Genomic DNA, 72089 nt, shown 5'->3' with positions numbered 1-72089 from the left:
CTGCATGGGCTTGCACTTCTCCATGTGAAAGCACCTAAGTATCTCATTAGCATACTTTCCTTGAGACACAAATACTTCTCCATCTTTCTGCCACACCTCCATGCCTAGAAAGTAGTGCATAAGACCCATATCTTTAATTTCGAACTCTCTTGCAAGGTCCTCCTTGCAAGACTTGATCAGTTGATCATCACCTATCAAAATTAGATCATCGACATAAAGAACAATGATCATGGCTTAACTTCTACCATGATGTGGTAAAGGCTCGCATCTTCTTCACTCTTGGTGAAGCCCAACCCGGTGAAATAACTGTCAATCCTGGTGTACCAAGCATGAGGTGCTTGCTTCAGCCCATACAAAGCCCTCTTGAGTCGGCACAGATGCAACTCACGATCGAAGGTCTCGAAACCTTCTGGCTGCTCAATGTACACCTCCTCCTCAATCTTCCCATTGAGGAATCTTGTCTTCACATCCATCTGATGGATCTTCCAACCCATCTGAGCTGATAGTGCCAACACCGATCTGATAGATGAGTACCTTGCTACAGGAGCAAAGGTCGCATCGCAGTCGATCCCTTCGGCCTGTGAGAAATCGCGGGCAACAAACCTTGCATTGTGTTTCTCAACACTACCATCAATTGCCTGTTTTACCTTGTAAAGCCATCTAGAACTCACCACTAACTTGTCTTGAGGTCTTGGGACAACATCCCACACATTATTCTGAATGATAGAGTCATACTCCTCTACCATGGCATCAACCCAGACTGGTTGTTGCACTGCCTCCTCGAATGAAGAAAGTTTGGACTCTACACACTCCCCAACCAAGGCCATGTACCCAGTGTACCGCTCGGGTGACCTCCCCTGTCTGCGCTAAGAAGATGGCTGTCCCACATTCTCTCGCGCACCCAGCATCAACCTATCAACTTCCCTTGAGCGTTTCTACCCATCTTTGGAAGACTCAGCATGAGTGGATGTCTCCACTCCCAGATCCTCTACATGTGACTGCCCCACATCAATCTGAGGTTCCTCCTCCTTAGGAATTGAAATTTCCTCCTCTGCATGCAACTTGAGCTCCCTCTCAAGTGATACTCGCATGGCTGTCTACTCATTGAAATTCAGATCTTTGCATACCACTGTCCTCTGACTGGTAGGCAAGAACACCCGATAGTTGTGGGGTGTATCCATGTACCCCACAAGTATTCCCAACTCAGCTGTTGGATCTAGCTTCTTCCGGGCATCTTTGGTCACATGGCAATAAACTGATGATCCAAAGATTCGAAAGTGACTCACATCTGGTCGCTTCCTAGAAAAGGCCTCCATAGGCGTCTTCATTCCCAATATACAGTGCGGGCTTCTATTCTGCAGGTATACTATTGTATTGCATGCCTCAACCCACAAATGCAGTCGTAGGCTTTGTTCATGCAACATCGCTCGAGATGCTCCCATAATCGATCTATTCTTCCTTTCGGCCACCCCATTCTGTTGTGGGTTCTGAGGTGCCACCAACTCCCGTTTAATTCCTTCTGCAGGGCAAAAGTCCTTAAAATATTGGGAGACATACTCTCCACCATTGTCGCTATGCAAGGCTTTTATTTTATTTCCATATTCTTTCTCTGCCAAGTCTTTAAACTCACAAAACCTCAAGAAGGTTTGATCCTTCTTTTGCATAAAGTAGATCCAGCATCTACGAGAAAAAAAATCAATAAAAATAACATAGTACCTTTGTTTAGCAGTGGAGGCTGTAGAGAATGGTACACAAACATCTGAGTGAACTTGCTCCAGGATTGCTCTAGCTCTACTGTCTCAATCCGGAAAGGAAGATTTCGCATACGTATCCAAGGTACAACCTTTGCATGTATGTGTCTGCTCCATTTTTCCCTTGGGAAGTCCGGTAGAAATCTACTGCATGATCTTCAGGGCTCAATGGTGAAAGTTCCCCAGTCTTCTATGCCATAGCTCGCCAACATCTTAGCTCTACACCATCTCGGCTTTGGAACTCAATGCAGCACATTTGTCTACCTCCAGCTTGTAGATATTCTTTACTCGAATCCTGATTCGCTTGGTCTGTCTAGTACCAACATACCTCATGAATACCTATCCTTTACTAAAGACTACATCATAGCCTTTATCTTCTAGCATAGTGACAGACACAAGATTCTTCTTCAGACCTTGTACATACTTTACATCAGTCAGGGTGAGGGGAGCTCCATGCTCCCTCTAAAATACAATCATACCTTCACATGAAACATAGTACTTTCCATTATCGCCCATCTCAATCCGCATATGGAGATCCTTCTCCTCCAAGGTACTAAAAAGATTCTTATCACCTGACATGTGGAATGAAGCTCCACTATCCAGGTACCAAACACATCCCACCGTGGATGAAACCATGCATGTGATAAGAGAGAAATCCAACTCAAACTGTGAGGCCAGTGCCTCACCATCAAATCCCTTCGAGGATCCCTTCTTGGATTTCTTCTATGGACAATTCATAGCATAATGACCCACTTCATGACAATGAAATCATCGCACTTTCGATTTGTCAAACTTTTTCCCACCATGGGAAGCACTGGATTTGGAATGGGACGCCTTCCCTTTACCCTTCCTCACCTTACTTGCGAAGGCTAGATTTTCTTCATTATCTAACTTTGAAGAGGATCCATCTCTGGTGCTTCTTCTTATCTCCTCTTGCATCAGATCCGACCAAAGTCATTCCCAATCTGGAAGTTTTTCTCTTCCATTATCCGAGTCCTGGTAGCTATGCCAGCTCTTAGGAAGACCAAGAAGTGCAAGACTCACCATGGCATCATCGACTGTCATGATCCCTACACTTTCAAGCTCATCCCTGCAGGAGGTGAGCTTCTTCAGATATGTAGAGATCGTGTCGCCCTTTTCACACTTGATTTTCCGAAGCTTGTCTTTCATCGCCAGCTTCCTCTAATCATTGCTATTCTAATATAGATCTTTCAATGTTTTCCACATCGAAAACGTTGTCTCCTTCCCATAGAGGCTCGAGACAATGTGGTCTCGAACTCCCTCTAGGAGGATTCACCTTGCTCTAGCCACACATTTCTTCCATTCAGCCAATTATGTAGCACTAGTTGCTGCTGGCTTGGGGACTTATTGATCAATGAAGTCCTTTAGATCGTTGTCCTTTAATACTACTTCCATGCGATCCTTCCAGGCTATATAATTCGAGCTGCCATCAAGGGCATACTCGAGTCTTAAACCATTGAACTCCATTGGTGAAATTGAGATGTGATAAGAACTCGATTTCTATGATCAGGAACTTGAAACTTCGAACTTCTCCCTTCTTTGTACCTTGTTCTTCGCTTCGATCACCTTTGCTCCGATACCATGTAGAAATTCCCACTGTAGATCAACAAATTATGCAATATACTAAATCAAAATACAAGATCTACTTCTACAACAAACTGACAGAAGCTTAATCGAATTTGAGCAAGATCAAATAGAACACATATAACTGAGAATGAGAAATCAATCACACATGAACACAGAAGAATACTTTGCCAAAAGCCTCAGCTAAAAACCCTGATCTCTGTATTATCATACAAGTGGAAATATGTTCAGATTACACAAAGAATTAGCTCACAAGCTATCCTTCTCTCTGCAATCGAACAAATACAGCTCACAGACTAAATAGACACAAGATATGCCTTCCCTCAGCCCTCCAAGCCTCCTATTTCCCTGCGCAATTTTCTGTGGGGTCCAATACTACCACCTGTGTGAACTAGCCTCATCACACACTCACCAAACCCAAAAGTAACTGCGCAATCTCCAAGGAAAGAATTCCTTCTGCATGAAAGAGATATCCTCCATGGAATATTCCTGCAACTGATAGTACACTGTCCCATCATCTGATCTCAACTGGGTCTCTGTCTGAACTGACATGCATGAGTTATTTATGAGAGAATATTCAGTTATCTAAAGTGCAGTAGTTACATGCATGCATGCATTAACTAACTTAACTCACAATTAATTCAAAAAACTATTTGAACTAATCTAACTGGACTTAACTCAATTCACTAAGCTAACTAATTACAACTCATCCGTATCTCTTTAACTAAGGGATACATTCCTCAATCAATGGGATAATTGTTCCATGTCCTCACATAGACTTCATGTTTGATTTTATCCAACTAATTAACTCAAGATGAATTAATTAATTATTAATCAAACAGCTGCTAAGCACAAATTCGGAATTTTACTTCTCTATTTTAGTTTAGGGACTAACTAAAATAGGAAGGTATCCCGAAATGCTATTTATGGCAGTGCTATTTTTAGCACTTCTATATTTAACATTTCTTGTTGCTATTTTCAACAATGTGACCAAGATTTTTGGAACTAGGGGCTTAATGGATGAACTATCGTTCCTACAATTTCACCCATCGGGTGGGATTGTAGGCCAAATTCGCACACCGGTTACGGGTTTGGGATGCTCAAGCCAGGTTTAGGCCAAATTGGAGGATCATTAGCTGTAGAATTTGGGAAAAACTTAAAACAATCATAACTTACTCAATTTTTGGCAAAATGAGGTGCAAAAAGTACCAAAATGGGGGTTTTTGACAGTGTTGGATCCATGGAAAATTTTAGGGGCTAATATTCACACATGGGCTAATTTTCCATGAGTTTTCCAAAAAAAAGATTCCCTAATTTCCATTTTTTCTAAAAATGATTCGCCCAATTTTTACAATAAAAATCTATTTTACCTTAAAAATCACCAACATTATATAGAGACTATATGTAAAATCATTATAAATTTGAATAATTTTACAAATATATCAATAGACATTTTGTATTTTTCATATTAGAGACTAGTAAGATTCGCCAATGTTTTTAAACTTCAAGATAATTTTCCATCCTTAAAATTTTCCTTGGTTGGATCCATTGGAGGAATCATTTTTGTTGTTTGAGCTTTGTAAAATTATGAAAAATGTCTTTTGGCCACTTAATGAAAGAGGCCTTGCACTGAAAGTTGGACCAAGAGATGTAACCCAAAAGGGGTGAACTCTTTTATCATGTTTTGTGTTATATGTTTCAGATATGGTTATTTGTCTCTGTTTGGCTATAAAATTTGGTTAAAATTCACTTGTTTTATGTGTTTAGTAAATTGATCCTCTACTCAAAACACATGTAATTTTCACTTACAAACTGTTAAAAATATTCAAGTTTACATATTTAGATCAATTTGGTATCAGAGGAATAGGCTATTGTGAATATTTGATTTGTTTGCAAGTGTTTTTCTTATGCTTACAAGTTTGAAGCTTAAAAGAGGAGAAGGAGAACCTGTGGAGCCAAGATCTCAAATTGTTTCTAGGAGAAAAAACACACCTCAAGCTTAATAGTCATGGAACATGAAGAAGGTATTGAAGGGTTTGAAGATGAAAGAACTTTCAGAAAAGAATTATTTGAGATGTCTAAGATGGTTAAGATTCTTTATGAAGAGAGAAATGCAAGGTTGTATGGAGAGAGCTCAAAAACTCCAAAAGGAGATGGAGGAAAAGGAGACAAGCCTCCAAAAGGGAATGCAGGGAATGGTGACAAACCACCAACTTCACCTCCATCATCATCCTCATCCTCATATTCATCCTCATCTTCATCCTCATCTTCTACTTCTTCTACCCTTTCACAAAAACAAACACCTCCAAATTCTCCAAAAGGACATGGTAAAACTCCTTTGTTAAAGCTTGATATTAAGTTTGAATTGCCTAAGTACAATGGAGAGATAGATGTTGAGAAATTAGATAATTGGATTCGTCATATTGAGGTGTATTATAGGGTACAAAGAATTAAAGATGATGAGACCAAAATTCAGCTTGCTTCTGTTAGATTGGAAGGTGCACCACTTATTTGGTGGGAAACCAAAACTCAAAAGGACATGAAGAAACATGGTAAGGTTTTATCCTCTAGGAATGATATTTTTGTTGCAATAATAAGGCAATTTTATCCATTATCATACATATAGAAAGCTATTATGGATTGGTAAAACTTTAGGCAAGCTATGGGAGCAAACGTGCAATCTTATACTCAAGAATTTAGGAAAAGAGCTTTGATTTTGGGTATAGATTTGTCCTCATAATATAATTTTCTCAAATGCATTGGAGGATTGCATAATTACTTGAGACATACCATTCTCATGTTTAACCCTACAAAACTAGATGAAGTTTGTGTATAGGAAACTCATTTAGAGGCAAGAGGGAAAAATGTTTTTGGAGGAACTGTTACACAAAAATATCGTCACCATGATTATTTGCAGTCAGTATGGGTCTATCATCACTTGTACTGTCCTCCTAAGAAAGTCTCAGAACTCAGCTCTTCAAGTCAAAAATTTGAAAATGAGAGAAAGAAATTGAAAATCAATGAAACTCTGGTTCCGCACTTTCTCTCACTGTTACCTGCGGTCCCGCACCTTCTGTTTACAAAAACTACGGACCGGCTCGCTCTGTCCCTAAAGGTGTGGGTGCGGACCCCTGTGAAAGTCAAAAAGGCACAAGTTTATTCTAAAAAACTCACTTTGGATTAATTTTAGATGATTCTAGAAGGAATTTTGACGTGGATTGGTCGCTCTTAGGTGGTTCATGCATCCCAAAAGAGAAGGAGCTAATCCCTTGATGAGAGGAGTTATCCCTTTGAAGGAGGGCTTTATCCCTTTGAAGGAGGACCTAGTAACTTCCCTCCATTGCACTATAAATTCAGGCATTGAGCTGGTTGCTGGAGAGGTTAGAAGCTGAACATTTTTTAGGGTAAATGTTGGTGAAATTAAGACTTCCTAGTTGAGCTTAAGAGGAGAGATCACATACCTTTTTAGCTTCATTGGGAAGAGAGTGAAACTTGTCAAAGTAGAGGAGACTTCTTGCTGGACCCTGGGAGGAGCTTGTACAGCGTCAAGGCACAGGTTGTAAAGTTCTTCTTCTTTTGAATTAATATAATCAAACTCATTTTTCTCAACAAATTGTCTCATGTTATTTGTTTCATGAATTCCTTGACTTTCATGTTAAATATGTTTTATGATATTGGATTTTCAGGTGCTATTTAATTTGTTTTCTTGTTTGTGTTTGCAGATTCGCGACAAGGGAGCTCATTTAGATCGAAGGAGTGAAGGCTTCCACAAACTTGCGTTGGACCTAAGGTAGGCCTAAAACACTTGTTTGCCTTTGTTTATAAAAGCATATTTAGAGAAAGATAGTGTGTGATTGGTTTGCTTGTCATTAGGTCTTCTTTAGATTCTAGGAAGGTCTATCTTGTCCGCAAGATTGACTTATTCCGTGTGACAAAATGGCAACTCCACTGGGGACTTGATTTTTTCCTTGTTTTTACTTTGCCCTGAGAAACTGTGTTTTTGTTTCTGTTTCTGGCTTGTTGTGTGTGAAATTGGGTAGAGATTGTAGATCCAGGGTTATTTTTCGTTTTTCATAGCTTTGGGAGAGGATCGCACCCTAGCCTTTTGACACAGTGCGTACTTATCCGCACTTTTGCTTTTAGCACAGAGTGGTACCGCACCTGTGTTAACTGTGGGCCTGCGGACCCTGTCAAAATTTTGAAAAACCTAAGATTTCCTCTGTTAGTCAGCTTAGTTTTTGTTTAGAAGTTATTATCTACTGCCCAGACCTGCATATAACCTGTCAGAAGCTTTCCTTAGGTTGATTTCGCTAGTGTTAGGGTTTTAGGTGAAATTCCTAGGAGTTTTGCTTGTTGGGTTTGTTTTTCGTTTTGGTCTTGTAGTAGCTCTGAGCTTAGACGCTATAGGGACCTCAGATTACATTGGTTTCTGCCAACCTTCTTATGAGTCTGACCATTAATGAAATCTACCCTTATTGAGGAATCCGCTTTGTGTTTTCTCTTTACAAAACTTCGAAAAGCTTGTGTTTAAAAGTTTGGATTTTCATTTATAAAAAGAAAACAAAATTGGTTGTTTTTGACTGATTTGTGATTCTGCATAAATTGGTCCTTAGCTTACATCTAGCTAAGTAAAACATCCTTAAAAAAAACATCTTGTACGCTTTGACTTCAAATAGGTTTTTATAGTTTATAGATCTCAAAGTTAGTTGTTTGCATAGTTTTGAGTGTTTTATAAAAAATAAAAAAAATCTCTTTTGGAAAAAAGTTTGTTTTTTGTAGTGGTTGAGTGCTTTGAAAAGAAAAGCGAAATTTTTGTGAAATAACTAGTTGTCTCGTTTTGAGTGCATTGGAAAGCACAAAAGCTCTTCTTTTAATTTGTGTGTTAAGAAAGGTTTGTGTTTACAAAGTATTTGCATTCTCAAACTCTTTCCTAGCTAGAAGTTCATCGAAGAGAAAAGATTGTTTAAATCATCTTAGGTGCATTTTTAGTGATTTTGAGTCGAGTCTTCATACCACGAGTTTCATCTCCGCACCTTTTGACTTAAACAAAAACCAATAAAAATAATGCTTAAAGTAAAATTCATCTAGCAACATTTTTGTTTCTAGGGCTCTAATACACCAACTTAGCTTAGGCTAGTGTCTTGAAGTAGGAGAGTAATTAACTCTCCAAGACAGTAAAAACAAACAAGTAGCTATATCTTGTGGTAGGGAAGAAATCCAATTGTTGCATTTATGCTCTGGGAAAGCTCCTCTTAAAGGAGAAGCACGAGATCGTGTCCGAACCAGTGTGGGAATCAATCCTTCCTCATTAGGAACGAAGCCAGATATTCACGTATTAAAAACGGTAAACCTTGGATTAACCATTATGGAGGAGCCTGGGGTCACTTGTTGGTAAACCTTGGATTATGTCAAGGAGGCTTCAAGGGGATTGAGCTTGCTACTCTGCCCTTGCGTGTGTATCAGATCGTAGACTATTCCCCAGGTATATTTGTTTCAGTTGGTAACCTTAGTGGCCATATTCTTTAAGATTCTTCCTAAGGTGACAGTGGTGGGAAGATCCCACTGTACCTGGAGCAGACGTCGGCTAGACTCACTTGGATTTTCTGGGGGGTTCTCTTCACTCGAGATGGTTAAGTGGAGGAACTTGTACCAGTCTATTCATTAAGCAGGTTGCCAGGGTAACTGTTCCAACCGCCATTTCTGTATTGAACTTTGCGACGTTGGATTTCATCACCAACTAGTGTTTTCAGTACGGAAAGTTACTGTTTGTGTGTGTTTGATCTCCTAGATTCTTTAGGCATGTGATTCAAATTTTTTTGGTTCTTTAGAGGCTTTAGGTGGTTTTCATTGAGATTTTACTTTGTTTGCGTGTGAAGTAGTTAAAAAATTTTAACCGTGGTTGAATTACTGAGGAAGTCCCATAGACTTCGGGGCCAACCTCCTAAGTTTTCACCGGGCCAGCTTGAAGGCTTGAAAGTCCTCGTAACTCCTAGAGACAGTAGAGTTGGTTCACCTGAATAAGGAGAGTCTTCTTTGGTGGTACATCCTGATTTTCAAGCTTTAGTAGTAGATTATAATCCGTAGTCAGTGTCTGTTTCCGGAGTTACTGGTAGCTTTTCATCTACTAGTGATATAGGTGAGGAACCTGAAATATCCGAACCTGAAAGTGAATTTGCTGCTACTCCGACATCGGGGTTTGCTTCTCCAGCTTCTAGTGGTCCTGGTTCACCTAGGGTAGAAAGAGTAATCACCCAAGATCTTCCTTCTGGACTTATAGCTATTGAATAACTTGCTACTCCGGAAGAAGAAGTAGGCATCCCTATCCCTGAAAATCAACCTGTTATTGAGCTAAGGGAGCGTGAATCAATTTTTTACAGTCCACCTAGGAGCAGTACTTGGTATCTTTCTTTGACTAATTTCTTATAAAACCCAGGGTTAATTTTTTCCCCACCTCGTGTTCCTTATCACCCAACACCTAGAGGTTATTATCCTCTGTTAAATATGTCAAGATAGTCGTCCATGTTTACTCAATCGCCTGAATCCTTTTTATACGGCGGTCCTTCTGTTCCCTCTGGGTATCAGTCACTCTTTGGTACTTTTTCGAGAGCATCTCCTCAACCCATTGAACAAGGGTTATTAACTGGAAGCAATGGTACTAAGCCATTGAGCGTAGAAGATATTCTCATGATGTCAGGTTCTATTCCCAATCCTCAACCTCAAGGTGGCCAGTTACCACCTGGGGGGCAGCCTCAATTATCGCCTGGGGGGCAACCTCAAGGTACCCAATTTGCATCTGGGGGGCAACCTCAAGGACAGTACATATCTACGGGACAGTACGTTCCTCAAGGTCAACCCCAGACTCAATATGTACCCCAAGGTCAACCCCAGAATCAATTTATACCTCAAGGTCAACCCCAGTATCAGTACGTGCCTCAAGGGTATCAACCCCAAGGTCAGTACTGGAACCAAGGTTTCCAACCACCCTCCGTCAATCATATGTTCAAGGAACGAGAAATGTACTTTTGAATTATCAATCTTACCCTCAACCCAGTTATGGTCCTCAATATTCTCAACCTGTTATGGGTCCGTACCCCAGAATGAATATAGTGTGGGATCCATCGCAAACTCAACAGGTGTTGCAGCCAAATGTACAGTTGTCATCTCAAACTGGACAGCCCTTAGTTTCTGGTACACCCCAGCAACCAATCCAGTCTAATATTCAAACTTCTGTACCTTCGGTAGTTTCTCAGCCTGGGCCTAGTATGCCTCGTACTCCGCCTCAAACGACTGCTGCAACTGCCGCAACATCTGTTCAATCTACCCCACCTACTTCCGAAGTATTGACAGCTCCGGTTTCTACTGTTCCTGTAGCTACTCCTCAGACATCTTTACCACCGTCTGGATCCACGATTCAAACTTCGGTTCAGATGCTTGTAGGACAACCTGGTTCAAGTACGGTTGTCACAAGTCAATCCCAATACGGTCTGGTAAATCCTGGTTTTCCGGGAGGATACAATATCCCAAATGCAATTCCTATTCCTAGTTATCCTGGATATCCTCCTCCTGGGACTGGTCTCATGACCCAGAGTTTTAGGGACCGTAATCGTTAGTTACCATTTCTCGCAACTTTGGACTTGCCTGACTTGTCGCACCTAACGAATGATCCCATTAATTATCTTCCATTTTGGCCGCTAATGTCAAATAAGTTGCCTAGTGATATTCCTAAGTTCGAAGGCAAATCAGGAGAGGACCCGTTGAACCATGTGATGACTTATCACCTCTGGTGTGCGTCTAACTCCATTTCAGATGATTCAATCCGTCTAAGACTTTTCCAGCGCACTCTAATTGGTCTTGCGGCCAAGTGGTACATTGAGTTACCGCGAGGCACTTTTTATAATTTTAGTTAGTTAGCTACCTCATTTTTAACTCATTTTCAGTTGCCAGTCCGATATGACAATGGAACAGAATTGTTAACTTCGTTAAAGCAATCGACGTCCACTTACATTTCAGATCATATTCATGAGTGGAGACGTCGACGACGTTTAGTGAAGGTTTTTATTCCGGATCAAATCTTGGCTGAATGGTTCGTAAAATATTTGTTGCCAACAATCACCAAAGATGTAGCTAAAGCCGGAGTTGTTACTGAGGAACAAGTAATTGCTCAAGCACAGTACCTTGACTTGGTCTATACTCAGTCAGGTACGTTACACGAGAAAATCCCCAATCTTCCCAAGCAAAATCAAATCGCTGTAGCTCCTTCGAGATCTCATGCCGCCGATGGTATGATTGGTACGGTTAACACTAAAAGTAAGAAGAAGTCTTCCAAGAATTCTTCTCCTATCATAACCTTGCCTGATTCCCTGACAGGAGATTCTTCTGCGGAGATTTCCGCTGATATTCACGTTGTAGAGTCATCTACAGCTAAATCAAAATCCAGTGGGAAGAAGAAAGGAAAGAATAATAATAAAACAGACAAAAATTCAAAGGAGAAACCTGAAAAATCAGAATCCAATGATGAAAAACACAAACCTCGTTATCCTTGTCTCATTTGTGACGATGAAAATTTTACAAGAGACTGCCCTCATTGTGCAGAGGTTGCGAAGATTGTCAAAGGTTCCCAAACGACTGCTGTTTTGAAGGATCCTTTTCCAGCTCAAGACAATAAGATGATAGGTTCTTCTCGAGTGCCAACGAAGAACCCATACTGATGATGTCCCATGTTAGAATTTCGACTCGATCGAATGATTATGGTAGTAAAATTCCTGTTGATGGTAAAGAAGCAGAATCTTCTCATTCTAATCCATCAACCTTAGCTCCCGGTTCCAATCCACTACAGATCGAGAAACCTAATCCAGACATGGTAATCAAACCGCCCGCCAAGGGTATACTTTGAAAGTCAGCTTTCAATCCACATGCGAGAGCGGCTCAAAACTATAACATTGTTGAGGATTTAGTTGTTTCACCCTCAGCAATGTCGGCTTTGGAAGTGTTGCAATCATGTCCAGCACAGCATAAATTACTTTTGTTGGCTATAGGAGCTTTTGACGTTATGGACTCGAACCTAATAATTTTCGATCTAGAAAATAGTACATCGCGCTTACCTCATCAAATGGCTTTCCAGATTCCAGTGATAGTAAAAAACAGGCCTATTCATCGGACTATGATTGATGAGGGAGCCTCAACGTGTATTATGTCGATACAGTGTTGGTGATCGCTTGGTTCTCCTTCGCTAAATCAATCCCCAACGATTCTAAAGGCCTTTGATGGCCGTGGGTTTCATCCTTTTGGCATTCTACAGGATTTGCCTATAGGGTTTGAAGGAAAAACCGTTAATCTAGATGTGGAGGTGGTTTTTACCCCTCTAGATTACAACCTTCTCTTGGGTCGAAGTTGGTCTTACGCTATGACAGCGATCGTTTCATCGGTCTTTCGGGTTATAAAGTTTCCTCATAATGGAAAGATCGTAACAATAGACCAACTGGCTTACTTTTCATCCGACCCAGCCTCTTCTGAAAGTATTCAGCATGTCAGTAAAACGACTATCCCCTATAAGGATGTTGGAGTAGGTCTAGTTAAAGATGCTGGCTTACTGGGAACTTTTCATTTTCCTCCGATCAACGCATCATCTTCATTTGCAACCATTCATATGATTACATCAGACACCATTGTTTATGATGATCCTTGGATCATTCCTTCTGAATCTGAGATAGACTCATTTGGTGATGTCATGCCTTTGAGTCCATATGAAATTGCGTATGAGGCCGTGCAATCGTTTACCGACCCATCTTCAACCGAAATTGACTTCATGAATGTGGTTCATGAGGAATCACTTTTCACATCAAGCTCAGATTTAATCATGTTTTCTGAACTTGTTCACTCTGATGAGCAAATTCGTGAAATCCTATGTGTAGATGATTTACCATGGGAAGATCTCCATCACAGATCTTCGTTTTTACCCGAGAATGATCGTTTTGAAAATGATTTTTCATCAATTTTTACGACTGAATATGTCAAGGAACCTCAGAATCCAATGAAACATCCCGATCCAAAGTTAAATTTGGGAAACATCTCTCGAACTATTCCTATTGACATTTCGGTTAAGCCTGGAATTGTTGAGAACATTCATATAGGTGCCTCATGTACAGATGACGAAATTCAAATATATAAGGCCCTATTTCAAGAATTCCGTGACGTGTTTGCCTGGTCCTATGAGGAAATGCCAGGAATTGATCCCGCGATTGTTGTTCATGAAATAAAGACTTACCCGGACGCTAAACCCGTCCGGCAACGTTTGCATCAGATTCACCCAAGAAAAGCTGCTGCAATTAAAGCAGAAGTTGAAAAATTACTCAAAGCAGGTTTCATTTATCTGATCCCGTTAACGGATTGGGTATCGAATATTGTTCCAGTTAACAAAAAGCAAGGAACAATAAGAATATGCATTGATTATAGGGACATTAATCGAGCCAGTCCAAAGGACAGCTACCCAACTCCCTATATCGATCAAATCATTGATGATTGTGCCGGCAGCGAAATATTCTCCTTCATGGATGGTTTTTCCGGATACAATCAAATCAATATTCTACCTGCCGATCAACCAAAAACAGCTTTCATTTGTCCATGGGGGACATTTGCTTATTGCAAGTTACCTTTTGGGCTCAAGAATGTCGGAGCAATCAGTTTTGGGACGATAGAAAAATAATAAAAAAAATTAAAATAGGAAAAATGTTGAAAATGATTTTACCTGAGTCATCCCACTGCTCTCCTGGTGGAAGAGCCATGTCTGGGCCACCACGAAAATCTACCCCAACATAAGGGAAGTCCTGAATAGAAAAAACCTGGTTTTCCAACCATTGGAAATACTCAGGTTTGAATCGAACAACCTCTGTCCCCTCGTCCGGATGACGGGCCATAACTGCGACCCATCGCATCAGTTTGGGCTCTCGAGGAAGCCCAGCTCCAACAGTAAGGTGGTGCGGGATCAACATGGGAACCCTCTCCAGACCAAAGCTCACAACCAAAGCCCCATAACCAAAGGTCTTTAGTTGTTCGTTCTTGGCTCTGGTCAGTTGGCCTTTCACATTGGCCAACACAGCATCGCACCAGTTGAAGATGGTACCTCGAAAGAAGTCAACTGCCATACGCATCTGGGATCCGATGGCAATATGTAATGCGGCACTCCCACAAAGTCTTATGCGTTTCATGACATCAAGCACATTGTGCAACCCTATCTCGATGATTTGCCCGCTCATTCATTACATCAAGCTGATCACCTCATACATTTACGAGCAATCTTTATGAGGTGTAGGCATTATCGGATTCGGTTGAACCCACACAAATGTGTCTTCTGTATAGAAATGGGTCGATTGCTGGGGTTTGTAGTTTCGAAAGCCGGCATTTGTTAGAAAATTATATATTATGGAGCAATGGAACACATAAAATATTGTAGAAATATAAACACAGAAAGTGCATAAAACAAGAGAGACACAGATATACGTGGTTCACCCAGTTTGGGCTACGTCCACCCCGAACAACCAGTCCTTCCTTTCTATTATCCAGCAAAATGAAGAGACACAACCTACAGGAGATCCACTGTAATATCCTATGTTTTCTCTCATAGTCTCACCTCTCTATTTCCCGCTCACAGAATACACATCTATCACACAGCCTCAAATACAATGCCCTCATACAAAGAGAGGGGTTGCCTTCTAGGGCAAAAAACCCTAAACTAAACATAAGTTCTACCGTCAGATCATCCGCATAATGAACGGCCCAGATTGACTAGAAATTACTATACTTTTACAAGGCAATTTTACAGTTGTTTTTAGCTTCGGGGGCGCTGCCCCTAAACCCCCCACCAGGGGGGTGCTCCCAAAGGTCGCAGCCGCCCCCCCTGGACCCCCCCTGCAGCAAATATTTTATGGGCAGCGTTGCCGCCCCTATTTCGAACTAGGGTCCAATGTGGCGATACCTTTGAATATAGAAGATAATCAGGCTCCACACCCAACATCATTTGCGTCAATCCCTCGAACGTTGAAGCTATTGTCAAATTGCCTCCTCCTTCGAGTCTTCGCCAACTCCAAAGTTTGCAAGGGAAAGCAAACTTTTTACGACGATTCATTCCTAACTACGCCGAGGTTACAAAGGGTTTTACCCGGTTGTTGAAACAGAATACTCCATCCTATTGGGATGAGATAGCTCAGAAATCTTTTGATGCACTAAAACACACGTTGACCCATGCACCGTTATTGCATCCTCCCAACTACAACCAGGATTACTTCTTGTATCTCGCCGCCTCTCATTCCACCATTGGAATGGTCTTAGTTCAGGAAGACGAATTTGGAACTAAACATGTGATATATTACCTTAGTCGAACCTTAAATCCAACTGAGCTAAAATACTCACATGTGGAGAAATTGGCATTGGCAGTTGTTCAAGTTGTCCAACGTTTTCGTCACTACATTTTACTTCGTAAAACTGCAGTAATTTCGAATTGCAACCCTATGATCTACATTTTGACCAAGCAATTGCTAGGGGGCAAGTACTCTAAATGGATTGTTATCCTGCAGGAGTTCGACTTGGAATTTGAAAAATCTAAGTCTAAGAAATCTTTAGTTTTTGCGGAATTAATGTGTGATTTCCCGCGTGCTGACACGGAAACTGTGGCGGAGGAGCCCATTGCGGACGAATCCTTGTTTCTAATCAACACTTTAGATCCATGGTATGGGGATATCATCTTTTATCTCCAGACCCAATCCTTTCGGCCAGAAATTTCAAGGTCAGAACGTCGGAAAATTCGATTCCAGTCCCAACAATTCAGGATTATTGGAGATACTCTTTATCGCCATGAGGCGGACTCTGTTTTTCGACATTGCTTAAATTATGAGGAAGCTGAAAGGGTTCTAAATGACTGTCACTCTGGAGCGTGTGGCGGTCATATGTCTGGGTATGCCACAACCCAAAAGATATTCCGTGCTGGCTACTTCTGGCCATCTTTGTTTAAAGATTGTATTACTGCGGTCTGAAAATGCCACAACTGCCAAATTTTTGATCAAAAGATGCGCGCTCCACCTGCTCCTCTCCACCCTATAATTGTCGTTGGTCCTTTTACTAAATGGGGTATCGATTTTATTACATGTAACCCTCACTCGGCCGAGGGGCATGCGTATATTATCCTTGCGGTAGATTATTTTACCAAGTGGGCCGAGGCGATGCCTACATTTGAGGCAGACGGCAAGACAGCTGTAATTTTCATGTTCAATCATATAATTGCTAGGTTTGGTGTCCCGCAAGCAATAATCACTGATCATGGGCGTCATTTTCGAAACATTATGATGACCGAACTTACAGGTCAGCTTGGTTTGCGTCACAATAGTTCAACTCCTTATTATCCACAAGCTAATGGTCTGGTTGAATCCATCAACAAAGTTTTAATCATCATGATCCGACGAATCATTGGGATTCATCGGTCGAATTGGCATAACATGCTATTTTCAACGCTTTGGGCGTACCGAACTTCAGTAAAAACATCAACAGGGTTCACTCCTTTCCAACTAGTTTATGGTCTGGAAGTTGTGTTACCCATTGAATGCGAAATCCCGTCATTGCAAATGGCCATCGAGTTACTTCCAACAACTTCCAAAGAGGAAGAGCATTTGTTATACTTGGCTCAATTAGATGAGAATCGACGTGATGCTGCATTGGAGATCGAGGCTCACACAAAACGTATGAAAGCTCAGTATGATCGAAATGTGACCCCTCGAAATTTTTCGGAAGGAGATCTAGTCTTAGTTTACGATCAAGCTAATGATAAATTAGGCACTGGAAAATTCGTTCCTATGTGGCATGGTCCCTATGTTGTAAAGCGAAAGCTAGCAAAAGGGGCCTATGAATTGGTAGACTTTGATGGGGACTCTTTGGGTAAACCCAAAAATGGTCTTTACCAAAAGAGGTATTATGCTTAAAGAATGGGTATGGAGATTTTTAGTTAGGATAGCTTTTCTTTCTAGCTGGTATGTTTTAGTTTAAACAGTGTGCTTAGCTTAGAGAGTGTTTTTTTTCGTCATTATTCCTACTTATCTTAGTTTTACTCTTGATATTGCAGATGTCGATGCCTCTCCAAACATACATTGGTTTCGCTGATGGTGCTTGTCGTAATACACGGAACATTTCTTCCGCAGCTTGGGTTATCTATTCGCCCTCTGACGAGTTAGTATCTATGCATGGGGTAAGCCTCAGTCAAACAACGAACAACATTGCCGAGTATAGTGCAGTGATTGAATTATTATCTGAATCTATTTCATTTGGGATTCGGAGTTCGATAGTGAGGTTAGATTCTGAACTCGTTGTATTACAGCTTAATAGAGTGTATGCCATTAGAAATCCAGTGTTATTGAGGTTATTTTTTAGAGTGTGTCTCTTGGAACGTGAATTTGATTATATTGAATATCAGCGTATTCCAAGATCTTTAAATACATTAGCAGATGCAATTGCTTCTCGAATGTTAAGTAGACATTTGCAATAATCATACATGTAAATTTAAAACCATTCCATAACATGATTTACAAGATAAGTTGGTAATAGTGATATATATATAGGAGTGTGTCAAAAAATACATCGTCCTCGATCATAGGTTGAAAAACACCTTATGATCGACAAAAATGATAAGTACAAAAAACAAAAATGTCATATGTGCCCACAATAGGCGATCATCCTATCACTGGTGATGATCTCGATAAGAAACCACTGCACGGGCCACCTTGCAAAGGAACCTCCTAAAAGGTCCTGGGACCCCAATCACATAGCGCTGAAGTCGACAAGGAATGTCATCTATAGTGGTCTCCGGAATATCTCCTGTCAAGCGCTCGAGATGACCCTCCAACTCGGCCAAAACCTCTACTGATTCGTCCTATGGGGCTGGCGCCGCTGCAACTAGTTGTTTCCTCTCGTAAGGCCAAAGAGCGGCTGGTCGCTGTGGACCCACATCTGCATTTGAAACTTTTACTATCAGTTTTGGGACGATAGAAAAATAATAAAAAAATTAAAATAGGAAAAATGTTGAAAATGATTTTACCTGAGTCATCCCACTGCTCTCTTGGTGGAAGAGCCATGTCTGGGCCACCACGAAAATCTACCTCAGCGTAAGGGAAGTCCTGAATAGAAAAAACCTGGTTTTCCAACCATTGGAAATACTCAGGTTTGAATCGAACAACCTCTGTCCCCTTGTCCGGATGACGGGCCATAACTGCGATCCATCGCATCAGTTTGGGCTCTCGAGGAAGCCCAGCTCCAACAGTAAGGTGCTGCAGGATCAACATGGGAACCCTCTTCAGACGAAATCTCACAACCAAAGCCCCATAACCAAAGGTCTTCAGTTGTCCGTTCTTGGCTCTGATCAGTTGGTCTTTCACATTGGCCAACACAGCATCGCACCAGTTGAATATGGTACCTCGAAAGCAGTCAACTGCCATACGCATCTGGGATCTGGTGGCAATATGTAATGCGGCACTCCCACAAATTCTGGTGACAGTAAACACGATCACCATGAGTTCAGGAAGGGATATGGTTTTTATCTCTATTCCTTTGTCTCTAGCCTGGCTGTTGCAGAACTCTAGCCGGAGGCTATCAACAGACTGGCCACCTGGCCTAGCACCGAATAGAGTCAAGTCTTCGCCTCTCTTAGGCAAACCAGTCAAGAAATATATATCTGCCGGCTCGATTTCGAGCTGCTGGCCACCAATGAAGAAGCACTGGTCCTGTATGCTCCATCTGTCAACCAGCCACTGTAAGAAATCCACTTGGGCCCTCATGCCAGGTATGGCCCAGAATTTGTACAAGCTGCAAGCCTTCAATGCATCGATTGAAGGTTGGTGATTCAATGCGGCAGCATCCACGTCCTCATGCTCTCGTTCACGCCAATCTAGCATGATGTACTCTCTGCATCAAGTTAAAAGACAAATCAGAATGCTAGAAATTAATTTGTTTGCGCCAAATTTGAGAATTTTTAGGTTAAAAACCCTTGCGGCGGGGACCACACCCTCTGGGTTAAACACAGTGCGTGGGTCCGCACCTTGCCTACATGGAAGGTGCAGACCCCTGACTTTTTCCCCATGGAGAAAAAGTCGAGGTCCGCAGGCTGGTAGTGGTACACCTGCGGGCCCCCGCGCGCAGGTTTTAAGCCTAAAAACCCTCCAAAAAATAAAATGAAAGCCTAAAACAAGAAATGAAATGGTTAAAAATGAAGAGTGGGACGATGTGGATTAACTGGAGAAGGCGGCGTTCGATTCGGATGGTTGGATTTTCCGCAATATTCACGGGAAGTTTTCTGAACAAAAGCACTATTTTCTCACCCAAAACTCAAACGGTAAAAATGAATTGACGAAAGCCCTTTTTATAAGTTTTTTGAGTAAATAAATTGCAAATTTGTTTATGTTTCACTTTGGAAAGGTATTTTTGCAATGTTTTTATCCATTTCAAACAGGTATGAGTAATGTTTGCGTTTTTGTTCAGGATAACGGATTATTCAGGCGAAATCTATCATTTTCGACAAAAAAACATTTAGAGTCACCTTTAAGCTCTTTTCTGACTCCTGAAACATGAAAAGATTGTCGAGTTCTTCTTTTAGACTTGTTAAAACGGAATTAAAAGACGGTCCACTTACAGCTCTTTTCTGACCGTAAAAACATGAAAAGATTGCCGGATTTTTGTCGTTTCAAATTCCATATTGGTTATAAAACGACGTGTCGTTGATCACTTTTTTACTTTTTCGGATCAAGGACACTAATTACGAAAAGTACTCCTTGGTCGTAAAGATCAAGCGGTTCTCTCAAGCATTATTTTATACGTTTTCGGGCTTGGGAGACACAAATTTAGGAAAAAGGTCAACCCTGGAGTCTTCTTAAGTTTTTTCAGACTCTCTAAAATTGAAAAACGTCGAGTTTCTCCTATACTAGACTCGTTAAAATTTCACAGTAAAGGACCTATTCAATTACAAACAGGAACGAACCACTCCTTCTTAGGGTTCGAATTTAAACTAAGTTGGACTCATCCGAAGGATGAGCTTATAATCAAGCAAATGTTATCCTCCTCAAGCTTGTTAAAAATAAAGAGGTACTTGCCAGAAATGGTGGGGGAAAAAGAGAGAAAAATGAGCCTGTTTGTCATACTTTGTAACCACTCTTGAACACGACACTTTTATTCACCTGGGTTGGGAAATCCTTTGCCTAACAGTTGATCAAACCACATTGAAAGTCTTCAGCCGGTTTCTGGGTATTAACTTTGGGTCAATTTTCACCAAGCCATTTGTCGTGTCATTATGTGTTCAAGAGGTCACTGCCAATAAGCCATTCATCTGCAAAATATCTATCATCCATCTTGACCATCCCTGAGTCAGTCCTTGCAACTAAATTTCTTCAACTTGATCTATGATTTCATGTTGTGGGCTTGCCTACGATGGATCACTTTCTATCGACTTCAGCGCATTATCTAGAAAGATGATCTAGAAATCGTCAGTACCTTGGGATCTGCATGCCTCAATGGCAGGTTTCTCGCCTTTGATGACAGGTTGCATCATTGACCTTCGATCAAAGGATTCCATGACATGTTCAACATCAACACATTTATTCACATCTCACAGATTGTACTGGGTACTTTGAGAGCCATTGACATCACTGGTGGTTTCTCTCACACTTGTTAATAGTTTACATCATTGACTGGTAATCAAGTGGTTTCTACCATGTTCGACATCAACACATTCATTCGCATGGATAGAATCGTACTGTTTCGGGAAGTAGAAATGAAGACCCTGGATCTAGTTCCCACAATCCAGGCTGCGAGGAATTTTGTATTCATTATATAATGGACTATTCATAAACAGATGGTTGCGCCCATACTATGTCCACATGAGTCTATACTTGTGATGTATTACAAGATCATTCTTGTATCAGAGCAGTAGTTAGTTTTCTAAGTCAGTTTTGATCTGAGTATGGGAATGCCTACCTCAGCGATGATATGATCTCATATATATATCTTGCGTTGAATGTTTTTACAGGTTCCAACCAGGCTCTCCACAAGATGATCCTCGAAATGATAAAGTACTTCACTCTTCCTAAATGATAAATGAAATCCTCATCTAATACAGACTTCACACTTTAGGGGGCAATCTGTTACACAAAAATATCGTCACCGTGATTATTTGCAGTTAGTATGGGTCTATCATCACTTGTATTGTCCTCCTAAGCAAGTCTCAGACCTCAGCTCTTCAAGTCAAAACTTTGAAAATGAAAGAAAGACATTGAAAATCAATGAAACTCTAGTTCCGCACTTTCTCTCACTGTTACCTGCGGTCCCGCACCTTCTGTTTACAAAAACTGCGGACCAGCCCGCTCTGTCCCTAAAGGTGTGGGTGCGGACCCCTGTGAAAGTCAAAAAGGCGCAAGTTTATTCTAAAAAACTCACTTTGGGTTAATTCTAGATGATTCTAGAAGGAATTTTGACGTGGATTGGTCGCTCTTAGGTGGTTCATGCATCCCAAAAGAGAAGGAGCTAATCCCTTGATGAGAGGAGCTATCCCTTTGAAGGAGGGCTTTATCCCTTTTAAGGAGGACCTAGTAACTTCCCTCCATTGCACTATAAATTCAGGCATTGGGCTAGTTGCTGGAGAGGTTACAAGATGAACATTTTTTAGGGTAAATGCTGGTGAAATTAAGACTTCCTAGTTGAGCTTAAGAGGAGAGATCACATACCTTTTTAGCTTCATTGGGAAGAGAGTGAAACTTGTCAAAGTAGAGGAGACTTCTTGCTGGACCCTAGGAGGAGCTTGTACAGCGTCAAGGCACAGGTTGTAAAGTTCTTCTTCTTTTGAATTAATACAATCAAACTCATTTTTCTCAACAAATTGTCTCATGTTATTTGTTTCATGAATTCCTTGACTTTCATGTTAAATATGTTTTATGATATTGGCTTTTCAGGTGCCATTTAATTTGTTTGCTTGTTTGTGTTTGCAGATTCGCGACAAGGGAGCTCATTTGGATCGAAGGAGCGAAGGCTTCCACAAACTTGCGTTGGACCTAAGGTAGGCCTAAAATGCTTGTTTGCCTTTGTTTATAAAAGCATATTTAGAGAAAGATAGTGTGTTATTGGTTTGCTTGTCATTAGGTCTTCTTTAGATTCTAGGAAGGTCTATCTTGTCCGCAAGATCGACTTATTCTGTGTGACAGGAACTAGAGAGAGTTCCTTTGAGTTTGGAGAAAAAGGAAAGGGTAAGTTCAAAGGAAAAGGAAAGAAGAATTTTGCCATCAAGATAGAGAAAGAAAAGATTACATGCAAACATTGTTACAAAGAGGGCCATGATGAAGATCATTGTTGGAAATTTCATCTAGAGATGAGACCCAAAAAGTTTAATAAGAAGGAGAAAGAGAAGAACTGCAACTACACAACATGATTTAGATTTTGATTCTGGGGATGAAAAAAGATCATAGCCATGGGATTGAAAGGTAAGGACATTGCAAATACTATTTGTTCAAATTGTCTCAAAGAAACTCAATATGAAAAAATAAGAATATAGCTTTTCCACATTAGAGTTATTTCAAAACATACCAAGATAGACACATTGTTTGATAGTGGTTCACAAGAAAATCTTATCTCAGAAGACATTGTCAAGAAGTTGAATTTAGAAACCATTCCTCATCCAAAACCTTATCCTCTAGGTTGGATATGTGACAATGCAAAATTGCATGTGACAAAAAAATGTAAACTGAAATTTGCAATCACTCCAAACTTTTTAGATGAGGTAGAGCTTAATGTAGTTCCAATTGATATACGTGGTATTGTTTTGGGAAGCCCATATCTATATGATAGGAGACATATTTTTCATCGCCATGAGAAAAAATATCGTTTGTTTAAAAATGCGATTGAGTACATTTTTAGAGCACACAACAAGAATTTGAATGCATCTCTTATAAATGTGAGACAAATGAAGAGGATTGTTAATGCTAGTCAGAACTTTTCATTGTTAATAATCAAACATGAAGATGTTGAGGAATCTAAAACCTTTCAAGAATATGAATCAAGTTTGAAATATGATTCATTAAGGTTTCCAATTCATGTGATAAGATGTTTCAGGAGTTTAACATGTTGCCTCCTAAAGTAGGTAAACGAAAATGAAGTGAATTTGCAGCAGGATGCATCATTCTTGAACATTGGTGTGAACAAGGTGCCAGTGTTAAAGTATGCAGACGTCAAAAACAAAATGAAAAGGCTATTTGATAAAGAGGACATTAGTCCCAAAACGTCTTCTTGTGGGTTTCATAATGTTTTGGCTTTGAAGAAGGATGGTGCATGGTGATGGTGATCACATTTGGTAAAGAGTTGAGCCAAGTGTAAGGCTAGACATGCTAAGCATCGTCATGACGACAATGTTCAAGGTGAAAGGAACTTGAAATTGTTTAAGTTTCCATTGATTGAAGACCAAGGAGGGAATGTTCAGATACCTTCATTAAGGGCAGTTTTATGCTCTACATATCTTGGAAACTTGCAGCAAGAATTCATCTTTGACAAAAAGTTTAGGACTCCAAAATTAGGGAAAGTGATGTACCTTCATGAAAAGCTCAACGTGACAAATTCAAGCAAGTTCAGTGGATTGAGACTAAAAGAGTGAGGGAGTTGTACCCTCATCTATTTGTTGATTGATAAAGATATTTTGGAGGTCCAAAAGCTTCCAATTGAGAGGAGTGATCCAAGGGATTAGTTTGATGCTTAAAATTCAAAGTGCTCGGATTGGCTTGAAACCATCGCCAAAGCAAAGATCTCATCGCCTTGAATCCAATGCAACTCGTTTCACTCAAAACCGACATCAGATGCTCCTGATATCACATTCTGGTCGAATGGAAAACAACTAGAAATTTTAAAAACGTGGTTGCAGGGATGCCTAATCAGTAGTTTGTACGCTGACTAGGAAATGATTGGGCAAAGTGATTATGCCTCCCATCAACCAATGGGATGAGGACAAATGGCATGTGACTATTGGTGTGATTTGGTGGTTTCCTATTGGTTCGAATTGCATTGGTGTGGGCCAATCAAGAGTTGCTACGTGGGCCAATCCCTGGCTACTATGTGGCCTCCAATTAATCGTGTAAAATTATGATTTGAGGTCGAATTTCCTCTGTGAGGTTCAAACGTGATACCAACCAACTGTCATCCAAGCCTTCCCTCGGCCTGCATATGATTATACTTAATTAGTATGGGTCACGAAATCCTATTTAAAGTTTTTCATAATGCACCTTTGGGGAAGGGGGTTAGGCTAAGCCCTAGCCCCTAGCCACCATAGCGCACATAGGGCTGCAGATGGAGGGGCTAAGGGGATGGGCCCTAGCCAGACCCATGGCCACAGCCCCATACATATAACGTAGTCGGAGAGCCAAGTGGAGACCGGAGGCGGAAGGTAAGGCAGCCAGCCCCAGGTCCCAACGAGGTCATGCAACCAAGAGCACAAAGGAATGGAGAGGGGCCAGCCCCAAGGCCATATGGCCACCATAAAACCAAGAGCGCGGGCACAAAGGGGGGCAACCCCTAGGGGACCAATCATGGACATATGTGCACCCATGCGACCTTACCACAGTGGAAAACGGGATCGGAGTTAGGCCCTAAAATCTCACCCCCCTATGCGGTCATATGCGTGCCATGTGACCAAGATTTTCGGAACTAGGGGCTTAATGGTCAGACTGATCGTCTTATAATTTCTCCCGTCGGGTGAGATTGTAGGCCATATTTGTGCACGGGTTCTGAGTTTGGGGCACTCAAACTAGGTTTAGGTCGAATTGGAGGATGATTAGCTGTAGAATTTGGGAAAAACTTAAAACAATCATAACTTACTCAATTTTTGGCAAAATGAGGTGCAGAAAGAACCAAAATGGGGGTTTTTTACAGTGTTGGATCCATTAGAGACATTAGTTCTGTTGTTTGAGCTTTTTAAAGCCATGTAAAAAAGATTTTTAGCACTTAATGAAAGAGGCCCTGCATTGGAAGTTGGAATAGGAGATGCAGCCCAAGAGGGGTGAACTCCTATATCATGTTTTGTGTTATGTGTTTCAGATATTGTTATTTGTCTCTGTTTGAATGTAAAATTTGGTTAAAATTGACTTGTTTTATGTGTTTAGTAAAATGATCCTCTACCCAAAACACATATAATTTTCACTTACAAATTGTTAAAAATCTTCAAGTTTATTCAGATCACTAAGTTACACTGAAGTCCCACTGCATGACTGACCTTCCACTAGTTGCTCCAAAGGTTAGAACTAGCTTAACTAAAAACAACTTGAAATAACTAACCTTGATTGCTACAATATAGCTATCACACATGCTTAATTGAACTCCAAGTCCTCTAACTCGAATTTACTGAGCTAACTGAGTGACATAAGTCATGTCACACAAGTTGACTGCACATCCAAGTTATCTGTTGATGTGAAATTTCGAATTTTCTCAATTTGAAGAAGGAAAAATCAAATTGAGACTTTCTTGTTGCATTTTTCAACAAAATGGTCATCTATGGCTTAAAATGGTTCCTAAATTTTTCACCTCCAAACTTTCAAACTAGGGTCACTAATAAAAATGACCCTACAAGTTGATTCCTCCAATTTTTTCGCATTGAAAACATTGAGATAGATGAAAAATAATATAATGATCCAATCAAAATTAAAAGGACACACAAAATGTAAGGTCTCCTTTAACTACTCATATTTTACAAACGTGTACAGATTTTTGCCCTCGAAAAATTATATACCTCTATCCACTTGATTCAAAGTCAGATCCCTACTAATTCTCTTAATACCATGGATATTTTTCCTATTAAAATACACCAACATTCATCGTGTTCTTCCATCATAGGAGGTAGAACTTCATGCTTATCCTCCTCCTTGTCATAAGATTTTTCAACTGCAATAGGGTTGTCATGCTCATCCTATCCATTGGTAAAGTAGATACGTGCAATAGAAGAAGAGGTGGCATAGGAAAATAGTAACGAAGATTGGGAATTTCAACTCTCCGAGACAAAATTAGAAATGTAATTTTTTTTTTTGTTGGATGGAAGCAATCCACCTATGAAAATTGATTTATGATGTGCACAATCACATACCATGTGAACATGTATTATAGTCTGTTGGGCATATGGTATTAGCAAGTCATGGTACTGACCTATAACATTTTAACAAAACCTATTTACAAGTTAAGAATCTTCGTGGTTAAAAATCTTGTTACATATTTTTTTGAATGTGTATATGTTTAACCCATGTATTAATTTAGTCTAGCTAATAGACAAAATGGCCTTTTCCAATACAACTTGGGGAGAGATTATGGAGACATTGTATTTTTTTGTTAATTAAAAATGTGTTTTTCAATGCATAAATATACATGTTTATTTTGAAATAGGGCTTTGAGGATTTTAATTCAATTATCAATAATTATTAGGTGAATGGTAAAGATTTAACCTCCATGGAATATGCTAGAGTATTCATAGTAATATACACAAATCAAAAGTAAGCTTTATTTCAAAATAGTTATATGCTTTTTGCTTTCTTAATTAAATTTGATTAATTAAAACAAAACTCATATAAACAAATACTATATAAAGTGAGTCATAATTTTTAAGACAATGTAATATTGATAAACCATAATATTATAACAAAACCTATTGATAAACCATAATATTATAACATAACCTATTTATAAATTAAAAACTCCATGATAAAATAAAAATAAATATTTTAATACCTATAAATTAATCCTTATCAAAATTACTAATCATTTAATTTATAAAATATATTATAACAAACTAATATTTAATTTATATAACCATACTAATCATTTTGTGATTTTCTACCTTTCATTATTACATATTAAATTGTCACGCAATTATCGTGCGAATTTAAAAAAGCCGAAAGCCTTCGTCGTATTCAGCGTGTCAAAATCAGCTGCCCAAAAATAAAAAAGTTGTACAACTTCACTTTTACACTTTGATGATATATTTTTAATTATACACCCTGTTCCAAGGGCAGTTTGATTGGATTGCCGCGATGTAAAGTTTGAAGTTTGATATTTAATTTGACGGTGTGGGAATACTTTTAATTTTATGTTTTATTAACAGAGTTATTTTTAGTGTGATTTTTTTAGATTTTTTTGGGTTTAATTTTTATAAAATCCAGTGTGAATTCATTAAAATCATAAGATTGATGAGTAAATCTTGCACAATAGAAATGTCTTAGAGGTTTTTTATGGTGTTGAATCTATATATACAGTGAAAAAACTAGTTTAAATAAGACAAATCAATATTTCACCTCAAAATTTTCCACCGCACCGGAAACTCCAAAAAGTCACGCTATAAACAACTCCCTTAATAACCGTGTGAACTTTTTACATAGGTGTTGTTAATTTCTTGTCAGGGGGCGATGGTAGTATAAAAGTCTCTACGGTAAAATAGAGATAAGTATTTTGATATTTATGAATTGATTTGATTAATATTTACCAATTATTGAATCAGAGACTCATTTTACAGCTCACTGTGAAGGAGATATGTAAGTATGCATATATCTCTTAAAAATAAAATATTCTCTTACTAGAAAAACAATGTAGACTATATATATATATATATCTATGTATATATATATATATATATATATATATATATATATGTTATGCATATTTAATTAGTTGTTTAAGACGACCTAATATAATTTCCTGTAAAGTAATTAGAAGGGAAAACAAGAAAAATGTGAGTAAAATGTTTAAACTTTATACTTTTCAAAAATATTTTAACACAAGTATCTCAACTTCATATATATCTATATAGAAAAATGTTGAAAGAAAATATTTTAATGTTATGTGAAATAAAATATCCAATGTGAGTTATGAGTAAAATATTTTAATATGAATTAATATTTAAAAATATATTATTGTGCAAAGAGACGCTCTACAGCCCAGAACATGAGGGAGATGTTGTCACATAACGTTACATTAAAAAAAAAATATGTGTTTCTGTATGTGTTTAAATACTTGAATTTTCACTTTTATTTAACATCAAACTTTATATAATGAGATAAACTAATTAAAAAAAAAAAAATTAGTATGAGGGATAAATGTAATTTCTTCCTTGAGCCGAGATCTAATGTCTATAGTATGCTAGAAATGTGTAAACTAAAGTAATATAATGTTAACATTTTGAATAGGTCAAAATAAAATTAAAGGATGGCATTAAATCCATGTAGCCTATAAAGGTAAAACTTTTATGTAAAGGCAAAAAAAAAACTATGGATATGTTGGAACTGAGCATTTGTCTGCAGAGATGGGAAAATATTAGGAAAAATGTAATTATTACATTTTATCTAATATGTTTGTCTACCTCCATCCACTTTTTACTAAGTTATATTGAATAAAATATAATACTATAATATAACATTTTACCCAATCTTTCCCCTCAACGGGTCCACTTCTTATTGTAATTTCTCTTTATATTTGTAATTTAATTCAACTATAAAATTAGTAGGAATGAGGGGAAATGTTGAGTAGAATGTAATATTTAGGTGGGGTGTGACGTGAAATATTAGGTAAAATTTAATAATATTACATTTTAATTAGTCCATTATTTATTAGGTGGGGTGGTTATAAATATTGGGTAACATAAATTTGTAATATTATATTTTATGTAATATTTCCCTTCGTCGGATTCACTTTTTGCACCGAGTGGCTCTACATCCTAGTATAGGGCACATGTGTTGATGTAATATAAGAAATGTAATGTAAGTAAATATTTACATCCCAGTATAGGGCACATGTGTAGATGTAATCTAAGAAATGTAATGTAAGTAAACATTTGTAATGTTGGCTCAATTGTAATCAATATATTTGTGACAATTAATATAATTAATAAGTCCATAAAAACTTAATATTTACAATATGACAAGATTTTTAATCATGAATATTTACCATGCATATTATTAACTTCTAAGTAGGTTTGTTTATACTACCATGGGCCAATACCCACAAGAGAAATATAGAGAGAGAGAAGAGGGAGGAAAATTATAATACCATGGGCTACTACCATGGTTTATCAATATCATGGGCCATCTAAACTTTTGATTATTATGTTATGGATCTAAGCTTTTAATTATTCTATTACGATACCATGGGCCAATACCATGGCTTATCAATACCACATGCCCAAAAACCATAACATATTTCAAAATCAAAATATTTTACAAATAGTTTCTTTTAATTTAATTTTATAACATTTTTTAATTAAATCTAAGAGCAAAAGGGTTATAATTACATTTGAGGTATATCTAAATCCTCCATCCTAACTACTACTAGCAATATTCCCATAGATTCAATGGAGGTTTTAATAAATTAAAAAATGAAAATACATATATATATATATATATATATATATATATATATATATATATATATATATACATTTGTTAAATTTATATAATATAAATAATATTATAAAGAACCATGATAGATGCATCTTAACCAAGAAAAGTGATTAACAATGATAGAGGAAAGATAGTGCATGTTTCTATTGTATTTTCTTTAACGTGATTGACCCAAAATATAGGTTTAATATTTTACAACCAATTGCGTTTTTTTTTAATTTAGATACTTTCTTAAATACAATGCAATGGGATCATATTTAAGAAAGAGAGAGAGATGGAAGGGGGAATAGAGTTGGGGAGAGAGACATAGAGGTGGGAGAGACACTGAGAGAGAGAAATGAAGAGAGAGAGAGAAGGGAGAGAAAGAGAGGAGGGGGAGAGATGGATTTGGAGGGGGAAAGAGAGGGAGTGAAGAACAAAGACACTGAAGGAAGAGAGAGAAGAGGGGGAGAGACGGAGGGAGAGAGATGGATTTAGAGGGGAAAAGAGAGGGAGTGAAGAACAAATACATTGAGAGATAGAGGTGGAGTGAGTGAGGGAGTGACAAGGGAGAGATAAAGATGGAATGAGAGAGAGAGGATATAAGGGAAGAAAGAGAAAATGAGAGGATAAAGATAGGGAAAGAAGGGGAAAAGAGAGATAGGGAGACATAAATATGGGGGGGAGAGAGTTTTTGGCATTATGATGCATGTGTTGTACTTGATGGCAACCCACTTTCAGCATAAAAACTCACTTGTATATAGTAACTAGATGAATCTACAGGAGAGATATCAGATGTGATAGAATGCATGGCAGTTGTGTTTACAGATGTGACAAAATGCAGGGCAGTTCAAAGGAATCATTTCAGAAGTAATATGGAAAATTATAGTGTAACAGGTCTATTTAGAGGTAACAGGGCACTGGTACAGAAGAACAGGAAGATGGAACTAAGGTCTATTGATCAGAATAAAGAAGGTAAAGGAAAAGGTTGATGTAAAGCAGTTTAAGAAGTATACACAGGTCCACTTAGTCAAAACAACGTATACATGCTGGTCCACAGAACAAAAAGAGCGTATACATATACACACACTCCCACAGGAGGAAAAGTGCGTACATGATGGAAAACCAAGGTTTGGGTCCAAGGTATTGACCCTAGGTATTTGGTCCAAGGTATTAGTCCTAAGTGGTTTTGGTCCAAGGTATTGACAAAGGATCTAAGTATATGAGGAAGAGAGGATCATAAGGCCAGAGTGCAAGTGAATAAGATTCTAAGGAATACTTCTATCTAAAGTATATTTTTATGTTGCAGGGCTATGTTTGGGACTAGATCTGAAATACTTATGTGCACTTTGAGTTCAATATTGGATCAGGATCATGAGACTTGAAATGACTTATTCTTGAATGATCTAATATTGGTTAAGGCTAGATCTGATGTTTTGTGTCTATTTTATTCATTATCTATCATGATCTGGGTTTGTCTGAAGTCTGGAATTGCAGCAAAGTTCTGAGTCAATATTTGCAGATTTGTACGTAGGTTCGTCTCGGAAAAAGAGCATATACACACAGGTTCTATTCTTTCAAGTAATGTATATAAAAGAAAGGCTTGATGTTTAGAGATGACTGATCTATCAGATCAGTATTGCTGATTTATTGTTGCTGCTATTTTACTGTTGTTTGTCAATGAAGTCTTCTTAGATCTGAATGTAAATTTAAATGCATAAGGAGGTTGATATTTGATTGATTGTATAAGTGAGAAGAAGTGTTTTTTGTTGCCTGCCTATGTAAAGTTCTATAAGTTGATAGTAGATGTTCAATACACTGTGGGTTGTTACAGTTTGTGATTCAAAGATTTTATGATTCAAAATCTTTAGAGCTATACGCAGGTTGGGCTGAAGGAAGTAGTGTATACAAGCAAGTTTTCATCATTGAAGTAGTGTATAAAGTCTAACACATGAATTTTTGAGGTTTCAATTGGCTCTGAATGTTGATACAGATTTCTAGGTTCAACACAGTGTTCTGATGACAGTGATCTAATTGTTTCAGATTAACTACATGTTGGTTGATGAAGTTTGAGTTTCTAAATTTCTGATGGGTTATTGATGATTCAAGGTCTTCATATGTCTTGATATGTTCCAGGAGCATAGAGTCTGAACATTCATGAAACATGGTCCTTGGTGGAAGAGTGGAGTTTTCTGTAGGCTAGCACCTACGTACTAGTAAACATATTGGCTAGTACAAGAGCTAGGGGTTGTAGCTCCCTTCCAGTAGAAGTTGAAGAACGAGAAAAAGTTGTAACCTTCTGCAGGTAGAGGCTTGCGTACTGGTATGAGTCTGCACCAGTACAAGATTGTAAATATATTTTCTTATTATTAAAAGAAGACAGAGACAACAGCAGCAGGTGGTTTTCACCCACATTGGGTTTCCACCTTAAATCTTGGTGTTCATGTGTGTTGCTTATGTGTGATGCTCTATTTTTCTTTTACTGCACTGTCTAATAAGTTACTGACGTACTGGTTTAAGATCAACACATGATAAATTGTATAAATCACAAGTTCTCTAGATATGCGTTGGTTTCTCTAATTACAGTTGCGTGTATAGGCTAGTTTACTTCACTAAAGTAGCATATATAAATTTGTATCGGAAATAATATTATTGATCTGATAATAATGATTCACCCCCCTCTCAATATTATTTCCAACAATTGGTATCAGAGAAAGTCCTTCAGAAGAAGCTTGATCGCTTGAAAGAAAATCCATCAAATATGAATAATCACGAAAGCATGGGATCCATGAGACCACCAATCTTCGATGGGAGCAACTTTGTTTATTGGAAAATAAGAACCACAGCCTATATACATTCTCTTGGAATAAATGTCTGGGAAATTGTGGAAGGAGGATATAATTTTCCAACAGCACTTCCTATAGACACGGTAGGTAAAAAGCAATATGAAACCAATGCCAAAGTTGTCAATACTTTATTGGGAATTTTGTCACAATCAGAGTTTTTCAAAGTCATGCAGCTCAAATCAACCAAAGAGATATGGGACAAAATTGTCTAGAGCTATGAAGGAGACTCTCAGGTAAAACGTGCGAAGCTTCAAACTCTCAGAATTTAGTATGAAACTCTTAAGATGCATAGTGATGAGAACATAGCTAGTTACTTCTTATGTATAGATGAGGTTGTTAATTGTATGAAGAATCTGGGTAAAGAAATAAAGGAATTTACCTTAGTTGAGAAAATTTTGAGATCCTTGTCTACTAAATTTGAAATAAAAGTGTCTGCCATAGAAGAAAAATAGGATCTGTAGAATAACTCTATGACACAGCTTCACGGAATCCTAACTACTTTTGAGATGATAAAAGGAGGTCCATAAGATATGAGAGAAGCCACATTTAAAGCTTCGGCAAAAGGAAAAGAAAAGGAAGAATACAATGAATCAGGACACATTTTAGAAGAAGAAGATGAGGTAAATTTTGTCAAAAAGCTTCAACATGGTTCTGGAAGGTTCAGAGGTAAGCTACCTTTCAAATTCTTTGCTTGTGGTAGAGTCGGTCATTATGCTGCCAGATGTCCTCATAAAGATAAATATGAAAAAGGAAAGGAATATGCAAAAGGGAATAGGAAACAAGTTGTGAATAGGAATTACTATACTCATGAAGGTAGCAATGATTTATCTAATAATGATGAAGATGAAACTGGACAAGATTACAGACTTCTCATGGCTTATGATAGTGATGATTTTTGGGATATTTTAGAAGAGGATAGTGATGGTTTATCTAATAGTGATGATTATAGAATTTTCATGGCTTATGACAATGATGATTTTTGGGATGCTTTAGAAGGGGAAAATTTTCATGAAGAAATCTCTGAACTCAAAATCTGTTTAGAAGAAAAGAATATGATCATAGATACCTTGACATACCAACTTACTGAAAAAGAAAAACACAATGAAAAACTAGAATGTGAAATTGTGTGTCTAAGAAAAGATCTTGAGAAAACAAAATCTCTCAATATAAGATCTGCTAAAGAATCAGAAACTTTAAATGAAATTATTAAAGTTCAACATTCTCCTCTGATAAAGACAAGTCTTGGATATATTGAAGAAGCATCTCAATCATAGAAGTCGTCAACCTCCACCAAAAGCTATCTTGATGCAACAAAGACCAGTGAACAATATGACAATCGTCAGCGAGGGCATAAAGCTGATCACCAAGTAAATCATACTCAATTTTCTCAAAATATGAATATCAATAGAAGCCACAACCAACCTGAGGCAAATCATATTCAATTTGCTCCAAAGATGAATATCAATAGAAACTACAATCAACAGGTAAATAGATTCGATAGAAACAGAAACTTCTTTAATGGGCAATTTTTTTCATGTCATAATTTTGGGCACAAAGCTCCTCAATGAGTTGCTTACAAAACCATCATGACTAGAGAAGCACGAAATCAAAGGAATGTAACAGGGATCAAGAGAAGTTCCCTCCTATAATAAATTTTCTCCTCTTGAAAATGAAATAGAATGCTCAATCTGTAACAACTTTGGTCATGAAGAATCTGAATGTATGAGCAAATTTCGGAAAACACCTCAAAAGGAGAAAACGCCATTAAATCCCAAGATATGGAGAAGGAAAGAATCTCAAACAGAAAGATGTGGTATAGCCTTGTATGCATAAGGAAAATAAAATCAGTGGTACATTGACAATGGATGCTCCAAACACATGACATGTGACAAAGAGAAACTTCACTCATATAATGCCTTAGAAAAGGAAAAGAATGTCTCATTTGGAAATGACACTCCAGCTGTCATAAAAGGTAAAGGTTCTATTTTCTTGAAAGAAAAGGTTAAAGTTGGAAATGTTATGTATGTATATGGTTTAAAGCATAACCTATTGAGTGTCAGTCAAATGTGTGATCAAGGAAATGAAGTGGTGTTTCGATCAAAAATATGTGTTGTTCGTGAGTTTAATACAGGAGAGATCGTGATCAAATCTACAAGAACTCCAAACAACTTATACATACTCACACGAGGACAACAACAGTGCTATCTAAGAAAAAATAATGAAAACTAGTTGTGGCATAGAAAATTGGGACATCTAAGCTTTTCTAAAATAAGAAAAGCATGCAAACTTAATGTTGTTCGTGATCTTCTAGATATCATCACCCCGGAAAATACAATATGCAAACCATGTCAAATCGGAAAGCAAACCATAGTTCACTTCATGGAAAAAGAAGGGTCAACTAATAAACCTCTTGAACTTATCCATACTGATTTATGTGGACCAACAAGGAAAAAGTCACCTCGTGGAGAAGAATACTTTATTTTGTTCATTGATGATTTTTCCAGAATGTATTGGATAGGTCTTCTAAAGCATAAAGATGAAGCATTTGAAAAGTTTCAAGCCTTCACAGCTTTGGTTGAAAATGAATCAGGCCGAAAAATCAAATGCCTCAGATCTGACCGAGGGGAGTTTATATCGGATGAATTCTTTGACTTTTGTGAACAACATGGAATAAAAAGGGAATTCTCCACTGTAAGAACACCTCAACAAAATGGTGTAGTAGAAAGGATGAACAAAACATTTCAAAAAATGGCTTGAGCCATGCTAGATGAATCTAGAACTCATGCAACCTTTTGGGGTGAAGTTGCATTCGTTGTCGTGACTATTCTCAACAAAGCAAATGTTCGGGTAAATAGCACTCAAACTCCACATGAACTTTGGTATCGTAAAACTCCTACTGTAAAATACTTTAAAGTTTTTGGAAGCAAATGTTTTATCAAAAGGACTGATGAAAAACTTGGTAAGTTTGAACCTAGAACAGATGAAGGTATTCTTCTTCGTTATTCTTCCAGAAGTAAAAGATAAAAATGTTATAATAAAAGACTTGGGAAAATTGTTGAAAGCATTGATGTTGTAGTTGATGAAGCATGCAGAAATTCAAAACAGATAAAATCAACAGAATATTATGACAATGAGGAAGATAGGTATTACTTTCCCACGTCAAATCAAAATTATATTGAAGAAGAAACCAATGAAGCACCAAAAGCATAAATAATGGTAGAAGAAAAGACTCCGTCCAGGTATGTTCAGAAAAATCAACCAGAAACTCAAATTTTAGGGGAAAAGGAGGTTGGTATATAGACAAGAAGAACTATTACAGGGACCTCAAGCTATCTAGCATTACTATCCTCCACCGAACCTCAAAATGTAAAGGAAGCATGCAAATATGAATGTTGGGTCAAGGCCATGGATGAAGAACTTGAGCAAACTGAAAAGAATGATACTTGGGAATTAGTTCCTAGACCTCATGATAAAAATATTATAGGAACTAAATGGATATTCAAGAACAAGTTGAATGAAAATGAAGAAGTCATTAGAAACAAGGCTAGACTTGTTTGTAAAGGGTATGCTCAACAAGAAGGTATAGATTTTGAAAAAACTTTTGCACCTGTTTCCAAACTTGAAGCCATAAAGATATTTCTTGCTCTTTCCAAATTTCAGAAATTCAAAGTATACCAAATGGATGTAAAATCAGTCTTCCTTAATGGAGATTTAGAAGAAGAAGTTTATATTGAACAACTAGAAGGATTCATTCTTGGAAATGATGAAAAACTTGTATGCAGACTCAAAAAGGCTCTCTATGGTCTGAAACAGGCTCCAAGGGCCTGGTATTACCGCCTTGACAAATATCTACACCAACAAAGTTTTACAAAAGGTTCTGCAAATAGCAATTTATATACAAAGATTGAAAATGATAAATTGCTAATTATTATTGTTTATGTTGATGATATCATTTTTGGTAGCAATGAAGAATCCATGAGTCAGAATTTTTCTTCAGTAATGCAGCAAGAATTTGAAATGTCCTTGCTTGGTGAACTTACTTATTTTCTTGATATACAAGTTCAGCAAACTAAAGATGGTATTTTTCTTTCACAAACCAAATATCTCAAGCAGATCTTGAAAATGTATGGAATGGAAGATTCTGAACCTGTATGTACTCCAATTGTAACAGGATGCAGTCTCAGTTCAAATGATGAATCAGTAGCAGTACATCAACCAACTTACAGATCCATGATTGGCAGTCTGCTTTGTCTAACAGGTACCTGACCTGACATCATGCATGCAGTAGGAATAGTTGGAAGATTCCAATCAAATACAAAGGAATCACACCTTTAGGCAGTCAAAAGAATTTTCAAATATCTTCAAGGAACTCAAGACTTTCGACTATGGTATCCTAGAGATGCAGATCTTACTCTTCATGCATATATAGATGTAGATTGGGTAGGAAGTGTTGATGATAGAAAAAAGCACTAGTGGTGGTGCATTCTATATGGGTTCCAAGTTAGTTTCTTGGTTTAGCAAGAAACAAAGTTTAATTGCTTTATCTACAGCTGGAGCAGAATATGTGGCTGTTGCATCTTGCTACACACAACTACTTTGGATGATGCAAACTTTGCAAGACATTCAAATCACATGTATTCCACCCATCCCCATTCTTTGTGATAATACAAGTGCGATCAGTATTTCAAAGAATCCAGTTATGCACTCCAAGACCAAGCACATACCCATCAAGTACCATTTCTACAAGAACAAGTGCTTGAACAAAAGGTCAAATTGGAGTATGTCCCCTCCAAAGAATAGGTTGTTGATATATTCACTAAACCACTACCCAGAGAAACATTTGAATATCTCAAACAAAAGCTGGGAGTAGTTGTTGCATCATCCTGTTGTTAAATCTAGTTTTTCAGAGGAAGGTTATTATACGCGGGTTTCATGAAGTATAATCGCATATACACGCGGGTTTCTGTGGCTAAAGAAGCGTATATGTTTTTATGACAGGAAAAATAGTGGGTCAGACTCTGATATGGGTGCTCTGTCTGATGTTGATGATTATAGTCTAACGATATGCTTTGTTCATTAATTTTTATCTGACTGACAAAGATGCCTTGATTAATGACTTGTTAACAACGCATAGGTAGCACAGGTTCCGGGGGAGCATTAGCCTTCACAGGCATTCTGTATTGTCGGCATTATGGTTGCTGAGTCCAGCTATGGCTTCAGATATTTATACCATTTGGTTCTTAAGTCATGTAAAAGTCTAGGGTGTCATATGACTTCTCATACATTTGAATGAGTCCTATCAGACAGTAATTTGTATCCCCACTTTGCATGGGATGGATGATTTAATATTTATTATATTTTTGTCATGTATAAACAATTGGTATATCCCCACTTGGTTGGGTTGATGAGTCAAATTTGGTATATTCCCACTTGATTGGGAGATTGATGTTTGTATGAGTCATTGGTGATAGGAAGGTCAAACTCACATAGTTGAGTTATAGAGTCATGTTATTCTTTTGGAAAATATTTTTCCAGACTCTGCATATGCTCAAGGGGAGCATGGACGGTTAGTGCATCACAACATGTACAATGATATCAGAACATGCACAAAGAGGGAGTTTAATCAGAGAATTCAGCATGTGCCTAGGGGGAGCATGATCATATTCAGATGTTCAGATATGAAGAGTATCCCGGTTTTCCCTTTGCGCTTGATGTCAAAGGTGGAGAAAATTATGGTGTTGGTTGTTATCTCTAGCAGTTTCTATAGCTTGCCATAATCAACACCAACATGGTTGCCATCAAGTCCAAAGGGGGAGATTGTTGGCGTTATGATGCATGTGTTGTACTTGATGGCAACCCACTTTCAGCAGAACAACTCACTTGTATATGGTAACTAGATAAATCTATAGCAGAGATATCAGATGTGACAGAATGCATAGCAGTTGTGTTTACAGATGTGACGAAATGTAGGGCAATTCAAAGGAATCATTCAGAAGTAATATGGAAAATTACAATGTAATAGCTCTATTCAAAGGTAACATGGCACTGGTACAAAATAACAGGAAGATGGAACTGAGGTCTATTGATCAGAATAAAGAAGGTAAAGGAAAAGGTTGATGTAAAGCAGTTTAATAGGTATACGCAGGTCCACTTAGTCAAAACAACGTATACACGTTGGTCCACAGAACAAAAAGAGCGTATACATATACATGCACTCCCAAGGTATTTGGTCCGAGGTATTGACCCTAGGCATTTGGTCCGAGGTATTGACCCTAGGCATTTGGTCCAAGGTATTGGTCCTAAGTGGTTTTGGTCCAAGGTATTGACAAAGGATCTAAGTATATAAGGAAGAGAGGATCATAAGGCCAGAGTGCAAGTGAGTAAGATTCTAAGGAATACTTCTATCTGAAATATATTTTTATGTTGCAGGGTTATGTTTGGGACTAGATCTGAGATATTTATGTGCACCTTGAGTTCAATATTAGATCAGGATCATGAGACCTGAAATGACTTATTCTTAAATGATCTGATAGTGGTTGAGGCTAGATACGATGTTTTGCATCTGTTTTATTCATTATATATTATGATTTGGGTTTGTCCGAAGTCTGGAAATGCAGCAAAGTTCTGAGTCAATATTTGCAGATCTGTATGCAGGTTCGTCTCGGAAAAAGAGAGTATACACGCAGGTTTTGTTCTTTCAAGTAGCGTATAAAAAAGAAAGGCTTGATGTTCAAAGATGACTGATCTATCATATCTGTATTACTGATTTATTGTTGCTGCTATTTCACTATTGTCTGTCAATGAAGTCTTCTTAGATCTAAATGTAAATCTGAATGCATAAGGAGGTTGATATTTGATTGATTGTATAAGTGAGAAGAAGTGTTTTTTGTTGCCTGCCTATGTAAATTTCTGTAAGTTGACAGTAGATGTTCAGTACACTGCTGGTTGGTATAGTTTGTGATTCAGAGATTTTATGATTCAGAATATTTAGAGGTATACACAGGTTGGGCTGAAGGAAGTAGCGTATACACGCAACTTTTCATCATTGAAGTAGTGTATACAGTCTGACACATGAATTTTTGAGGCTTCAGTTGGTTCTGAATGTTGATATAAATTTCTAGGTTTAGCACAGTGTTCTGATGATAGTGATCTGATTATTTTAGATTAACTGCATGTTGGTTGATGAAGTTTAAGTTTCTAAATTTCTGATGGGTTATTGATGAGTCAATGTCTTCATATGTCTTGATATGTGCTAGGAGCATCCAATCTGAAAATTCATGAAACGTGGTCCCTGGTGGAAGAGTGGATTTTTCTGTAGGCTGGCACCTACGTACTAGTAAACATATCGGCTAGCATAAGAGCTAGGGGATTGTAGCTCCCTTCCAGTAGAAGCTGGAGAACGAGAGAAGCTTGTAACCTTCTATAGGTAGAAGCCTACATACTGTTATGAGTCTGCACCAGTTCAAGATTGTAAACAGATTTTCTTATTATTAAAAAAAGACAGAGACAACAGCATCAGGTGGTTTTCACCCTGTTATCACTCAGATTTTCCCTGAAGTTGTTAGAAGAAGGAAAGGGGTCTGAGGTAACCACAAAGCAACTTTTAAGTACAGAATCTAGCCAATTTGTACTCAGAGAGGGCTGTCTCTTTAAGATTTAGCTTTGTTTTATAGGATATTAGGTTGGTTATGAAATCTTGATGGTTTTAATTGTACTTGGTGATGGAATTCAGAATCATATGGATGGAACTGAGTATTTCAAGCCATTGGGCTATAGAGTCAACTAAAGATGGCTTAACTGGACTTGTCTTTTCAACAAAGGATGGCTTCAAAGGGCAAGATAGTTAAATAGGGAACGAATGGAAACTTGAAAGGATGGGATGGGCTTAAAAGGGAAGAAAGGAAATTAAGAATCCTTCCACATGTTTTAAGAAGAGGGAAATTGAGTGATCATCAATAAAAAGAAATTAAGAATTTCTTACTAAATGATCAAAGTGATAAACTAAGAAGCAGGAGCAATTAAGAATTCCTTGCCTATGATAGTTTAGAAGAAAACATTTAAAACAAAAACGATTGAAGACAAATTGCACTTAAGCACTTTCTGAATTATACTTTTTCATTTTAATATTCAGATATGAAACACAATTAAAATATTAAACAAGAAAACAATGTCACATGAGATATAGAATACTTATTTGTCTCGTGTTTGACACATGAATCCTATGAAAAGTCCTTTGTATTAATTCTTCATCCAGCCAGCCATACAAGAGTTTATCAATGGCACTTTATTCCAAAGTAATCAGTTTTACAGAAATGTCTAAGAATCCACCCACAATACTCTGAAGGAGGGAGTATTTATACAAAAGTTTTACAATAAAATATCTCATAACAAAGAGAGATACATTCTAGGATGACTAACTATATGTTACATAAAAATAGAGACAGATGGTCTCAAAGATAGAAGATAAAGTAAACCGATGGCTTGTTGTCCCTGTTTTTGTGGATGAGCTGGAGGTAGGCCCTATGATGAAGCATCTTGCTATCTTCCTCGTAAATTAGTGTTGGTTGTTCTACTTTTCATCTTCTTGTTGATACACTTTGACCTATTCTGACACTCTTTACCTGTTTGATCCTTATTTATCCTCTATTACCATTATTGACTATGGTAAATAATGAAAATTTACTTTTTTACCAAGGATAAATTACAAAATTTATGTCATATCTGTCCACCATTTTTCCTGTGGTATTCTGGTCCTTTGAAGTTTCCTCAAGATTTCATCAGCCTCTATGTATTTGAAAAAATTAGGCTGAACTGGAAACAAATGCTTTAACTCATGTTCAACATAAAAAAGGTTCTCTAAACTGTCATAGAGAACTCTGCCTATAGGTAGTGCCTTTGGTGCAGATGTACTAGTTGATGAACTGGCCTAGTTATCTGCATATTGAGCCAATTTGTCAACATAGTCTATATGCCTCATCAATTTATCATTGATAACTAAAGGACTAGGAAGTCCTTTGCTCTGCAAAATACCAAACTTCTCCATGAAATTATTAATTTCTTCTTGCATATTTTGGCATCTCCTTTCCAAATTCTGCATCAGAGACCTTTTGGTCAATACCTTCTTAACTTCTAGAATAGTCCCTGTTCTGTCTTCAATGCCCAATTCTTCTAGTTGGTACTTATTTTTTCTATTCAAAAGATTTATTAGCCTGGTGGCTTCCTCAGGCTTTCCTCCTAGCTCTTCTTTAGTTCTCTGGATTTCTTCAAAAGCTACTTTTACCAAATCAATTTGCATAAAAATTATCTGTATTGATGGCCAAACATCATTTATTGACTGAGTGATGTTGGTCCAAAGAATCTTTCTAATGTATGCTAAGGGCTTGTCAAGTGTGAGGTCCTTCTCCAGTGATTTCACCTGCTGAGCTAACCCTTTGTTTTCCCTCACCTTTTCAGCAAAATTTATTTTTGAAAAAACATATTTTTGTTCTAAGGTAACAAATTGTTCTTTTACCTTCTGTAATTCAAAAACTTGGAGCTTCATCTCCTCCATTGATTTTATCAATTCTTCTGTGCTCAAACCTAAAGTACTTGCCTGTGTTGTTTCTATTGTTGCTACTCTTGTGATTACTTTTGTTGTGACCAAGGGGACATTTGGTGCTAGAGTTGTTGCCAGTGTTGAAGGGACTACAATGGAGACCACTGGTATCATATTTGGAGGCTAAGAGGTCAACTCTTCCTGTTTGCTCTTCAATGATTTTTCTAACTCTTGTTCAATCTACTTCAACTGCTCATTTAGCTTCAGGACTAAGTCCATAAGCTCTTATTCAAACTTATTCGGTATGACTTCAGCAATTTGTGGATGTCTTGATGGTGGTAGCTTTAGCTGCTTTCTCAAAGCAGCTATGTCGTCATCTTTTTTCTTTATTAAGGCTTCCACAGCCTTCACATCCTTTGGATTATGACCCAATCCAATCACTAACTCCTCCAAAGATTTAATTTTGTTGTCTTTAGCCTGTGAAAAGGCTCTTTCCAGCTGTAATTGGGCAGTTGTGTTATTTAAAGAATTTTCTGATCTTTTGGCCATCATGGATTTACCAGTTAATGTCGAATATACCATTTCTCCTGTCTGCTTGTGTAACTCGATTTGATCCAGGGGATGAATGTCCTTTTCCATGACCTCAAAATCTGTTTGAACATAATCTGCAATTGTTTGAGGTTGTTGTACTTTGGGCTTGAAGAAGCTCATTTGCATTTTTCCCTCCTTGATGTCATAGGCTGACATCAGCCTATTCTGATTGGTGGGAGCCATTTTAAAATATTGATTATATACCTGGATCCTTAATGGCTCATTCTTAGCTTTTATTTCCTTGAATTTTTTTTTAATGTCTAGGTTTTCATTTCTTGGAGGCTGTTGTCTCTCCAGTTCCTATCTCTATGAACTAGAAGGTGTCCCACCTACTGGGAAAGTTTGATGACTGTCCACATCTTCTTTCCTCTGCCTCTCTATAGTTTCCTTAAAAAATTCTTCTTCTGAATGAGGATTTAGCCTGTGCCTTTTAGCACCAAGCTGGTCTGATGGGCCACTGGCAGGGGTAGCTACTTCCCTGTGTCTCTTTCTGTTCTTTTCCTCATTCAGAGGAGTCTGCAAAACTGGGGGCTCTCCCATGTTGACTTGAATTGGGTGGGCCTGTGTTTGAGCCTGCTCTTGAGAAGTTTCAGGCTATTTAGACATCACTGATTGTTCTGTTGCTTGGGTGTTGGCCTCTGGTTCTTTTCGTTGGCATGTCCCTATAAGTGGCGTACTGATCTCCTATTGGTGACTTTCATAGGTATCAGCTATTGAGGCACTTATCCCTAATGTTGTCCTTTGAGAAGGCTCAAATTATACCTATCCAAAAGAATCCAGGTCAAGTGTCTTTTCAAGATCCTTCATTACATTTTCTATGTTGACCTGCTCACTATCTGTTTCTACTAAGGTCCCTTCCCTCCATTCATCCATATTAGCAAATTTCTCAATCTCAGGAATTCTGTGATGCAAATATGGTGATAGTCTATTTTTCATCCTTCTATCACAGGTGAAGCTGTGGGGGTCATATGGAATCCAACTAAAACTCTTGTTTAATTTCAGTTGATCTTCTAAAATTTGCTCTGCTTCTTTCCATGTTTCTCTAGTATTGCAAATGAATGGGCCTAAGTGATTCTTGATTCTAAGTTGTTCTTTATTTTTGGCTTTAGTAAAATGGACCAAATTTGAGTTTATCATATGTCTGTAATATTCTAATGCAAATACTCTCATTGGAACATATCTGGGCAGCGTGAATGGGGAAATCTCACACCCATATACTCTGATTTCTGTATGGTTCTTGTATAAATACCAGTCACCCACTATGTATTGTTTTGAGTGCTGAAGGATCCTCTTAATTTCATCACTGATTCTAGGAGGTGAAATCCCTATCAGCAAGGTGGTAGCTGGATGAACAAACTGATCAATAAACTCATTATATCAGTAGGGAGGAGCAAAGGATCTATGGAAGATGGACGTCCAAAAGATAACAAACCTTGGATTACCCTTGGTATCGAGTTTCATGATAGGGAACGGGAACTTGTCTTATTGATAATAGAGTATAAGCTGATATATGAAGGTGGTATACTTGAAAACCCTTTCATTCTCCAGTCTCATAAACTGGTCACGAATTTTATCGACAATGAATGAGGCATAATCATACTTGACAGCAAGAGGTTGGCTAAGGGTAAAGATAGACATCATTACTAGGTTCAACTCATCTACAAACTCACTGGTGTTGAATCCCATAACCGCAGATATCATATCAACTATGATTTTACCCATATCTGTGAAGAAAATTGACCCATAAGGAGGGGGACTTGTAGTATGATATTCCTTTAGTATGAAAGTCTGACGGAGATGATTGAGTTCAGATTGGGACATTTTGATCGATTTCTCAAGTAAATCCCCAATGGAAATGGGAGTGAGGGCTTGACTGGGGTGAAATTGCAACATCTCATTAATTGTTTCAACAGCTATTGTGAAAAGGACTGTTTGGTTGGGAGACGTGACTGCTCTGCGGATGGGGTCATAGTTTGCATGGCACTAATGGATTATGTCTGGAAAACATGCACAGTGGGGAGGAAGTACATTGGAAGGTTGGATTCCCACAGTCCCATGACATCATAGCTATTTAAGTAGTTATCTCTTCATTGGCAAAATACTTTGAGGTGATTTTTATCAGTGGTTAGGTCTTTTATTTGGAAGTCCTTATCTGTCAAAGGTAGAGGGTCTAAATCTCGATGAGGGGCGTCAATGGGTCCAAAATTCAGAGATACTGGGGTTTCTATTTCTGGTTCTTGTGGATTCAGAAAGTAAACTGTGATTTTCTTTGTGAAATGGGCAAAACAGAGGGTCTTGGGGATTTTGAATGATGAAAATAATAACAGAATTCTGATGAATTTGGGCCTTTTGTTAATTTGTAGTGGAAAACTAGTATTTTCAAGGTTTGCTATTGGGAATTTGATAAATACCTATTTTTTAGGGGACGGGTAACAGAATGCAGGTACTGGGTGTGGCTGAATGGCTTTTGGCGGCTTCAACTGCAAATTTTGGAGCAAGTTGATGACTGAAAGCTTTAGCTGGTTGAATTTGACATTCGTTTGCATGGGCGTACAGGCTCACAGAATAAAACAATGAAAAAGATTTGTTTTGTTTTATGCATAAAGTCAAGAGTTGGCGGGTTTTGGGATTTGGACAGGTGATGGCAGCGGGAAACGACATGATGTTTTGTCGTTTTGTTTGGAGGTGGTAAATGGTTTTATATCGCACCGCTTATGGGGAAGGCCGGTATTTAGCCTTGAGCTAGCGATTCCATAGAATGATTGACGCGTGGCAGGGGTACTGTATATGAAACTGCTTTGTGATTGCATGCTAACGTGCGGTCACAAAGGGTCGCGCGATATGTATAATAGTCGTTGGATCTCGGGGACTTGATCAAACAATTATCGGGGGTATGAAGTGATGGGATTTTAATGAGGGCGGGCCCGATATATTTAAGGATTATATAATCATATCGAGAGCGGTGGGATTGGCTGGGGAGGTTATTAATCAACCATGAGGGTTAATTAATCCCTTTACTAATGTGCAAGGAGTTAGGGCTATTAATTAGCTACTGATTAACTAATTAATCCCTATTTAAAACAGATTATGGTTATATCTTAACCGGGGACGGGATATATAATATTTTTGGGTTATTATAGAGTTATAATAATACGGGAAAGGGTATATAATTTAAGGGATTTATATATTAATAAGTTAGTAATTAATATGATTTTGAAATGAAAGAACTAAGTATAAAACATTCGAGGTGTGTATTTAAACTTAGGCTAAAGTGAAAAGAGGGTTTATATGGAAATATTTTAATTTTCTTAAGTAAAATAAAATTTTACTTAGGAAAAACTTTATCAATGGAATGAATGTTTTTTTTGAAGGGGTATGATGATTAATTAATGGTATTAAGTACTTAGGTTTTATAAATTATTAGGCCGAGGGTCCGGTCCCTCCTGAAATCAAAGAAATGCTCTGAGCCCCTCTAATTTGATAGATACCTTGGTACTTAGGGGAAATTAGTGAAAATTTAGGGAAAATGAATAAGGGAGTTAATTATTCTGACTTTTCTTGCCTGATATGCCTTTCATGTACTGCATGTCTTTGCATCATGATGAAAATAAAATATTTACACATTTGAGCATCATTATTCACCACATGTTATTCTGCAACCATCATCTACTTACCCTACCTACTTAACCTAGCATTTTTACTTCTTTATTAGGGTGCACTTAGACTGGCAAACCCTTATCAAACTTTCTTTTCTTTTACATGGTAATGCCTATCTAAGTCTACACTTATTACATCCAAGGGCTCAGATTAAATTGTTGAGCTCCTTTTTCACTCTACCTATCTACTTATCTGCCAAGATTACACTGTTTGGTCAGATCTTTATTCTCTATTTCTACAACATGAAATTGAAAAATGAATTAGCCAAGCTTAAACTGTTTGACTATTCATGAATTGTGGCATAGGTGAAAAACTGCACACAATTGTTTATTATACAAAAGTAAAAAAGTAGTGGCATTTACAATTGCACATTTTCCTGGTCTTTTCTTTTTGGTGGGGTTCATTTTCTTTCATATTTGACCATCTTTTATACATTTTACCCTTTGATTTTTCTTTTAGGGTATACCCTCTTTACATTTTTTTAAATTTTTTGATTTACAAATATGGAAAACCTTTGCAACAAGTAAAGGTATGAACATATTACATAGCTCATCAAATCAATCATATATGACACCTATTGGTATATGGGCATAACAGTGGCTCCACTTGGGGATGGCTTTCCCTGGTGGAAAGTCAAGAACAGTGGATCAGATGGCCTCTGAATGACTTTGACTGTGCTCTACAATCTTCTTCTTATTGCTGCTTTATTCTATGTATGACAGTGATACTTTTGAAGCTTAGGGCCTTCTCTTCAGGCTTCAACTCCAAAAGTTGTTGTCCAATCAAAACTATGACATTACAAAGGATATAATATGTACATGTTAAGAACATGATAACATTAGTAAGTAGGATCAAAGTAATGCTTTAACATCTGACCATTGATTGGTCCTTCTTCTGCTTCTGTACCATCCAAGTTTTTGAGAAAATATGTATTGTTTCCTTGTTGGGCATAGATAATGTATGGTCCTTTCCATAGCAAGTCAAACTTCCCATGTTTCCCCTTATCTTCTCTTTTGGAATCCCATCTTATCACTTTATCTCCAAGGTAGAAATCTTCTTCCTTGGTTCTTTTGTCAAAAATCTTCTTAAGCTTCTCCTGCAATACTTGAGATCTTTTGTACACCTCCTCTCTAGTCTGTTGTAAGTTGATAGTCTGATTTATCCTTCCTTGAATATCATTAGGTCCCACTTAAGCTTCTTGGAGTAGTTTCATAACAAGAACACCTAGAGACGAAGGAAAAACATCTTTCATACCATATACTAACTCATAAGGACTGGTCCTAACGGATTTTTTGGTTGTAAGGTTGTCTGCCCATAATGCATTTATTAGTTTCTTATGCCAAGTCTTTTTGTTCTCTTCCAACAGTTTGTTAATAATATTAATGAGACTTTTGTTGGAAGATTCTGCCAGTCCATTCCCTTGAGGGTAGTAGGCTGTGGAATGGCCCCGTGTGATATGGTACTTGTTACAGAAACTAATCATCTTCTTTGATTTAAAAGCTGCAGCGTTATCAGTTATGATTTTAGTAGGGAAACCAAACCTGGAGAATATATTGGTTTCTATGAAACCTATGATCACTGTATCATTGGCCTATCTAGAGGGGATGGCCTCTATCCATTTAGTAAAATAGTCAGTGGTAGTGAGAATCCATTTATGTTGGCCTGAAGAGGGAGGATCAATTTCACCAATGAAGTCAAGACCCCATTGTTGGAAAGGCTTCGTGGTAGAAATGGGTTTCAGGGGTAAAGGCAATAGTTTTCTCTTGCCCTCAAAAATTTGACATTTATGGCAAGAAGTGACAAATTTCTTCACATCAGCAAACAAGGTTGGCCAATAGAATCCAACCCTTAGGATTTTATCTGCAGTTGATTTCCAATAGAGGTGTCCACCACAGTCTCCTACATGAAATTCTTGGAGAGCCTTGTTAGCTTCATTTTTTAACAAACAATTCAATAAAATTCCTTCATGATTTTTCCAAAAAAGAGCATTATCTAAGATACAAAACTTTGAAGCTTTCATTTTTAAAAACCTATTCTTTGTTCTGGACAACCCTAGAGGAGCTTGCAGGTTTTGTAAAACATAAATTACATCAACATACCAAGGTGAGTCTGAAAAGGCCTGGCTGATTTGTGGTGTCACCATCTCCTGTTCGTCATCCAGTTCGTTTATGTCTAGGGCTTGACAATTGGTTTTTTCCATGAGTTTGGCCAATCCCTATCATTTTATCAGTTTTGTAGGTTTTATTTCAATATCATATTCTAAGATGGTAGCAATCCACTTACCCCCTTTGCCCTCAATTCCATCCTGAGTCAGGATGTCCTTGACAACTACATTTGGTACATAGGCTATCACATGAGAATATAATATGTATACTCTGAAGTCTTTAAACGCTTTTACAAGTGCAAAATCTTGTTTCTCCATGATTTTGTATTTCAATGATGTATCTCTAAGTGCTTTACTAAAAAAGGCTATAGGTTTTTCAAATCATTGGTCATCCTTTTGTAATAAAATAGCTGATATAGTGTGTTCTGAGGCAAAAGAAAAAATTATGAAGTGTCTATCAAATTGAGGACTAGTGAGGACCGGTGTTCTGGTTAAAGCCATTTTGATGTCTTCAAATGCTTGTTTGGCTTCTACTATCCATTTAATACTTGAATCCTTTTTAAACATGTCATTTAGTAGTCTAACGAGTTCTGCTAAGTTAGATATGAATCTTCTCAAAAAAAATTATCTTCCCTAAGAAAGCTTGAAGTTCTTTAATACTTCTAGGATGAGGTATCTGTAGTATAGCTTCAATCCTGGCAGGATCAATTCGAATGCCATCCTTGGATATTATGTAACTTAAAAGCTTACCTTCTTCCACACCAAACAAGGACTTCTTTGGATTCAAACAAATACCATATTTTCTGCATTTTAGAAATACTTGTCTGAGATGGTCTAAGTGCTTCTGATCAGATTTAGAGAACACAGTTAAATCATACATATATATGACAAGAAAATCATGAATTTCTTTGGCAAATGCAATGTCCATTGCCTTTGGAAACTTGCTCCTGCGTTATTTAGTCCAAAAGGAATTTTGAGGTACATGAAAGTGCCCCATGGTGTTGTAAAAGATGTTTTCTCTTGGTCATCAGGATGAAACAGGATCTGATTATATCCTGAAAACCCATCTAAAAGAGAAATTCTAGAAGAACCTACTACCTTTTGCAAAATATGGTCCATCTTGGGTAACGGATAGTTATCTTTAAGGGAGACCTTATTGACATTTCTCAGATCAACACATAATATTATTTCCCCAGTTTTCTTCCTAGTGGGCACTAAGTTAGATACCCACTCTGAAAATCTAATAGATGTAATCCCTGCTTCATACATACATTAATTTCTTTTTCAATCAATGGTAATAATACAGGGTTGATTCTCCTGAGTTTTTATTTAAAGGGCTTTTGATTTTCTTTCAGAGGTATAGTATGTTGAATTATTGAGGTGTCATATGATTTCAAATCCTCATAACTACAAGCAAAGACATCCTAGAATTCTCTCATGAGTTCAACATATTTTAACTTCTGATCAAAAGGTAAAGATTTTAACAGTTTTATCATTTTTGGATTATCCTCTGTACCTAAATTGTATTCTTCAATATCTGCTTTTAATGGTTCCATCTTTGGTTTCTTAGGAATGTCATTGGTGTCAAAGAGGTCTTCTAGAGGAGTTAATCCCTTAGGCAGATGATTGTCTTTTAGGTCAATAATCTCTATTTCTTCTTCAATTATCTCATCAAGGTCCATTTGTTTTAGGTCTTGAACTTCCTTTTGTGTAAATTTTGTGGGATTAAGCATTTGAGTTGAATATTCTTATAAAATGTTTGTTTCTACCCCATCTATTTGATTAGAGTTACTTTCTGTATCAACATCTATGTAACTATTAGAAAATTATTCATCTAAAGTTAAAAAGTTATTAATCTTCTCATCACTATCAAAGACCTGCCAGTTCTACAGATTGTCAGGGATGGCTAGTCTATGCCTAATTTCAGCAGTAAATTGATGATTAGGTTCGAAAGGCAATTTGCAGGTGCTGCAAACATAGCCAAACTGGAGCATGTAAATTATGTTTTCTAGGTACTACGGCAAGCTTAGTTTCTAGAAAAGTATTAAGAATTTCTATGACTGTTCCTCTATAATATCCTAATCTAAGATCCCTGGTTAAGTATTTCCCTTTGATCTGTTTAATGATTAATTATGAATCTCCTATGACAGATACTCTAATTGCTCCTAATCTTTTGAAAATTTTAAGTCATAACAAAAGAGTTTCATACTCTGCCATATTATTGGTGCACTTAAAATTTAATTTGTAGGTGTGGCCTTCAGCATGATCATTTTCTAAATTATACACCCAAACTCCTACTCCTTGTTATAGACATATTTGGGCACTGCAACCCCAATCTCATATGTCCATAAACCAAGGGCTTCCAAGCCCCTAAAAGTGTTGTTTCACACCCTAAAGGAACAAGGTCAACTGATTACATCATCTCCTAGAAGTTCTCCCTGAAAAACTACTCAAAACTGGTCAAAACTGGACCATATAGACTGCTCAGTGCTAAGGGTGTGATGCATCTCACCTGCTATATGCAAAAAGTGCAATGCATATTGAAAGGCCCTTCTGTAGGGTGTGATGAGCGAGAGAAAACAAATGGTAGAGGCAGTTGGCTAGGTGGAAACCCAGAGAATCTTCTAGAAACTGCCCATTTGATACTTGCCTCTCTGAATTCGCCCATGGATGAGTAAGAGATCATGAAATATCCAAGTGTAACTAAGAACTATCAGAGAAATTACAGTAATCAAAATCCCAAAAGCTGACTCACCCACCTACAAATATCTATATATGGATCCCTCATCCTATAGATCCAGAGGCTAGAATTTTGTATTTTGTAAGGAAGTGTTGTTGGTTTCTCTGTGAAACATTGTATTGTTAGGTGATCTAGATTTTCATGAGGTGAAGAGGGCTTTCATGCTGGGAGGATGGCATTGGATCAGATAGCTTGGTTATAATCCTTTCTTCTACTACTTCTATCAATAAAGATATTTCAATTTTCCTCCATATACTTGTATATCTCTGAATCTTGTATTTGTGTATGCATTTGTATGGTTAATATATATCTGATCCTATATTGTTTATGCTTATATATCTCTATGCTTTGATGGTATTTTGCTGCTTTGACTCTACAGGTGTTCTTTGAAACGAGACAAGTGAGGAAGGAGTGGCGAAATCTCTATCAAGGGAGAGAGGAAATAAGCAAGGAGCCAAGCGAAAGACTGAAGTTGGTACTCTTTGCTTCTCTTCATCTATCTCTCATAAAGGAAAACACAAGTGACTTTAAATTGTTTGTTTCTAAGATAGCTACCCGTCTTAATGGGACTAGTAGCTTTGAATGGACACTAGCTTTCCCGATAACAAAATGGCGACTCCACTAGGGAGCAAATAGTTTGTTTGTTTGTTTCTATTTGTTTTCTTTATAAACTACAGATGGAACCTGAAGTTAAACCAGCTAGCCTTCGAACTACATTTGCTATGCAAGTGCAAAGTAGATCAACACTGCTTCAGTCAATCTCCCGGTTTGTTTATGAACTGAACAACTGACCTACAGACATCCTAAGTGCCTTGGTGGTAGCTCGAGTAACCTCATTAGATCAGCCCCTGTACTTTGTGTTTACTGTCTATCATTAGCTCAGCCTAAATCCCTGAACTTAGCTGCAAACTGTGAGTGAAAACCAAGCTCAGTCTCGTCCCTGGACCATCACATTGTCTCTCATTGGCAAGCTGGCTGCATCACACCTTCCATGTGTTGCAGGTGAGATCCATCCCTGTTTCCCTGTGTTACAGGTGCGATGATTGAGTGAGACTATTTCTGCGTCCAGAGTTTGGTTTTTTCTTCATTGTTTTCAGCTCTATTAAGTAGTTTTGCTGTCTATGATCAGTATATCACTATTGAAACTCCCTTCCTTTACATTATTCAGCCTCCATTGATAAGGAATTGTAAATTCTTTTATGTATTTTTCATCATTTAAAGTCCTCCTTTGCAAACAGTAGCTTAATCGAACTGTCGTCTTTTGATTTGAAAGTGTCACAAGTGTCATTTTCAGTCAAAGAAAAGAGTGTTGTAAAGTCTTCCTCTTTTAGATAGTCAATTACACTTTTGCTATTGTATTTGATTTGAATTAATAGTATTTCAAATTTCAAAAGCAATTTTAAGTTCGAAATCGCAAAGTGTCGCTCTTAGTCTTCCTTTCGTTTTTTGGATTCGAAATCGCAAAGTGTCGCTCTTAGTCTTCCTTTCGTCTTTTGAATTCGAAATCACAAAGTGTCAAATTAGTCTTCCTTTCATTTTTTGAATTCGAAACCACAAAGTGTCTTCTTAATCTTCCTTTTGTTTTTTGAATTTGAAATCGCAAAGTGTTGTCTTAGTCTTCCTTTCGTTTTTTGAAAAGAAAATTGTTAGTACTATCGCTTTGAAAGAAAAATAGTTCAGATCTGTACTTAGCATTCTTTTTGTCATTCACACATTAAGAAAGCAGAAAACAAATACATGCATGTGCATTTTCATTTAGATTGCATGCGGAAATTGATTTAGGACAGTGCATCTTAGTGTGTGCTCTCTGCTCTATGTTGAAAGAATTTTACTTCTCTTTCCTTAGTAGCTAGGATTTTCATTACAAAAAGAAAGTAAACGACTGTTTATCATCTTAGATTGCATATATAGGAATTGTATATCTACATCACGCGGTGAACCTTAAAGGTAAACTTCTTAAGAAAGATCAACTGTAAAATAAACCTCAATGAACATAAAAACGCTTTGGAACCTGACGCACAACATCTAGATGTCTAGGCTAGAGACGTATTCCGAGGTCGTAAAGCCTAGTAACTATCGCTTTCATCGTAGGTTGGGTAATTCCTCCTCTTTGAGACGAAAAGTGCCAGTACGGACTTGTGCTCCCACGTATCGTCAAGTATATATTTGGAGACCACAATAGGATATATCCTTTATCCTTAGGAAGCCGTGTCTGCCACCCTATCGATCGCAATGCAATGAACACAACATTCGAGAAGGTTGACTATCGTACCATAAAAATTATTCTGCAGTTTTACGATTGGTTTGGTAATCCATCTATCTATATTTCCAAAGAAGTCACTTTCATTCCTTTTCAGACTCCTTAAAAGAAAAGGTCCATCTGAGCACTTGTCACTTCAGGCTCATTAAAAATCGAAGGAAACTAGAGCCATCTTTAGTTTTTTCTCGACTCTTAAAAATTGAAAAAGCAAGTTTTGTCAGAGAGTCATAAAATTCATTTATTTCGAAATAATATTTTCCCCTTTTTTATTTTTTTTGAGTTGATCAAGTAATCCGCAATCGTGGAAGAAAGTCAATCAAAACCCCATCGTCCACAGAGACTAACAAGTCAATCGTCTTTGATTCCAGAAACGAAACCATTCCGGGCCAAGCGATCTCATTTAACTGGGTCAAAGTCTCCTGGTTTAGTTGAAACTTGTGTTTCAACTTCCTCAGAGACTCTGGTTACTCCAACTATTTCTGGTATCCCTACCTCTATAGAAGAAGTTCCGCAGTTACAAGAGGACATTAGAACTGATCCTAGTGTAACGGTAAACACTCCTATTCCTGAACCAACTCCATCTAGGGTTGAGTCAGAAGGTGTTACCCCTCCAAAATCTGTCGTTGCAGAGTCTATACCTTCTCATGCACTGAAAATATTTTATGGACATGACGGTCTACCTCTTCCACCTGGACTGGTTGCTATAGAAGATATTTTGGAAGATCTTCCATCCAGTACCCTATTGCATTTTGGAACTGGGATACACCTATATCCTTCTACTACAGAAGTTAGTCATCCTTCATTGCAAGGCCCTGTATAATCGCTAGGAAATATTTTGGATAGACTCAATATGTCTTAACAACCATCGACATCTAGGACTATCTCATCTGATACAGCAGCAGCAGAACCTCCTGCTGCTACTCCGACAATGTTCGCTAGTGTACCATCTGTCCCAACTAGCTCTCAAAAACTAGATGGAGTCCACCCAGGGACTGTTTCGACAATATGGTCTATTCCTTTTTGTTCGTCTGAAACCTTATATGGAATTTCTTATGTTGAGTCTCAGCAAATTGATCCTTTACAACAGTATCAATTTGGGCAATCCAATCTCCAAAGGCCAATTTTCCCTTTGAACACTGGATTGCCACCATATGGGGGGCAGTATGCCTTTTCATTGTTCCCTCTGAGGGAACAACCATATGAAAGTTCACAAAAGAATTCAGGTCAAGCTGGAATTACATTTAGTAGTTTGGTACCAATATTTCCTCAACAACCAAGAGTTGTATATTCAATGCAACAAAATCAACCTGTGTTGAACATTCCCACTACACCGGCTATTGTGACGATGTCGCAAGTACAAGCGCTGCCTGTTGTATGTAAACCTCAAGTCTCTCAGGTCGTAATACAACCGCCTCTTGTCTCCACAACTCAATGACAACCGCCAATTAATGGCTCCTTAACTGAAGCGACTCAGGCTCAAACGGGTACTATAACCCCTCATCTTGGTCAAACACCTAGTATTGGGCAACAGCAGATGGTCTCACAACCATTGCTGGTGCAATATCAACAACCGCAATTCTACCAAGCTTACCGAGGACGTGAGCAACAAAGCTTTGTAGGTAATGGGTAGCCATACATTCAAAACGGTTATCAACAATCATATTATAATGGTTATGCCCATCAACCTTATCAAAGTTATCAGCATCAAATACATTATGCTGGTATGCAAAGACCCACTGCTCAGGCAATCCCATCTTATCTTGGGTATGCTTTTCCAAACCTAAATCAACAGTTGCCTTTCATTGCAAATTTAGAATTACTAGATCTGAATCGGCTAAAAAATGATCCAATTGCTTACGCCCCTTGGTGGCCGGCGATTCCTCATAAACTTCCTTCAGATATTCCTAAATTCAATGGAAATCTGGGTAAAGATCCGTCAAATCATGTGATGACCTTTCATCTATGGTGTTCGTCCAACACTCTCAATGATGATTCGATTAGGCTTTGCCTTTTTCAGCAAACGTTAACTAGTCCGGCAGCAAAATGGTACATCAAATTGCCTAGAGCTTCATTCGATAACTTCAGCGCCCTTGCCACCACCTTTTTAACCCATTTTCAGTTACCAATAAGGTACGAAATAGGAACAGAGCTTCTTACCAATTTTAAGCAGACGACAACCACTCACATATCTGATCATATTCATGAGTGGCGATGTCGTCGTCGAATGGTAAAAACATATGTTCCTGATCAGCTTCGAGCTGAATGGTTTATTAAGTCATTGTTACCTCCTATTACAGAAGATGTGGCTAAGGGGGGGTTGTCACTGAAGAGCAAGTCATTGCTCATGTGCAATATCTAGACTTGATCTATACTCAGTCTGGCACACTCTATGACAAAATCCCTGATGCTCCTAGACCAGAGTTTTCCGTTCCTCCTCCTCCTAAATCAAACAAAGACTCTCATGCCGGCGATGGTGTGATAGGTACGACTAGCACGAAAACTGCAAAGGCTACATCTAAGAAATCCCATACGGTTTCTGGTCAAAATGAAAATGAAGAACTTCTTGCCTCAGAGGTTAATGTCGTGTCGACCGACAAAGGCAAAGAACCGAAGTAACCAGGGGGCAAGAACAAAGGGAAAAGAAAAAAGAAGAAACAGGATGATTCGTCTCCTAAAAACTCTTCTGTAAACCCTTCTGGACGAAAGAATCCTCCTTCGACATGTCACATATGTGATGAAGACCATTGGACGAAGGACTGTCCATATAAAGCTGAGATTAGCAAATTCTTTAAGAGTTCAAAAACCTCTGCAGTATTGACCAATCCATTTCCAAACCCAGAAACCAATATGGTTGCTAGCGACAATGCTTCCCCATCCCAAGCACTTATGTTGTCCATTTCAAAACAACAAAATGATGCTTTGATATCGACAAGGAATAAATATTACGGGATTCCACAGCTGCTGAACAATAAGGTTGCAGATCAACTTAGTAGTTCGACAACAACTTCAACCGAAGTTGTGCCACCCATTATTCCTGGGCTAACAATAAAGCCACAAAAGGGAGTAGTACACAAATCGACATTTAATCCTCGTGCCCGAGCAGCACAGAATTATAATATAGTAGAGGATCTAGCCCAATCGCCATCCACTATGTCGACACTTGAAGTACTGCAAAATTGCCCCTCCCAAAAGCAGGCTCTATTATCAGCAATAAGTGGGATTGAACCAACGGATTCCAATCTCATGGCCTTTAATCATAAAGGATATGAACCTCAGTTACCAGCTCAACTCGTTTTCCTCATACAAGTGAAAGCACTTAGCAAAACTGTTCATTGAAAAATTATTGATGAGGGGGCATCTACCTGCATTATGTCAATGAGTTGCTGGAAAACTTTAGGATCACCACCCTTATCAAGATCATCAACAATATTAAAAGCATTCGATGGACGAACATACACCCCATACGGGATTTTAAGTAAATTACAAGTTGAACTGGGGGGCAAAATAGTAGAAATTGATGTCGAAGTTATCGATGGAAACCTCGATTACAACATCCTACTAGGAAGGCCCTGGATTTATGCTATGGCTGTTGTTGTGTCAACATACTTTAGAAAGATTGCATTTCCTTTTCAAGGAGGAATTACAATTGTTGACCAACAAACCTTTCTCCCCAACAGTTCACAAGTTACGGGAAGCATTCCGATGATCCATGGAAGCTCTCAATCGCTTCAAAATATCGGAGTAGGCCTCCTAAAAGACCCTACATTGATGGGTACTTTTGCCGTACCACCTCCAAACAATCTGGCGGAAGTGACCACGGTGGAAACCTGCAATATGGTATCTTCTATATCTGTAAAGATTCAGAGGATTTCTGAACATGATGTTAGCATAGATCATCGCCAGGTATTGCCTCCAAGCCCAATATAAATATTGTAGCAATCGATGTTCTCGGCCTGGGCAGCAAACCCAAATCAACGCTCATTGTGTGTTTGGATAGATAGGTCTAAGGAATATGGTACCTCTTTAGATCCTTGGTCGCATGTACATTCTACAGATGAAGGAATTGTTCAGTCAATGATGATAGGAGAGGCACCATGGGAAGATTACCACCATCGTTCCCATCTTTCGAATTACCACGAAGATTGTTCCAGCGACCTTAATCATCCTTCGGTTTTTGATTTTCTATCGAATACTGTAAAATATGATGGATTCCGAGCGAAATCTATCTAATATTGAAGTAACTATTGCCATAAATATCTCGACCAAACCAGATATTGTAGAGAATATTCATGTCAGCAAATCTTGTTCTTCTTTATAACTGGAAATATATTGCGCTCTCTTTCACGAGTTCAGAGATGTCTTTGCATGGTCATATGAAGAAATGTCAGGCATTGACTCAAGCATAGTTGAACACAAATTTAAGATGTATCCAGATGTCAAACTGGTACGACAACGGCTTCGGTAGGTGCACCCGAATAAAGTCACTGCCATCAAGGCAAAAGTTGAAAAAATTTTACATGTTGGTTTCATTTACCCGATTCCTCTAACTGATTGGGTATTGAACATTATTCCTGTGATGAAAAAGTAGGGAACGATTAGAGTGTGCGTCGATTACAGGGATGTAAATCAAGCTTGTCCAAAGGACAACTACCCTACACCCTTCATCGACCAGATAATTGATGAATGCGCCGGATGTGAAATCTTTTCGTTTATGGATGGGTTTTCCAAGTATAATCAAATAAATATCCGCCCACAAGACCAGTCAAAGACTGCATTTATTTGATCGTGGGGCACATTTGCGTACTGCAAGCTACCTTTTGGTTTAAAGAACGCAGGGGAAACTTTTCAGAGGGCTATGAATTATGCCTTCCATGACATCAAGAACATCGTTCAACCATATCTTAACAATCTTCCAGCTCATTCACGAAAGCAGACTGATCATCCGCAGCATTTGAGAGCTATATTTCTACGTTGCTGACACTACAAGATACGACTCAATCCACACAAGTGTGTGTTTTGTGTCGGTTTTGGTCGTTTACTTGGCCTTGTAGTTTCAAAAGACAGGATTCCTCTCGACCCATGTAAGGTTCAGGTGATCATCGATATGCCTTCACCTTCAAATTTGTTTCAGATTCATAAACTCCAAGGGAAAGCAAACTTTCTAAGGAGGTTCATTTCAAATTACGCCAAACTTGCTAAAGGTTATACGCGTCTTTTGAAAATAGAAGTGCCCTTCAACTGCAATCAGGTTGCGCAAGCTTCCTCTGATGCTCTAAAGTAATCCCTAATAAAAGAATCATTAATGTACGCTCCTAACTATCAAAAAGACTTTAACCTGTATCTAGCTGCAGCAGATATGACCATCGCAATGGTTTTAGTTCAAGAAGACAATGGAATCAAAAATCCTGTGTATTATTTAAGTCGAAACTTAAATGATACAGAAAGCAAGTACTCCTATGTTGAAAAGCTGGCTCTTGTAGCTGTTCAAGCAGTATAGATATTTCGACACTATATACTCTTTCGCAAAACTACCATTTTGTCAGATTGCAACCCTATGACTTACATCTTGTCGTGTCATTTACTTGGGGGCAAATATTCAAAATGGATAGTTATTTTGCAAGAGTTTGATCTGGAATTCGTAAAATCCAAATCAAAGAAATCTCTAGTTTTCGCAGAGTTACTATGCGACTTCCCATCATCGTCCAATGATTCAACATCCAAAGCATCAATCATGGATGAATCTTTGTTTCTGATATCATCGAGCGATCCATGGTATGGAGATATAATCATCTATCTCCAAACCCAAACATATAGGCCTAATACCTCTTGCCCAGAACAACGACGTACTCGATACCAAGCAAAAGACTACATGATCATCGGTGATACACTTTACCATCATGTTATTGATACAACTCTATGAAGGTGCCTCACCCATGAGGAGGCCGAAAAAGACCTAAATGATTGCCATTCAGGCACGTGTGGGGGGCATCAATCTAGTTATGCTATGGCACAAAATATTTTATGAGCAGGTTACTTCTAGCTAATAATGTTCAAAGATTACATAACCACAGTCAAAAGTTGCCATGCTTGTCAAATTTTCGACCGCAAAACTAGAATACCACCCGCACCTCTGCATCCAGTAGTTGTAGTTGGGCCATTCGCAAAATGGGGCATAGATTTCATGACATGTAACCCCACCTCGACCAAGGGGCATGGATATATCATAACCGCAGTTGACTATTTTACAAAATGTGCCGAGGCGATGCCTACATTAAACAACAGCAGTGAAACGACCGCTCTTTTCTTTTTCAATCATGTAGTCTCCAGATTCGTTGTTCCACAAGCTATAGTCACAAATCATGGATCAAATTTTCGCAATCACATGATGGTTGAATTGGCTGCCAAATTAAGACTATCCCATGACAGTTCCACTCCGTATTATCCGCAAGCTAACGGACAAGTTGAGGCGATCAACAAAGTCCTGAAGTGCATGCTGCAAAGGATGATTGGAGTCCATAAACAGAGTTGGCACCTAATCTTGTACTCGGCCTTGTGGGCATACCGGACATCGGTAAGAAATGCAACCGGATTTACACCCTTTCAGCTAGTGTATGGCCTGGAAGTAGTCTTACCGATTCAGTGTGAGATTTCATCTCTCAAGCTCGCAGTCGACCTTCTCCCGAAACTTCAGAGGAAGAGGCTTGTTTCTTGGAACTAATCCAATTGGATGAAACCCATCGTGACACCACCTTGGCTAATGAAGCTCATAAGAAACGAGTCAAGGTGCAGTTTGACAAGAATGTCAAACCCCGTGTCTTCTCAGAAGGCGACCTGGTCTTACTTTATGATCAAGAATCCGATAAATTGGGAGCAGGTAAGTTCCAATCTTTGTGGATGGGTCCCTACATTGTTAATTGAGTCTTAGCAAAAGGAGCCTACGAGCTAGTAGATTATGATGGGATCCCACTGTCACAACCCCGAAACGGGTTGTACCTTAAGCGTTACTATGCTTAACTAAGTGTAGTAATATCTTTATATGCTTTTGTTACATTTTTTTCGTCAAGAGTGATCGTTTTGGTTAGGTAATCCACTTTTGCATTTGTTGCAGATGTCAAACCTATTGGAGTCATTTGTTGGATACGCCGATGGAGCTAGTCGTAGTACGTGGAACCTATCTTCTACAACCTGGGCCATCTTTGATCCAAGCGGCGAGTTAGTGAGTTTCAGAGGGGTATGTATTGGTCAGTCAACGAATAACATCGCTGAATATAGCACGTTGATAGAGCTCCTCTCTGTTTCCATCACACATGGAATATGCTGACTTGTCGTCAGGCTAGACTTGCAACTTTTCATCCTACAACTCACTGGCATCTATTCTGTTCGGAATCCAGCTATCTATCGTATGTTCCTATGGGTCAGGGTTTTGGAAGGGCAATTTGATTCCATTCAATATCAACACATTTCCAAAAGCTTAAACACATTAATTGATTCATTAGCAAATTTTGTGTTAGATAGACATTTGCAACATTTATAAAAGAAAATCATTTCATCAACATTTGCATTAGGATCATATAACTTAACGAAAATAAAGCTCCGAAAATCAAAAATATATATAATTGTTTATAGTTTTTACAAAATGTTCTGTGTCCAGCACAAAATCGGTCACACGACCCAAAAAATCAAAAATGCAGGAAAGCACCCGAGACTAATAGTGCTATTGATAACAAGTCACTGCCTGTGCGATCATACATAGGAGCCTAGTCCATCGACTCGGTACGCCAGTAGTATGGCGCTGTAATCTCAGAGGTAACTCATCGGTCCTCACATCTGGAATACCAAGGGTGAGGCCCTCGATCTGATCCTGCAATACTGCAAGGGTCTCGGCTACATCCAGATCGTGAAGGACAACCCTCCCTATAGCCTCTCTTGCTGGAACGGTAGCTGCTACCCTCAGGTGCACTGCTGGTCGCACTGGTCCAATATCTGCACGAATACATGAGTTTGATTAGTCTTGATAGCATTTAAAAAACACAAGAACATTATAAAATAAATAAACAGAGACATGATCAGGGATTTTTACCTATAACACCCCACTGCTCGCCAGCCGACAGCACCAAATCTAGGTCACCCTAGAAATCCATCCCGGCATATGGATACTCGGCATAAACCATCTGCTGATGGTTGAACCACTCGAATAAGGCATCAGAGAATGAAATCTATGACTGACCAACATATCTGGCCATAAGATCAACCCATCTCTACATCTGTGGTTCTGTCGGCGCTGGCACTCCGAGTGAAATGTACTGTAGCTGCATCAGTGGGATCTTCTCCAAGGCAAAAGCGGTCAGAATAGAACCATAACCAAAGTTCTTGAATCTTCCGTTCTTCACCTTGGTAAGCTATTCTTTTATCACCGGAAGTACTGCATCACACCAGTTGAATACCTTTGGTTCAAGGCATTCCAAGGCATACTGCATATAGGACCTATTGGCCAAGTGAAGAGCTGCGCTGCCAGCCAATATAGCAAAGGTGAATAAGATAATCATCAAGGACTGGTCAGTAACGTCTCTAACACTGATCTTGCCATCCTTGCTCAGCTGAGATCCATCTCTACAGTATCGGCGAATGTAATCCCTCACAGATTCGCCCCCACGGGCGGAACCTGATAGTGAGAGAGGGGCACCACGCCTCGACAAACAGGTCAAAAAGTAGACATCCTCAACATTCAAAGGGATGGATTTACCTCTAATCTGGAACACGTGGTTCGTAGGATCCCATGCATCGAGAAAATATTGCAACAAATTGATTTGTTGCCTCATGCTAGATATGCGGAAGAACTTGAGCAAGCCATAGTTCCGCAATGCAGTTACCGTACCTGGATCATGTAAGGCAATCATATCCTCTTTTTCATGGTCATGTTCATGCCATGTAACGACCATCTTGCTCTAATGAATCTCTGAAAAACAAACAAGGGAAGAATTAGGATCCTGATTTGGGCAAAAACAGGCAAAAATTCCATTAAAAATCAATGCATAAACTTTCCTCCTTGCGGCCATCGCACCCTAGCTATGTACTGGGTGGGATGCATACTGACTGGCGAATGGCCAGCTCAGTATGCATCGCACCTTTCGATGTGTACTAGGTGCGATGGGGAGAGAACAAAATGTTCAAACCCCAAAGGCTCAAAAAAGCGGGAAACATGCTCAAAATCAGAAAAGGAAAGAATGCAATTGAAGAGCTCAGGTTTAACTCCTACCTAGTCCAGACGGCGCCGAGAATTGTCCACAGAATCTCTCAGAATCAGATGATGAAAATCGAGGGGGAAAAACACCTCTAGAGATCCAACAATCCCAAATTTGAATGAAATGGTAAAATGAGAGGTAAAAACTACTTTTATGTTATTACTCACGTAATTCAAGTAAGATATTAGTTTTTTACTCATTTTCAAGCATGTATGTACGTTTCTAATCAATTTAATGGAGAAATTGAACAGGTAGTACGACCGTAAAGAGAACATAGTGTTAATGGTGAATCGAACATCTTTAACTATTATCACAAGCAGGTTTACGCGAAGTTCAAGCTCGTTAAAATATGAACCTAGCAATGAGCACATGTTCCCCCAGAGTTCAAGCTCATTAAAAAATGAACCCACCTTCGGTAAATAACCATTGCAATCGCATAACTATCAGCTTTTAAACCTTGGTCGTGTTCTTACCATCACCTCCACTTTTTTTAGCCGACCATACGCCTCCATTTGATTGTTTACCCTTTTGAGGAGTAGTTGCAACGAGTGATTCTATTAGCCACCTTCTTTAGACTGTTGTGATTGAAAAAGTTCCCAACCTTACCTCGAACCAGCTGCTACCCGAAAATATCACTCGTTCCTCATAAATGAGTCTCCTTTAAGCTCTTTCCATCTGACTCGTAAAATATGAAAATATTGTCGAGCAATTGGCCTCTCCAGCTCATTAAAGTCATTGGAAGTGCCATCCCTCCTCTATATTTTAAGCTTTTGGACCTGAGGGAACATTACACAAAAAGATCGAGCGTTTGTCTTGTTCGGCTCGTTAAAAATATCGAGAAGTCATTCCTTTCGTATTATTTTATACTTTTTTGGACTTAAGGGATTATACTACGAAAAAGGACTACTGGAGTTGCCTTTCCGTCTCTTTTTAGACTCTCTAAAATTGAAAAGGACTGAGTTATCTTTGTCATTAAACTCATTAAAACAATAGTGACAAACTTGTCCATGCAAACAAGAGCGAGTTTCATTTTCACTAGGCTCATTAAAACATAGTGACAGGTTTTCCCAAAGGGAAAATTATACAATAAGCATATGTTATCCTCCTCAAACTTGACAAAAATAAAGAGGTACTAGTCAGCAATGACTGGGGAAAATTGGGAAGAAAACTTGAAGAACTTCATTGGTAGTAGGTCACTCTTGAACATGACACTTTCACTCCATCACCATGATTGAGTCAGGTTGGGTTATTCCGTTCACTGGTCATATCACCATTGGTCCTCCATACCATCCATTTTTGGGGTTAACGCTACCAATCCATTTCAGTGTCGCCAATATGTTCAAGAGAAGTCGCTCAGAGAATTCACCAACCCAGCTAACATCTTCTCCGCTGCAATACCTTCACGATTCATTCTTTCATGACCGCCACCCTGAACCTTGTATCATCAGATCGTTTTCACCTCCACAAAATCATTTGCTCCATTTCGTGTCGTAGATGTGGGATTCATTAAGGCCCTCCTACGACGGGTGACTTCTTGTTGACATCAGCTCATTATCCAAGGAGTTGACCTAGGAACAACACTTTCAGTACTTTGAAGCTTGCATGCCTCAATGGCAAGTTTCTCACTTCCGGCGACAGGTTTACATCAATGGCCTTCGACCAAAAGATTTTGTGTGGTGTTCGACATCGACTCATGTATTCAAACCACATGCATTTTACTGCAATACCTTGAGGGTCATTATCATTATCATTGATTCCTCTTGCACCTGTTAACATCTTACATCATTGGCTGGTAATCAGGCGATGTCTTTCCATGTTCGACACTAGAACATCTTTTCTCATGGATCGACTTGTACTTTAGGCAAATATTGAATGAGTTTGAAGACCTCGGATCTAATTTCATCCATCTGGGCTACGATATATTCACGAAAATAAAGACACCAAATGTACATCATAGTTGCACAAATAATCATCCAAGCTAAGGGATGATGGCTCTACCAGAATCATCAGTCTGCCACACAGACGGTTGTTTGTCCTATGTACATGAAAATGAATTTATAAAGTTGAGCATGGGAATTCCCACCTCAGCTAGATCATGAAAATATTATGAAGATAATGTATTTTATTGTATCTTATTACAGGTCACCTTCCAGTTCGAAAAACCTTGGATCCTCATGATAAATCATTTCACCCAACATCAGAAGATTTATGACCTCATGCTTTAGGGGGCAACTGTTATAGACATATTTGGGCACTGCAACCCCAATCTCATATGTCCATAAACCAAGGGCTTCTAAGCCCCTAAAAGTGTTGTTTCACACCCTAAAGGAACAAGGTTAGCTGATTACATCATCTCCCAGAAGTTCTCCCTGAAAAACTACTCAGAACTGGTCAAAACTGGACCATACAGACTTCTCAGTGCTAAGGGTGCGATGCATCTCACCTGCTACATGCAAAAATTATGATGCATACTGAAATTCCCTTCTGTAGGATGCGATGAGTGAGAGCAGACAAATGGAAGAGGCAGTTGGCTAGGTGGAAACCCAGACAATCGTCTGGAAACTGCCCATTTGACACTTGCCTCTCTGAATTCGCCCAGGGATGAGTAAGAGATCATGAAATCTCCAAGTGGAACTAAGAACTATCAAAGAAATGACAGTAATCAAAATCCCAGAAGTTGACTCACCCACCTACAAATATCTATATATGGATCCCTCATCCTACAGATCCAGAGGCTGGAATTTTGTATTTTGTAAGGAAGTGCTATTGGTTTCTCTATGAAACATTGTATTGTTGGGTGATATAGCTTTTCATGAGGTGAAGAGTGCTTTCATGCTGGGAGGATGGCATTGGATCAGACAGCTTGGTTGTAATCCTCTCTTCTACTACTTCTATCAATAAAGCTATTTGAGTTTTCCTCCATATACTTGTATATCTCTGAATCTTGTATTTTTGTATGCATTTGTATGGTTAATATATATCTGATCCTATATTGTTTATGGTTATAGATCTCTATGCTTTGATGGTATTTTTCTTCTTTGACTCTACAGGTGTTCTTTGAAATGGGACAAGTGAGGAAGGAGTGGTGAAATCTCTATCAAGGGAAAGAGGAAACAAGCAAGGAGCCAAGTGAAAGACTGAGGTTTGTACTCTCTGCTTCTCTCTCATCTATCTCTCATAAAGGAAAACACAAGTGACTTTAAATTGTTTGTTTCTAAGATAGCTACCCGTTTTAGTGGGACTAGCAGCTCTGAATGGACACTAGTTTTCCAAATAACACTCCTGCCCCTAGCTTATTGACTGAGCCATCAAATTCTAAATGCCAAATAATTTCATGCACATAATCAGTTTCAGGGGTAGGGGGACTTTGTTTAACAGGGGGATTTAGTTTTTCATTATCATCTAGTTTTTCTTTGTTATCTGATTTGTCATTGGTATCTGATATTTCCTGAATCTAAACACTTGATTTTTCTTTTTTAATTTCTTTTGGTTCTGCTGCTAAAACTTCTAAAGTGTTGGGAGGATTGGTTTCAGCATTATAAAGAATGAATGAGTCCATATCAGAGTGTACTGAGTAGATGGGGAAATTTTGTGGTTTTTCCTGACTACTTACTACATATTTCATCAACGTTTCTCTGTATAGTTTCTTTGGTTGGCCGAAAACCAAGATAGTAGCATAGGACATGTCTAATTGAAGAGATCCATGAAGCTTAGCACCCAAGGACCTGGACAATAACATACCATATTTTGGTGGTATATCTACTACCACTATATCCATCAAAATTGTTTTTGCAGGGTATTGAACCAATGAAACACACAAGTCTTTTATCAATCCTAAACATCTTACCTGACTAGAATCAAAAGAAAAGAGATCTTTGTATGGTCTAGTGATGTCTAGGTCTAATTTTTCCATTACAGACTTGGGCATGAGGTTATGAGATGCCCCAGAGTCAAACATGGCATTGTGAAGGATTTTATCATGTATGTTTAAGCTCACATAGAAGGGAGGAATTCCTCCTTCTAAATGTTTTCCATTCACTTCAGGGCCAAAGATTAATTCTGGCTGGTCATCAAAAACATTAACTGAATCTTCAGTTCCAGTAATTTTTAGTGATCTATGAATCTGAGTTTGGTAGGCATCATGTTTAGCTAATTCAGCTAAAGTGACAACAATTTTCAGCTTACCTATTTCAGTTTCCAGATTAAAGGGTTTTTCTGTTTGGGTTTTTGGATTTTGAACATTAGCATTCTCTCTATTTTCTGTATTTTCTGTGTTTTTCTCCTTTTCAGGAGTGGGGTTATGATTTGTAGTTTCTCCTAAATCAACTTCTGGAGGTTCTTCCACAGTTCCTTTAGAAGGAAGGGGAGTGGAGTATTGTTTATTGCTTGGTTGATTATCCGAGACATCTTCAATTATTAGGTTAGAAAGGTTGTTGTTTGTTCTGGAAAGAATTTGTACAAGTGTGGACACTATCTTACCTTTGATGGGATGTTTTGGAATCTTTTGTTTGTTTGCTTCAGGAACATCAATTCTCCTGCTCCTTAGGTTATACTACTTATGCACTTCATAGATGGTTATGTCATATCCTTCCCTAAAGTCAAATGATTCGCCTGACTGAGTTTGGAATTGTTTAAGAATGTGGGCCTCTTGATCCTCTTGAGTCAGGAAAACCTCTCCTTCATTGTTAAGTCCCATCAAATTTATTTGAGTATCTTCTTGTGGACCTTCAGAACTAGATTCTTCTACATAATTCTCCTGGAAAGGGGGTCTAATGTTTTGGTCTGGACCAGTCTTCCCAATGTTCTGGTTCTGATTTTTTTGGAAATTAGGATTTCTCCCTGTGTTGGTAGGCTGACCATCCCAAGGGGCTTTTCTTTCAATTGTTTCTACTCTATCCCCTAGTCTATCCATCCCTTTAATTATGGCATCCAACTTCTGTTCAAAAGGTGAAGCTTCTTCTTTTACTGGTATCCTTCTTTCGCTCCTAACCTTGGCTCTTTTAGACATTAGGTTGGCTTCAACACTGACAGCTATACTTTGCATATCTTCCAAAGTTCTAGGGGCTCGTTCCCTTAGCTGAAAATCCATATCCGAATCAAATCCATCTGGGAATTTGTTTCAGGCCAAATCAGGTGGGGGTCTGAAGTTTTGAGGGATGGCATTGTAGACACTGTTGAATCTAGTGTAGTAATCCTCCACAGTTTCCTGTGTTCCTCTCTTAAGGTTTTCATACTCAGATAGGATCTGAAGAGGATCTTTCTTTTTCTCCCATCGATTAAGGAATTGTCTATAGAGGGTTTCAATGTTGTCTATACTATTTGCTGTTAGAGCCCTAAACCAAGTTCTGACTTCCCCAATTATGCTCTGAACAAATATTCTCATCTGTACATCATCAACATCTATCTCATAAATTTCAAAATAATCAATCATATTTTTGGTGTGTTGTTGGGTTGTATAGGTACCAATACTATCAAATGGAGTGATTTTCCTTTGGTAGTCCTGAGGCATGGCACCTAAGTTTGTTGGTAAAACTAGGGGGGTATACCTATTTTCCATGGTTGTAGGTAATGATGAAACAACAGCTGGGGTTTGGATAAAAATAGGAGTTTGGGTTGTGGATGGAGGAGTGGAAGGGGTGGTTTGATGTGGAGTGGTTGGAGTTTGAGGTATATGAGGGAATGGTGATGAACTTGAAAATGCAGAAGTAATTACAGAGGAATTAGGTGTTCCTTGAGAGGTAAGCTCAGATTGTATTGAGTTCTGCAAGAAGTGACAGCTTGAAGTTGTAGTTCTTCGATGAAAAATGGGTCTGGGATCAGGTCGATTAATTCAGAATTAGAAGATGTCCTAAACAAAGAAGTTTCAAAGTGTTCATCAAAGGGTTCGTCTTCAAGATAAATCCACTTAACAAGACAGGACCTTGATCTGAAGGTGGGCCAAGAACTGGCAGTACTTTCATAACTTTCTTGTCTCATGAGAATCCTAGGGATCGGATTGGGGTTCTCAAACACTTGAGGTGGATTGGGATCAGGATTAGCTCTAGTGTAACGAGTCCTTTTTGAAGCTAGGTTTTTAGGTTTTGTTTTTTTGGTTTTTCTTAATTGATATTGACAAACAACTTCTTGGTTTTCTTTAAGATGTTTTAGATTTTAGATTTGAACTTTCTTAAAGATTTATTTGAATGAGGAACTGTTTCCCCAGTGGATTTTCCACTATGTTATCACTAAGATTTTCCCTGAAGTTGTTAGAAGAAGGAAAAGGGTCCAAGGTAACCACAAACCAACTTTTAAGTACAGAATATAGCCAATCTGTACTCATAGAGGGCTCTCTCTTTAAGATTTAGCTTTGTTTTATAGGATATTAGGCTAGTTATGAAAGCTTAAGGATTTTAATTGTGCTTAGTGGTGGAATTTAGAAGCAGATGGATAGAACTGAGTACTTCAGGGCTATGGAGTCAACTGAAGATGTCTTAATTGGGCTTGGATTTTCAACAAAGGATGGCTTCAAAGGGCAAGATAGCTAAACAAGGAACAAATGGCAACTTGAAAGGATGGGATGGGCTTAAAAGGGAAGAAAGAAAATTAAGAATCCTTCCACATGTTTTAAGAAGAGGGAAATTGAGTGATCATCAATAAAAAGCAATTAAGAATTTCTTACTAAATGATCAAAGTGATAAACTAAGAAGCAGGAGCAATTAAGAATTCCTTGCCTATGATAGTTTAGAAGAAAACATTTAGAATAAAAATGATTGAAGACAGATTGCACTTAAGCACTTTCTGAATTATACTTGTTCGTTTTAATATTCAGATATGAAATACAATTGAAATATTAAACAAGAAAATAGTATCACATGAGATATAGAATACTTATTTGTCCGGTGTTTGACACATGAATCCTGTGAAAATTCCTTTGTATTAATTCTTCATCCAGCCAACCATACAAGAGTTGATCAACAACACTTTATTCCAAAGTAATCAGTTTTACAGAAATGTCTAAGAATCCACCCACAATACTCTGAATGAGGGAGTATTTATACAAAAGTTTTACAATAAAATATCTCATAACAAAGAGAGATATATTCTAGGATGACTAACTATATGTTACATGAAAGTAGAGACAAATGGTCTCGAAGATAGAAGATAAAGCAAACTGATGGCTTGTTGTCCCTCTTTTTGTGGATGAGCTAGAGGCAGGCCCTATGATGAAGCATCTTGTTGTCTTCCTCGTAAATCAGTGCTGGTTGTTCTGCTTTTCATCTTCTTACTAATACACTTTGACATGTTCTGATACTCTTTACCTGTTTGATCCTTGTTTATCCTCTGTTACCATTATTGACTATGGTAAATAATGAAAATTTACTTTTTTACCAAGGATAAATTACAAAATTTCTATCATATCTATCCACCATTTTTCCTGTGGTATTCTGGTCCTTTGAAGTTTCCTGAATATTTCATCAGCCTCTGTGTATTTGGAAAAATTAGGTTGAACTGGAAACAAATGCTTTAACTCATGTTCAACATAAAAAAGGTTCTCTAAACTATCATAGAGAACTCTGCTTGTAGGTAGTGCCTTTGGTGCAGATGTACTAGTTGATGAACTCGCCTAGTTATCTACATATTGAGCCAATTTGTCAACGTAGTCTATATGTCTCATCAATTTATCATTGATAACTAAAGAACTGGGAAGTCCTTTGCTCTGCAAAATACCAAACTTCTCCATGAAATTATTAATTTCTTCTTGCATATTTTGGCATCTCCTTTCCAAGTTCTGCATCAGAGACCTTTTAGTCAATACCTTCTTAACTTCTAGAATAGTCCCTGTTCTGTCTTCAATGCCCAATTATTCTAGTTGGTACTTATTTTTGCTATTCAAAAAATTTATTAGCTTGGTGGCTTCTTCAGGCTTTCCTCCTAGCTCTTCTTTAGTTCTCTGGATTTCTTCAAGAGCTACTTTTACCAAATCAATTTTCTCAAAAATTATCTGTATTGATGGCCAAACATCATTTATTGACTGAGTGATGTTGGTCCAAAGAATCTTCCTAATGTCTGCTAAGGGCTTGTCAAATGTGAGGTCCTTCTCCAGTGATTTCACCTGCTAAGCTAACCCTTTGTTTTCCCTCACCTTTTCAGCAAAATTTATTTTTGAAAGATCATATTTTTGTTCTAAGGTAACAAATTGTTCTTTTACCTTCTGTAATTCAGAAACTTGGAGCTTCATCTCCTCCATTGATTTTATCAATTCTTCTGTGCTCAAACCTGAAGTACTTGCTTATGTTGTTTCTGTTGTTGTTGCTCCTGTGATTACTTCTGCTATGACCAAGGGAACATTTGTTGCTAGAACTATTGTCGGTGTTGAAGGGACTGTAGTGGAGACCACTGGAATCACATTTGGAGGCTAAGAGGTCGACTCTCCCTGCTTGCTCTTCAATGATTTTTCTAACTTTTGTTCAGTCTTCTTCAACTGCTCATTTAGCTTCAGGACTAAGTGTTATGAAACCAGCTCAAGAAAAGATAGAAAAGATAGATCAACGCCTTAGAATTCAGCCTCTTCGAGGGAGTCTAAGGGGTCATAACATAATCAACGCCTTAGGATGATACAAATGAAAAGACCTCCTTTCTATATATAGGAGTCTAAGGGGTCATAACATAATCAGACCGACATAACAATAATAATATAAGGGCACAATAATAACCATAGTGGGCTTCTATGGGGCACAATAGTAACAATATGGGCACTACATGGGTACATCAATATAATAAGTGGGTTATACTAATAACAATAAGGGGTTACACTAGTAGTATAGGGGCCTAACATGCCCCTCTCCTTCAAAAAGTGTTGCCTCAATGCTTGAGTAGTTCTTGATGCTTCTGTATAAAATTCTTGTCCTCCCATGTCGAATATTCAGCGGGTAAGTTCTTCCACTTGATGAGATACTCTGAAATTGATCGATTTCGTATCTGTTGGGTTCTTGTTTCTGTGATTTCTCCAGGTTCCAATATGATTTTTCCTAACTCTTCAATTTCTGGCAATATTGTTTGAATTGGGATCTTTTTCAACTTTTAAATAAGTGGCCATACTTCTTCGTCCTTCTTCCATTCATCCATTGCTTCGTTTATCCAATCTAGTTGGGTAATATAAATAGCACAAAACAATGCTTCCACATCCTCATCCTTGAAGAGTCTTCCCATTCGGTAAGGTCACCATTTTTTAAGTGCATGTAGTATTGCCAACATTTCCTTCTCATAAATAGCTTGCTTGAGATGTAGCAGTAAAAATACCCAATCACCTACATCAAAACATTTTTCACTACAATGTTTATCTACGTGTTGTTTCGTTTGATTTTGCACCGAAGTGG

The sequence above is a fragment of the Pinus tabuliformis genome, chromosome X (genome assembly GCF_031772625.1).
Source record: "Pinus tabuliformis cultivar Carrire ecotype Pingquan chromosome X, CPIR1, whole genome shotgun sequence".
In the NCBI taxonomy this organism is placed as follows: domain Eukaryota; kingdom Viridiplantae; phylum Streptophyta; class Pinopsida; order Pinales; family Pinaceae; genus Pinus; species Pinus tabuliformis.
This window is presented reverse-complemented; position numbering follows the sequence as displayed.